Source organism: Artibeus jamaicensis, unplaced genomic scaffold, assembly GCF_021234435.1.
Source record: "Artibeus jamaicensis isolate MK-2021 breed Jamaican fruit bat unplaced genomic scaffold, CSHL_Jam_final contig_426, whole genome shotgun sequence".
Classification (NCBI taxonomy): domain Eukaryota; kingdom Metazoa; phylum Chordata; class Mammalia; order Chiroptera; family Phyllostomidae; genus Artibeus; species Artibeus jamaicensis.
This window is the reverse complement of record NW_026521826.1, coordinates 10116593-10188681: the sequence shown is the minus strand read 5'-3', so window position 1 is coordinate 10188681 and position 72089 is coordinate 10116593. Positions and strand designations below refer to the sequence as shown.

Genomic DNA, 72089 nt, shown 5'->3' with positions numbered 1-72089 from the left:
CCTGGGCATGGAAAAATAAATGAGACACGATCCCCTCATGGAGCTAAAATTCTAGAAAGGGTAACCAATCACAGTCAAGTGAACAAGAGACAAACACCATTGGAAAGCATGTGAGAAGTGCACTGAAGAAAATGAGCAAGGTGCAGTGACAGAATATTGTGAGATGGGTCCATCCCTCGGTTAAGTCAATCACGGAAGGTGAAGTGTACACTCACTGAGACCTGAAGGAAGCCAGTTGGAGAACGAAGGTGGGTGGGGTCAGATGGCATCCCAGGCATTGCTGGACAGGGACACCGTCAGAACTGCTTTTGTACAGTTGCATTGGAGTTGCCTGTGCAGCATGTGGCATGTCAAAGAGACAAGTGAGCATTTCAGTATGAACTCATTCCAGCATTATGTCCCCTGGCATGGGGATATCATGTTGGGAGTTGTCAACAGAGAAGTGGATTTAAAGACATGGGAATGATGAGGTCACCTGAAGAGAGATGCACAGACAGAGGGTAGGGCAGGGACCAAGACCTGAGGACCCCAGCCACTGGAGGTCAATAGGAGGAATATCTGCAAAGAAGCTAAGGAGCAGGGACTGCTGAGGAAGGCAGGGGAGAACCATGAGAGGCAGTGCCCCAAGGATCCAGGCCCAGTGGCCTGGTCCACTTTGCTCGCTGCATTCCTCTGGGCGTCTAGAGGGTGAAACAGAGATGTGTCGCACTCGACAAATAGTAGCTCAGCTGATTCTTATGATTATGAAAACCAGCAGGTAGGTGTTATCTGTTTTTCAGGTGGAAGCACATGCTCAGGGAAGTGAAGTTATTATTAAAAGATGGAGTCAGGGTCTGAGCCCCAGGCTTTCAACTTCTGGCTGAGTATCTTTTCCGCTTAATTGCTAAACCCTTAAAGATCATTTTTATGACTTTTTCCCATTGTATTATTTCTTTATCATCACCAAAAAGCTTGTTTTTTTTTAAGCATCGAGGACATTCCAAGATGGCTGTGGGGATAAGTGAAGGCTATTACTCACCTCCTTCCAGAGAAAAACTGGATTTATAGCTAAATTTTAGAGCAATCAACCTGAATAACCAACCAATGGACAGCTGAACAGGAGTATTATGAACAACGGTTCATAGAAGAAGCCACATAGGGATAGGTAAGAAGGTTAGAGTTGCCGAGAAGGCTGGCCCCTGCACCCACAGTCAGTGGCTGAGAAGCCAGAGGGACGTCTCAGCCACAGAGTCCCCCTTGAGGAGTGTGGGGTCTCAACCTCATCCCAGGATCCCCAACCCAGAGCATCAGGGCCAGGAAAAGGAGACTGCATAGCATCTGGCCATGAAAATCAATGGGGATTTTCGGTCTACCTGGAAGAGGAAGAAGTCTGCTAGAAAACAGGTGCTCTCCTAAAGGACTAATGCACAGGAATTTGCTCTTGGACACTCACCTGGGACTCCAGTAAAGGGAAGGCAACCCAGGGATTATGGGAGTCATAAAGAGAGAATCTGGGTGGCGAGATCTGGAGGGTCAGCCACTAAAGTCCCTGTCCTGAATCCCTATCCTACACCATCCTTAGGTGCCATCTTCCCAGGGCCAAGCACTCCAATTCTTACAGCGCCAGCCTGGGGAACTAAACTGGACCTCCAGCTATTGGCGACATCACCCTGCCAAGTTCTAGTCCTGCAGAAAGGCCTGTTGGCTGCACCTAAAAGGGGGGACCTTTGATGTGCTCTCTTCCTGGACATGCTTCAGGCAGATACTCAAACAGTCACTGAACTGTGTCAACTCCCACAGGGTGCACATAACCCACACAGGGAAACATTCCTGGAGCACCCAGCTGAGGTGATCTGGAAGACTGCACCGCTGAGCCCCACAAGACACCTATATCATGAAGCCATCAAAACAAGTTTGGGAGTCATAATAGTTTTATTTAATGCACAGAGGCAAGCATTGAAAGGGAGACAAAATAAGGATACAAAGATATATGCCCCAAATGAAAGAACAAGAGAAAGCCCAAGAAAGAGAATTAAATGAAATAGAAGCAACCAAAATACCAAATGCACATTTTAAAGCAATGGTAACAAAGATGCTCAAGGACTTTAGGGCAAGAATGGATGATTTCAGTGAGAACATAAACAAAGACATGGTAAACATTAAAAAGGACACGGAAATCATAAAAAAAACAGTCAGAAGTGAAGAACACAATATCTAAAATGAAAAATACACTAGAAGGAATCAAATACAGGTTAGATGAAGTAGAGTATTGAATCAGCAATTTAGAGAACAAGAAAACAGAAGATTCGCAAGCAGAGCAACAAAAAGAAAAAAGAATTTTAAAAAATGAGGGAAGTCTAAGGGACCTCTGGTACAACATCAAGTGTAACAACATCCACATCATAGGGATACCCGAACAAGAAGGGAATAAACAAGAGATTCGGAAACTGAAGAAATAATGCCTGAAAACTTCCCTAACCTGGTGAAGGAAAAAGACACACAAGTCCAGGAACCACAGACAGTTCCAAAACAGATGCACCCAAAAGGCCTACACCAAGACACTTCATAATCAAAATGGCAAAGGTTAGAGATAAAAAGAGACTGTAAAGAGCAGCAAGAGAAAGGTAATTAGTTACCTACAAGGGAGTTCCCATAGGACCGTCAGCTGATTTTGCAACAGAAACACTTCAGGCCAGAAGGGGTTGGCATGAAATATTCAAAGTAAAAACAAGCAAGGATCTACATCCAAGACTACTCTATCCAGCAAGGCTACCACTTACAATCGAAGGCAAAATAAGGAACTTCCCCGCAACCACAACAGCAAAAAGCTAAAGGAGTTCATTACAACCTAATCGGTATTGCAAAAAATGTGAAAAGGGCCTTCTTTAAGAAGAAGAAAGACAAAAAGAAAAGAGAGAGAAGAAAATAGATATAATGAATAAAATGACAATGAATAAGTACTTATCAATAATACCTTTTTTAAAAGATTTATTTATTTATTTACAGAGAAAGGGGAGAGAGAAAAAGGGAGAGAAACATCAATGGTGGTTGTGTCTCATGTGCTCCCCACTGGGGACCTAGCCTGCAACGCAGGCATGCACCCCAACTGGGTATTGGACCAGCAAACCCTGGTTTCACAGGCTGACACTCAATCCACTGAGCCACACCAGCCAGGGCTCAATAATAACTTTAAATGTGAACACATTAAATGTCCCAACCAAAATGTGTAAGGTAGCTGAATGGATAAGAAAACATGACCCATATATATACTGTCTACAAGAGACCCATCTCAGAACAAAAGATATACACAGACCAAAAGTGAAGAAAAGAAAAAAGATATTGCCTGCAAATATAAATGAAAAAAAAGCTGGAGTAACAATATTTATATCAGACAAAATATACTTCAAAACAAAGACTATAACAGAAGACAAAGAAAGACATGACATAATACTAAAGGGATGCATCCAATAAGAGGATATAACCCTTGTAAGTGTACATGCATGCAACATAAAAGCACCTAAATATATTGTATAGCGAAAATCTTGCTCAACGTAAAGGGAGAGATCATTAGTAATTAAGTCATAGTAGGGGATTTTAACACCCCAGGGACATGAGTGGATAGATCTTCTAGACAGAAATTCAACAAGGAGACAGAGACCTTAAGTGACACACTAGGTCAGATGGATTTTACTGATATTTACAGAACACTTTATCACAAAGCAGCAGAATATACATTCTTTTCAAGCCCACATGAAACATTCTCTAGGATACACATATGGTAGGAGATAAAATAAGTCTTAATGAATTCAGAAAGATTGGAATTATATCAAGCATCTTCTCTCATCACAGGGGTGTGAAACTAGAAATCAATTACAATAAAAATGAGGGGGTGGGGGATAGGTGGGCGGGGCAAAGGAAGTGCACGATGTGCCTCAAGGAAGAAGCCCAGCTCTCCTGAGGCAGCCACGTGGTGGGGAGGGGGGCAGGGAGCCCTTGAAGTCTTCCCAGGCTTGAGATGTCCTGAGCTTCAGCTACCTTCTGACTGCACCCTGCAGGTGGAAGAAACTCAGGGGGAGTTGCCTAACAGAATCCCATTATACCCCACATTCATGAACAAAATAATTGTTACTGTTTCATCAAAAGTTCCGAAATAACAGAAGTAAAAGCCACAAATCACTAACTGCGCGCACGCCAATCCAAACGCGGAGTGTGACTCAGGGCTACGTTGTTATAAAGCAGCCTATGCAGTGAGACAGCAGCAACTGTTTCTCCCTCACAGGGATTGGTTATAATATTAGAATTTTCTTAAGTGACAAGGAATTGGACCACTTACCTCATATCAACCTTCAGAAGCAGTTCAAGTTTTGCTTCTGGTTTCCAGAGGCACAGGTAAGAAAAGACCCTGATCACGCTAGACTTACAACATCAGCTAAATTAAACTTCGCTTGCATGACTAAATTAGTTTTATCTGCCCAGGAAATTTTCAAGGTTGGTCTCTATTTGTTTTTTATGTGAACTATTTTAAGCCAAAAATTGTGGGTGTGTTGGAGGGGTTACACTGCAAGAGATAAATGGACACCTATTAACCCCACCACATCTCTAATACACCCCTTTCATAATTAAGAAGCATTTATTGATTGATTTCCATGAGAAAGCCACTGTCCCAGGCTCTGTAGCTATAAAGCTGGGGGGGGCACCCCCAAACATGATGTGTCTCTCAAGAAGCATACAGACCAGTAAGAAAAATAGAACAGGACTTCCACCAAGATGGAGGCATAGGCGGAAGGTGGAAGCACTGTGCCTTTTCACACAACCAAGTTTAAAAGCAACAAAGTTTTAGCAACAAAAATGCAGCCAAACCACAGAAAATTGAACTACATGGAAGTCTAACAACAACAAACACTTCAGCCAAACTGGTAAGAGGGGCAGAGCCAGCAGCAGAGCGAGGTTGGGCAGGAAAGATCCACCAGACCAACCCGGGCGTGAGACCCAGGCGCACCAGCAGCTGCGGGTGAACCCCAGGTATGGAATAGCATGCGGGCGGACCCACTGAGGGCGCAAGGCGGTGGACTCACTGAGGGCTGACCGCGGTCACACATTTGCGCAGATAAACCGGTGAAGGAGCGAGCAGTGAGATGGACTGCGAAGGCCCCAGCAGCAGGAAGCAGCAGAGGGAACCGCCATTGTCCCTCTCTGACCCCGCCCCCACATACAGTGTCACAGACCAACGACCCGGGCGGCCCCGCCCTGGTGAACACTTAAGGCTCTGCTCCTCATACGTAAGAGGCACGAACGGGGCCTATAATGGGCTCTATAGTGGGCTAGAATGTATGGCTGGAACCTGAAGGTAAGAGTGTATGTCCTTCTGCTTCTTCTAGGTGTCTGCACATTAAGACCACTTGGGCAAGGTCGCCCCTTCCCTTTTGTGATAGCATCATAGGCTGAGGAGCTGTATGAAAGGGTCAAACCCAGGACTCACTGATCCATACAGGGCCTTTGTGTGAATGACTGTAAGGGTTCACTCCCCTGGGAAGTTGCAAGCCCACAGCCAAGTGCAGGGCTTGGCAAGTGCAGTGTCAGCAGCACTTCAGCTGGCCTTCCTCCCCGTGGCACAGCACCACCATGCAGGGAGTAGCCTGCACAACTGTGCAGAGCAGCCTCAGCCAAATCCCAGCAACATTGAACCACAGCAAGTTCATAGTTGCCGGTTTATAGAAGGTAAGTTTGGGCAGTCTTATTTACCATTTAGTCGTTTTTTGTTAGCATCACTTCCTAGTTATCACAAAATGACTTCATAGTTTAGAAATAGTGCTGAGAAGGATAGAAAATCTTTATATGATGCTCCAAAGACAGAAATAATCTAGTTCCATAAGAAAGATATAAATCTTTCCTGATGCAAGGACAGAACTAACTGTCTTAGAATAAGTAAAGGGGAAATATGAACTGAGCAAACCAGTGTTCATAAATACAATGCAGGGGCATCACAAGATGTCATTTCTTAAAATCCAGCAGAGTCGATATCGACTGTAATAAGCACAAGCGTATAAGCAGGATGAATTGTATTGAGAAATAGGTTTTTGATCTTGAAAGTTCACATGGAAGCCAGGGATGAAAATGAGGCTGAAGATCTCCCAGAAATGGCATTAGAGTGAACATCATGAGACAGGTTGCCTCTCACCACCTGCCTGCCCCTGTCTCCAAAAAATTAGACAAAAGAAGTCAACAAGCCTTAAGCAGCATCAAGGAGACAGGATGGGAAGGAGGAGAGCATTTTTTAAAATTAACTGAATATTGAGATATCTATAGAATTAAGTTTAGAACAGATTTTCTCTCCTCAAATTCTCCACGGTTGGATTCAGGCCCGAGCAATACTCATATGTAGCTGACCACCTAAACTGTCTTGCAGCTTACATAGAATGGCCAACTCTTTAGATAATCGTGTTTACATAATGGGCTTATTATTAAACACTGTGAACATGTTTAGTCACATGAACACAAACAGCTCAGTGTTGCTGTTTTATTCTTTTGAGGTCCATGGGGATTGATTAGCCCTCAAATTTCAAACCGACTTCTGACGGCCCCATGGCCGTTGACACTTTCACTGGCCTTCTTCTCTGCAAGTTTTCTCCGTTGCCTCTGAGCCGATGCACAGTTGCCTTGCTTCCTCCCTGGCTGCTCCCTTTGCTTTCCTTGTCAACTTTCTGGTTCCTTTGCGCACGTCTCAGACTAGAGGAACTCTCCCATCCAGCCCTCACGGACGAGGTCTCTGAGGATGACTCCAAAAGCCGTATTTCTAAGCCTGATCTCTCTCCCGAGGTTTGGGCCCATTTTCCCAAATGGCAGCAGACTCCACACAGCTGTCCTACAGCTGCTTCACACACCTCCCACCGGTACCTCAGATTCCTCAGACAGAACTCACTGTCTTCCCACCGACACTGCTGCCCAGTCCCTCTCAGCGAATGGCCCTCTGTCTATCTATCTGGTCGCCCAAGGCAGAAAATCTTGTCTTTGACAAAAAGACAAAGTCAGCACCGTGTGACCTTGCTAAACATGACTGCCATTTACTCCTCTGAGCTTGTCCCCCAACCCCCCACTCCCACGGGTGGGAAACTACTGAGATGCAAGGACAGAACTAACTGCTCCCCACAGCCGCAGGCGGAAGACAACATCAGAACAAACTGCAGCCTCCTGTTTCAACTCCCCAACAGCTGAGGGGCCACACGATGGCACCCCCACAGTTTTAAAATCCAATTATAATAATTCAATAAAAGCTCAACCCCCGCCCCCAGTGCTGGTGTATCTCTCTGCACGATGCCCTCTCCTTTCTTGGGGAGTGAATGAAAACTTTGTTCTCCATACTTTCTTTTCTGTGTGAATTATCTCACAGCCTGTGTCGGTGACCACCCTACCATTCCACAGGTCCCTTCTTCTCACCTGTCCTGTCTAATCACCTGAAACTCCATCCACCCCACCTACATAAAAGCTCTCAAACGTACTCCCCTTTTCATGGTAGCCAAACACAGAGGTGAGCAAAAGTAGGGTTAGTGTGCCATTGTGACATTCTTTTGAGTTAATAAAGCTATTGTAATAGTAATAACCTGCAGGTCTTTTTCCGTACAAACAACTATAAAGCTATTTTTGCCACCCCTATATATATACATTTTTTGCCACGGAGATGGCAGCCCCTTCTACGTCTGATGTCAAGCATTCTTGGAAGGACCCAGCCCTTTAAAAAAATTCCTCCTGCTGTGGATCCCTGAAATTCATTTAACAGACAAGGTTTCATTACACAATTATTAATATTCCTAAATGGAAAAGGCTCTGGAAAGGTAACAACACACCACATTAAAAACACACCAAAGGCCCTGGCTGATGTGGCTCAGTGGATTGAGTGTCCGCCTGAGAACCAAAGGGTTGCTGGTTTAATTCCCAGTCAGGGCACATGCCTGGGTTGCAGGCCAGGTCCCTAGTGGGGGACATTCGAGAGGCAACCACACATTGAAGTTTCTCTTTCCCCCTCCTTTCCCCTCTCTCTAAAAATAAATAAATACAACATTTAAAAAAATACACCACCAGCCCTGGTTAGTGTGGCTCCATGGATTGAGCACAGGCCTGAGAACCAAAGGGTTGCCAGTTCGATTCCCAGCCAGGGCACATGCCTAGGTTGCAGGCCAGGTCCCCAGATGCGAGCTTGTGAGAGGCAACCACACACTGATGTTTCCCTCTCTTTCTCCCTCTGTTCCCCTTTCCCTAAAAAAAAAAATGAATAAATAAAACAAAGCACCACCAATGTGTCACTGCTGTATCATGTAGCTTCCCAGTGGGAAAGGCTGTTGGGATGGGGAAAGTGGGCCTGAACTGGCATCGCTGTCTTGAATCCGTCCGTCAAGGCATCAGGTTTGGCGGAGGAAAAGCCCCTACCGGGGCAGGGCAATATCCTTTTGGGAGACTTTTCAGTGAGAGTAAGGCCAGAGGGCCAGCCTGTTGGATATTATTGATCACACACTATGTTTTCTACATTGGATCCGTTAATCTGGAAAAGCTCACACCCTTCTTATGGACATAACCCTGCTAAAATGACTGATTGGGTTGCGTCAGTTTTTGCCATTTATCATCTCAATTGGACAGACTATGAGCCTTATTGAATTCTTTGCTTCAATCAGGGAATGAGCAGAGGGTGGTGTTGGATAAGGCCAGTGAAGAGGCTCAGAGATTACACCAAGAAAATCCAGATGGGGCTCTGGGCCCTCCCAGGGCAATACCTGTAACTGAGCCCAACTGAGACCCTAAAGGGGATGGCCTTCCTCTCTTAGAGCGTTATAAGAGATGCCTCTTTGAGGGAATGGGGAAAGGTGTCCCTGAGCAGAAATGTCTGAGTATGGTGCAGGCCGTGCAACAAAAGCCCACAGAGGACCCCTCCCAACACCAGGAAACAGTTAAAGAGATTCCTGGGGATGGCAAATGACTACTGCATTTGAATTCCAAACTTGGGGCTCAGCTAATCTACTGTATGAGGCTCTGAAGGGACAGGAACATAGCCCTTTATGGACAAAAGAGTGCACTCAGGCTTTTGAGTCCCTGAAGGTGCACCTGGCTTCTACAGCAGCCTCCGGGCTTTCAAACCTATTGAAGCCCTTTCAGCGATACGTCTGTGAGAGGGCATTGCCCTAGAATTCCTCATCCAAATGCTTAGTGACATTTGCAGTCCATTGCATAATTGTGAAGGAAATTAGATCACACTGTCCAGGGGTGGCCAGCCTGCTTGAGAGTGGCAACCACTTGCGAGCTTTTGGAGGAAGTTGAAAAAGATTGACTTGGGACAGCCTATGCCAGTTATGTGCCCAAGCAAGTCCTGAGCCTGCTAGAGCAAAGGGGGACTATGTGGCTGACTGCTGGAAGAACAGGCAGGTACGCAGTCCTTCTTCTCGACAATCCTAACTCCCTCAAAACTGTAAGTAAGTTAAATCCTGCCTTTCTTCTCCCAGACCCTGTCTCAGCTGCACTAATACATGACTGTGCTGAGATAACCGATGAAGTATATTCTAGCAGAATTGATTTGCAGAACCATTCTCTAGAAGAAGCAGACTGGATTGTCCATGCAGATGGAAGCAGTTACATGGACGAAGGAAACAGAGAGGCTGGGTATGCAGCTGTGACTCTTGAAGGAATAATGGAGGCCAAGGCCTTGCCACAGGAACCTCTGCTCAGAAAGCCAAACTGGTTGCCTTGATGAGGGTACTGGAATTGTTGGATGGAGAGAGAGTGAATGTGTGCACTGACCCAAAGTAAGCTTTCCTGATTTTGCATGCACATGGTTTCATCTGGGAAGACAAAGAACTGTTAACCTCCAAATGAAAAGGAGATTAAGCATGCAGCAGAAATTTTAAAATTATTAAAGTTTGTTCAGGTACTGTTAGAGGAAATTGGCAGTTATTTTAAAACATAGCATAGCACCCAGGGAATGACTTGTTTATGGCTTGTTTTCTTCCTTTGCTTCTTGCTTGCCCCTGTGCTCCAGAGATAACGATTGCCCCTGTGTGCTAGAGATAACGTTCTGCTTCTTGCTTCTGTAAGCTGCTTCTTGCTTTCATGCCAGAAGTAACAATCTAAGTGACAGACTGCTCCTCGCCCTATATAAGCAATTGTTCCCTGCTGATGGGGGCCCAGAATTTGGAAACTACCTCCCCTGGGTCCGCATGTGTAATAAAGGTTCCACTTTGCTTCCTCTAGTGTTCAGTCTGAGTCTTTCTAATAACAGTACCTTTACAGGTGGCAGTTATGCACTGCCCAGGGCATCAGAAAGAAGACACTAAAGTGGCTAAAGAAAACAATCTGGCTGAATGGGCAACAAAAGAGGCTGCTACAAGAATATTTATAATGCCCTAGCTACTTGTTCTGGACTTGTCAAAATTTAACCTTGAATATTTGACTGTAGACTTAGAGAAAGCAATACCAAGGACAGTGTCCACCTGAGGACTGGCGAATAAACTTTACTCAGATGCCAAGGGCCCGAGGGTGGAAATATTTGTTAATCTTTGTGGACACCTTTTCAGGATAGGTAGAAGCCTATCCCACTAGAACAGAGAAATCTTCAGAAGTAGTGAACACATTATTGAAGGAAGTAATCCCTCACTTTGGCCTCCCTGGCAGCATCCACATTGATAATGGACCTACTTTTATTTCAAAAATTACACAGGAGGTTAGTAAATTTTAGGAATCAAATGGAGACTCCACATGGCATGAAGACCTCAGGCTTCTAGGGAGTAGAGAAAATGAATCACCTTAAAGAAAAATATAGAGGACTTCCACCAAGATGGAGGCATACATGGAAACACTTTGCCTTCTCGCACAACCAAATCTAAAAACAATAAAGTTTTAGCAACAATAGATGCAGCCAAACCACGGAAAAGTGAACAATTCAGAGTCCGACAACAACGAACCACTCAGCTAGACCGGTAAGAGGGCCAGAGCCAGCAGCAGAGCGGGTGGGGCAGAAAAGATCCCCCCCGACCCAGGCAGCCAAGGGTGAATCCCAGGTGTGGGGTAGCGATGGGTGGACCCAGTGAAGGCACAAGGCAGCTGGCTGACCGTGGTCACACATTTGTGCACAGATAAACCAGCAAAGGAGCGAGCAGTAAGATGGACCGGGCAGGCTCCAGTGGTGGGAAGGAGCAGAGGGGACCGCTATTGCTCCCTCTCTGACCCCGCCCCCACATACAGCATCACAAACCAGCGACCTGGGTGGCCCCGCCCTGGTGAACAACTAAGGCCCTGTTCCTCATACGTAACAGGCGTGAACAGATCAAAACATGGCTCCAGAAGAATTCAGAGCCACAGAGCCCATAAATCTAAGCAAACAAGAAATTGCCAACCTATCAGAGGCACAGTTCAAAACACCGGTGATCAGGATGCTCACAGAACTGGTTGATTTTATCCACAAATTAGAGGAACGTATGAAGGCTAAACTAATTGAAATGAAGGGAAATGCACAGGAAACCAATAGTGATGGGAAGGAAACTGGGAACTCAAATGAAGGGAACAGACCAGAAGGAAGAAAAAAATGACCAAACAGAAAAGGATGAAGAAACAAGAATTCAAAAAAATGAGGAGAGTCTTAGGAACCTCCAGGACATCTTTAAATGCTCCAACACCAGAATTATAGGGGCACCAGAAGGGGAAGAGGAACAGTCACGAGTGGAAACCTTATTTGAACAAATAATAAAAAAGAACTTCCCCGTTCTGGCAAAGGAAATAGATTTCCAGGAAATCCAGGAAACTCAGAGAGTCCCAAACAAGTTGGACCCAAGAAGGAACACACCAAGGCACATCATCATTATATTAGTCAAGATTAAAATGAAGGAGAGAATCCTAGAAGCAGCAAGAGATAAGGGGACTGTCACCTACAAAGGAGTTCCCATCAGACTGTCAGCTGATTTCTCAAAAGAGACCTTACAGGCAAGAAGGGGCTGGAAAGAAGTATTCCAAGTCATGAAATCCAAAGACCTACAACCAAGATTGCTCTATCCAGCAAAGCTTTCATTTAGAATGAAAGGGCAGATAAAGTCCCTCTCAGATAAGGTCAAATTCAAGGAGTTCATCATCACCAAGCCCTTATTATGTGAAATGTTAAAGGGACTTACCTAAGAAAAAGAAGATAAAAAAGATGAACAGTGGAAGGACAGCAAACTCACAGTTACTAAGAACCACACCTAAAACAAAAACAAACTAAGAGGACAGCTAGCTCAGGAGCAGAACCATAGAAATGAAGATCACATGAAGGGTTAGCAACAGGGGAGTGGGAGAAGGAGAAGGGGGGAGAAGGTACAGAAAATAAGTAGCATAGACGGTAGATAGAAAATAGATAGGGGGAGGTAAGAATAGTAGGGGAAATATAGAATCTAAAGAACTTGAGACACATGGTCATAAACTAAAGGGGGGAATTGTGGGGGAGGGGTGTGCAGGGTGGAGGGAAATGAAGGGGGGAATAGAACAACTGTAATGGCAAAATGAATAAAATAAAATAAAATAAAAAGAAGAAGAATATTAGGAACAAAATTTTTGAGCTTCTCTAACATGTCAGTAATATACCTCATAATAAAATTCCACTTTTAGAAATCAAAAAAAAAAAAAGAGAGAGAGAGAGAAATATAGCCAAACTGTGTCAAGAAACTCATCTCCATTGAGATCAGGCTTTGCCTATTGCCCTGTTCAGGGTAAGGGTAGCTCCTCGAAGTGGGACTCAGTTGAGTCCCTATAAAATTGTGTACAGGTGGCCATTTCAGGTCACAATTGGGGTAAGAGATATGTATATAGATAAAAAACTGAAGGTAAAAAATATGTATAACATTTAAGTGAGACCTTAGCTGTGATGAATGAACTTGCCTGTATTAGAGACTTCTCCCCCACAGCTTTGCTGCATTCCCCTGAGCCTGCAGACAACATGCTACTCCATATTTGGGTGACAGCAGCTCCAGAGAGCCAACTAGGAGGAAAGTGGACTGGACCTTGGACATACTCCTCACCACCCCCACCGTGGTGAAACTGGCAGAAATAAAACCTCGGACTCTTCACAGCAGAGTAAAGAAAGCACTGGAGGAAGATCTGAAAGTCATCTTCGAAAAGCAATAACTTCTGTTCTTATCTATCCTTCTTGTTTAATCCCTTGTTATGGACAACTTATTCCATTCAGACAAGATGAGAATATTTGGGTGTATTTAGCAAAAATTGTTCTGAATATTTCTGACTTTTGCTTTGCAGAAGGGACTTATATTGAACAAACTTTTACTTCATGTCTTATAGGTGCCTGTGCCCCTTTGAAAAGCCTTAGAAATTATACTGTGTTTAAGCATATCAGAAAGAAAATGACCTACTCTGACATTTATCATTGGGAACCAGTGGTAACTATAAAAAACAGGAAAATGTTTTCATTGAAAATTGCTAATGTAGCCCCAGCTAGAGAGTGTGCAACTTTTGTCAACTGTACTAAAACTGTCTTGTGTTCTCAGCAGGTGTGAAAATGAATTGCACCACCACCACTGATGTGTCTTATGTTTATGCTCATGTTAAACTGCCAACAGGATGGTTTCTGGTATGTGAAATGTCTATTCCTATGTTCCAGTGAACAGCTCGGGGGACCAGGCTCTCTGGGAAGACTCACAGTGTGTATGCCTCAGCAGGCCCACTTACCCGGGGTCGATGGGATCTCTCCCTTACACCCTATTGTAACAGTGACTTACACCTTTTAGTCCTGCTGAATACATGTCTTTAACAATATTTGTAATGCCAGTCATGGTAACCTATTCAAATGTAGAAATGAGCAGATTAGCCTGCGCCATGGCAAAAGCTTTGAATGCCACCTCACGAGCCACCAGTGCCATTAGTCAAGAACTAGGACAAGTCAGAGAAGCAGTATTGGAAAATCGTGCATCTATAGACTACCTTTTTTTAAGTCATAATCATGGATGTGAGGAGTTTAAAGGATTCTGCTGTTTTAACTTAACTGATAGATCACAGCTCATAGAGCATAAAGTAAAGCAAGTAAATGATGTGGTGTCCAATATAAAACAGGGAGAGGGATTCTTTGGTATTGACTTGCCTAAACTAACCTCCTGGCTGCCTGGCATATCTGGTCTTCGAGAGGCTTTTGTCTTTATCTTTGTCATTTTCTTCAGTATCATAGCTTGTCATTGCATACAATGTGCCTCCCTGTGTAAGTCTGCAGTCAGGTGTGTCCCTAAAACCCCCAGTGAACAGTCCAATGCTAAGTTACACACCCAACAACAAAATGAATACTTCCACATGAAGCTGATCTCACAGAAATGAGATAGTTTAATAGTAACAGTGGGGAATGATAGGGGACTCAAGACTCGGAAAATTTTAGCTTAAGGTAAAAAGTTGTAAGTCTAACAAGTAATGTGTATGTTAAAGCTTTTGTTTCAGAAACTACAAATAAGGCCAGTCCTGGCTCCTGGGGAACCCAGCTGGCCTCCTAGGGCACTGGCTGGAGATTATCACCTGGGGACAATTTGGAGGCATCCGTGCCTTTTGTCCTCCAGGGGAGCAGAGGACCACTCCCACCTTGGGAACAGCTAACTGCCAAGGACAGGAGAGTTGCAGCTTCTGAATCTCAAAGCCCTCACCACCCCTTCTTCGTCCTCCCCCACCCCCTTATAAAAAACGTCTGGCCAGGAAAGAGAAGGGAAGATGGCTTGTTAGGGTATGAACCCACCATCTTCTTGGATCACCAGCCATCTGAATAAAGCGCCCATAAAAGATTCTATTGCTGTCCTAGCTTATTGGATTTGGTAGTGACAGGCAGCCCGAACGCCAGTGTCTTTTCTGGTTACATAATCACAAAAGTCAATTCCTTAATACATAGTCTTTGATTGTGTAGGAAACTGTTTCGAGTGTTGTGGAAATGTAGCTCAGCACTCAAGTGGAAACCCAGTGGGGAGTGAGTGGCACACAGGACCACGCCCACAGAGAGGTTTTCCCGTGGGGAATCAGGCCTGCATTGTATCTAGGCTGATATGAGACTTGCTTTTGCTAAAACTCCCTCACCCTGAATAGAGGCAGGAAAGTCTGTGCTAAACCTCCCAAGTATGGAGTGTGACCGGTTCAACCACTTTTCCCCTTGATCTGCAACATCCTTCTCTTTGAAGTAATTAGCAGCATTCTTTCAGTTTGCTATGTGCAAAAGGTAATCCCCTGCAGGGAACCTGTGTGTAGTAAGTGAGGACTACTCTCCATGTAATGTACCCAGAAAAGCAATGAAAGCCGGTCCGGGCAGGGACGGGGGGCTCTGGCCCTCTTTCCCTCTCTGAGAGTGGTCATGCCGTCCCTTTTTCTCCACAGGACTTCTGTAGTCTGTGTGTATTTGTTCTCTAACAGCTGCAACACACATGGGCCCTGCAGGCCAGGATCGGCCACACTATTGGTTTTGTTTCTCTGAAGAATCCTGATTAATACAAAAACAAAGATGCCTGAAAGTAAGTTAATTTGGCATCTACTAAAATAGGATACCAAATATAATGAACCAAAAGGAATTCCTATTTTTCCAAGCTGGAGGGAAGCTAAGTGATCCCTTACCCTGGCCTCTTTACCTCACTGAGGAAGAGGTCAAGTCCAGGGGACCCTGCCCCTTCCCAAGTTCTCAGGTCTGTGTCCTCCACTCCACTATGCACTTCTGAGAAGCAAGACACCCCATTTAGAAAAAGAGAAAAAAACAGGATGGAAAAAAGACAAATCGCATGTGTGTCAGCACTGACAGATGAATTATTTAATCAGAAGCAGACCAGTTCTCATTCCTTAAGCATACATACAATGGTAATGCTTTTCAGACCGTGATGAAGAAATGTAGTGTCATAGAGTAATTCTTTTCCCAAGTCACTGGCTCTGGCTAACTAATATTTTACCAAAAAATTTTGGTCCAGGAACTTTTAACAGTTTTACACAAAACAAGGAAACAAGGATTTAATGCTTAATCCATACTTGGTGCAAAAGGTAGCAGGCACTAAGCTTCTGCGTGTGCATAATGGGAAAGAAGTAATTAATGAGTAGTATTGTTACTATGGTACCTTTATGTAGTATTCACAGAGGACCAACGATCACCTGAAGGATAAACACCCCGCTCCTTCCCAATGAGTTTATTGGGTCACAATTTAGTGATGTGGGTCAAAGAAGGAAAACCCCCATGTCCCCCCACCCCCACACCTTGTGCTCTGGCTTTTCATAAAGCAGAGCCATTGTTTCTGGGTCACAAGGCATTTGAGGCTGCTGCAAATTGGTGGCAGGTTATCCCCACTCCAGAGCCTCTTTCTGATGGAAGTCTTAACTATACACCTCACTCCTCATACAAGTAGATGCTAGATATCTGTAAGAGGAAAGTGGCCTGTTAGAGCTTGTACAGGTACTAGTCTGAGTCTCTGTTTCCAATTTGGGAGGGTGTTTACCTAGGTGTGGAATTGCTGGGTCATGTGGTAATTTTGTGGAACTTTTTGAGGAATCCATCCTCAGAATATTTAGAGTCAACAGTAAACTGAATCTAACTAAAGCTCAAAGGAAGCCCGTACTCAGCTCAGCTAAACAGTAGATGCTGGCCAAAAAGAGGAAAAGGCATACCCTTAACAAGACAACATGATTATTTACTGTGGCTCTAGTTATCTCTTATTCTTTGAAAAATTTTCACAAAGATTTTATTTATTTTCTAGAGAGTGGGGAAGGGAGGGAGAAAGAGAGGAAGAGAAACAATGAGGTATAAGAGCAACGTCTATCAGTTGCCTTTCACGTACCCCTAGCAGGGGACCTGGCCCACAACCCAGGCATGTGCCCAGACCAGGAATCAAACCAGTGACCTTTTGGTTTGCAGGTGAACCACACAATCCAGAGCATCTAGTATTCTTTTAAAAACTATTTTTCTTAGGCCCTGGCTGGTGTAGCTCAGTGGATTAAGTGCCAGCCTGTGAACCAAAGCATTGCTGGTTTGATTCCCAGGAAGGGCACATGCCTGGGTTGAGAGCCAGGCCTCCAGTAGGGGGTGCTTGAAAGGCAACCGCATGGTGATGTTTCCCTCTCTTTCTCCCTCCCTTCCCTTCTCTAAGAATAAATGAATAAATAAATCTTTTAAAAAATTTTTAAATCTTTACCCAAGGACATTTTTTTCTTTGCTTTTTTAGAGAGAGAGAAAGAAAGAGAGAGAGAGAGAGAGAAACATTGATGTGAAAGAGAAACATCAATTGGATGCCTCACATATGCACTCAGACCAAGGATCACACACACCCAGACCTGTGTTCAGACCCACAACCCAGGGATGTGCCCTGACTGGGAATCAAACCCCCAACCCTTCAATTATGGGATGATGCTCCTACCAACTGAGCCACACTGGCCAGGGCTGCATCCTAGTATTCTTTTTGGTGTTTTTGCAACTGTACTGAAGTATACTTTACATGCCACAAAATTCACCCATTTTAAAATGAACAATCTGGTGATTTTAATTATGCCCATAGAGTTATGCAATCATCATTATAATCCAGTTTTAGAATATTTTCATTGCCCCCCAAATTTCCTTGAGCTCATTGGCAGTCAAAGCCACTCCCAGCCCTAGGAAACCACAAGTCCGATTTCTGTCCCTCTTGGTTTCTGTTTTCCTTTTCATCTCTATGGAATCGTAGTATAGGCAGATCTATAGTGTAGGTAGATCTTTTGGATCTGGTGCTCCAAGTTTAAATTAGTTTACTAGCTCAGATATACATTACATATTATAAATCTGTATTTTGTTTCCTCCTAGCCCATGTAGGAGTGTAGGCAAATCCACTGGTGGGCATCGCTGGGGTCTGGGGTGGAGGCTCTCCTCTAGGACCATGCAAAAATCTAGGGGGGCTTTTGGTACCATAGGAATTAGGGCATAGGAATTTATTCTTCAGCTCATTGACTTTAATGGTGATTACACTTATTATCCAGCATATGGGTTCTTCTAGGGAGAAGGTAGGTTGCTCCATTATTTCCGATGACAATCCTGAGTCTGTCGAAGCTGTGGGACCAGGTACCCAAGGTCCAACACATGCATCACAGAGCTGTGTGATGCCAAGAGCTGGCCATGTGTCCTGGTGCTACAGGGGCTGAGGTTGAGTCCTTGATGCTCAGGGGACCACCAACCCCCACCCTCTCCACCCTGGGGAGTCACTCTTCCCTTCTACTGCTGTGAAAGCTGCCCCCCACCTCATCCTGCCTCTCTCCCTTCTCTCCCCCAGGGCACCTGGGCTAGCTAATTTATTTAGTAAGATTTTGCTCTCTTGGAAGACTGGAAAAGTTGGTCGTCCAAGAATCCTGCAAATGTCCTTGAGGTAGAAAACACAAAGAGATTAGTTGCTTTCTCCAGAGGAAGTTAGGGGGATGGGGAGGAGCACGGAGATCTGAAACAAACATCTCACAAAATACCCTACCACACTGCTTTACATTCGCCTACCACAAACCACAGGGATAAACAGCTAAAAGCATGTTATAATTGCAGTTTTCTTAGCTGCACTTAGAACCCATGTACGCACAGAAGTATGATAGGAAGGTGGTACTACCCTGGACTATTCAGGCTAGAAACAGAGCTGGCTTTAACACTAGCAGCTAACACTAGGCACCAGGCATTGCTCTGAGTGTTTTACACATATTATTCCTTTAAACTTCACAATGACTTTGGATAATAAGTGCTATAGATCCCAAATCCCTTATTTAAAGCCTTTGGAGCAAGTTCTGATTCAGAATTCAGAATTGTTTGGATTTGAGCGAGGCAATGCAGGCATGCAATTTGTGTAACATAACTTTCCAAGAGGATGTGAATCAGCTCATACAAACTAAGTAATGTGCCTTCAATAAAACAAATAATTAAAAAAGGTCTATATAAAGAGTGTAAAAGGGTTTATATCAGTTTAGGTCAGGTTTTGCCTCCAAATAAATTAAGAAAGGCTTCGGTTCTCAATACTTTTTGGATTTTGGAGTTGTATTATAGCCTCCATTTAACGGACAGAGAATGAGGCACAGCAAGAGTGGGTGATTTGTTCAAGGTCACACAGCTAAGAAGTGCTGGGGATACTCAGCGCTTTGGAGGGCCCCTGCTGGGAGCCAGCCGGTCCGGAGAAAACTACCTTGACCACTTTCTCCACAAGAAGCTTCCCACCAACCCTCCACTTCACAGCATTGGCAGCTTTGTATATGACCTCCCCTCACCCCCAATAGACACCTGATCCCGCCCGCCAGCTTTTCTGATATTCATTTTAAGTCACCTTAATATGGTTTAAAGTAGAAGAAAGCCTAGTGGAATGTGACTCTCTCCAGACACTCCTAACAGGCCTGGGAAGGACATTCAGAAATTGCATCTGGGGGCACTTAAGACTTGAGGGCTGCCCCTGCCCTGCTCTGAGGCGGTTAATCTTAGGGAGGTGTGAAGGGCAAAGCAGGGGGAGCCACCCTGGAGGAGGCAGCCTAGATATGGAGGCTGAATCCCTTGGGGGATTGCCAGGAAAAGGAGCATCCTTTCCCCATTTGTATTAGGCTCCACTCCACCTTCCCCAAAATAAACGCCCCCGCCTTGCGTTCACTTCCAACCAGTGAGCACGCGCAACCACGTGCTGTTTTATTCCCGATTTCAGCAGCTTCAGCTTCTTCATTCGTAAATCAAGTTCCTCCCGGTATGACGTACTTCTTAGTCTTCTGCACAAATCGGCTCTCAGACTCTCTTTCCCAGACCACCAGGGACCCCGCCCTTATTTCTATTCTCTCGTCTTGTTTTAGGGTTCTGTTGCCTGCCGGATGCGCTGGCCGCACCGCCTTGGCGGAGGTCTTGCTGCCGTGATCAGGTGCCTTCTGAGTCCGGTCTCCTTGTCCTTGCTTATCCCTGCTCGAGGTGCTTAATATGCAAACTATGGCGACTTTCCTCCTTCCTTGTCTTGTTTCCTCCCTTTTAACTCCGTCTAATCCGAAGGCATCCTCCCTCCTCTAGTCCAGCAGATCAATACTCCTGCTTCCCAGGTACAATCCAGGTCAGTCCAGTAACCTCTCTGCCTGGGGCAGCGGAGGTATACAGGTGTCAAAGACTGACCTGTTCCCTGGGAACAAGAGCCCAAGAAGCATCCTGCTATCTTTTCGTTTTTAATTAAAGGTCTATATTAAGGGCAAAATCGAGTGGAAAGCCACGCATGCTCAGTTAACAATATCCAGATGTAAGATTTCTAACAGAGATCAAGGTTGGCTGGGAACTTCTCCTGTGGATCTGGCCTTGTATAGGGACCCCTGCGGGGAAGATCGACTCCGCATACTTGGTTTAATGAGTAATTTATTTTAATTAACGCCATCGGTCATGCGGTCACGCACTTTGGCGCAATCCCTGCCGCCCGATTCCAATCCCTGACACTGCGCGAGCCCCTGGGCTGGGTCGCCGCGGGCAGGCTTAGCGGAATGGAGGCGGGGCCTTGGGGCGGGGCCCGCGGGGGCGGGGCCTTGGGGCGGGGCCCGCGGGGGCGGGGCCGGGAAATTCCCGGGCGGACTCCGGGACGCCCGCGCCGCGTCAGCTGAGCACCGCTGGGCGGGGTCGCGGGGCCGCAGATCAGCCGAGGCTGCGGGAGTCCCAGCCGCCACCCCGGCGCCGGTCCCCTGGGCGGCGTCTGCATCCGGGTCCGGAGCCCTCCCCCCGCGGGCATGATACCGGAGACGCTGTGACCGGCATTGAGGCGGGAGTGCGGGCGCCGGGTGAGCCGGGGCAGGGGGTGCTGGGCGAGGCGGTGGCTCCTTCTCTTCCCAGGAGCTGTTCCTGCAGCACCCTTCCCTGCGACCCTGAGCCAGTAGGGGTGTGGATGGCGAGGGATGGGGTGTCCCCTCCGGTGGGAGGGTTACCAGGTCCCGGTGGATCCTGACCCGGTGGGAGAGGGCTGCGGGGGCGGCCGACCCAGAGCGCCCTTCCCCCTTTTTACCGGCCTGGCGGGCTGCAGGTGACTTACCCTGTAGGTCACGGAGGTGGTTTAAGGGTGACACCCTTCCTCTGATGGGGAATGATTACACAGCCTTATAATCATTTGGGAATGATTATAAGGGAAGTATTTAAAGGTACATCTTTGAAAGACGTAAAAACTACTAAAATCTACCCCAGTTTTATGAGACGGCCCAGGGATACTAAAGAACAAGTGACCTCTCCCTAAGGTGGTGGGATACTGAGCAGCTGAAAGGCCTCTTCATAAACCGTTCTGTCTAGAACATGTTTGTATGTGTGTGTATACATACATACTTACAACGGAAGGAGGAGTGTGAATATTTGATGAGGCTGAGGAACTGTTTTTACTGTCGTAAATGTGTAAGCTGGAGGCAATAAACATCATTGAGAGAAAATGAAACCCAGGTTCTGGTCTGCCGCCTCCACCACAAAAACTGTTGAATGAAAATGCATGTCACCGAGCTGTTTAAAGATGAAATTGAAAACTAAAGCCTTAGGACAGTGAGTTGGTGTTAGGACATCAAAAACCTCAGATATGAGCAAGCAGCACTATTAACAGAAGAACCTTCTTTGCTCTTTGCCTGGGGGCCTGGGCTAACCCCCAGGATGTGCCCCGTTAGTAGTGGACTGGAGCTTGTAGTGGGCTGGAGTGAGCCTGGAGCAGAGGCCAAGGCCAGAGACTTCCCTGGAATGGACTAGGCAAGTAAAGTTTAAATGCAGCCAGTACAGAGAGGACAATCATTAGTTTCGGGGAGCTGACTGATCTGTTTTTTGACTAGGCCAGTTTGAGTAGTTCTTTATATATTAAGAACCACATTTTAAAAGTTTTATCTTTTTTCTTGTAGTTGGCCTCAGGTTGCATCTTTTGTTGTGGAATCCAACTAAACCCTCCAAAAAACAAAAACAAACTTTATTCTCGAAAGGAACTGGTCATATTATATTACCTTCCTGTGGAACCTCTTCCCTTAAGTAGAAGTACATGGGCGCTGTCTTCTCTAAGCCCTGCTTTTTGTGAATTTTATAGACTCTGACTGTCTGATACAGACTTTGGAATCTAGTAAAATTCAAAGGAAAAGGGGAAAAATAAAATTTTGGTTTTTAAAAAATAAAATCTATTTCTTTCAGAACAAAAAAAGTCTTACTAAAAGTTTTCACTTTGACATCTGTATGAGGATTGAATAACAGTATATGTGTTGTGAAATGACATCCAGATACCTCTGTAGTGATATTTTTTAAAAACAGCACTAATTTTCAAAATATGTTTTAAAAGTTGAATTTAAGAATCTGGAAATGAGTGCTGCAGAACTGTAGAAAAACTCATGATGATAGCATGCTGGGGTTGTCACTTACACAGTGGGAAGTGTTTCACTAGTCTTACACTTTAAAATACCTTGTTAAGCTGTATTTTTATTTCATTTCAACAGACATTTACAGAGAGCCTTCTGTGTGCCAGTCTGTAGGAAGAATAAAATAGAGATCTTGGCTTAAGTTTGATGGAGTGACGAACTGACATTGGATGATTACAGTACTGTGCAGAAAAGGGCCAAGGAGATGAAACACACAAAGTGCTATTGGATGCTCAGAGGAAAAACAGCTCCTTTCACATAAAACATCTATTTGAGCAGAATTTTGAACTGTCCAGTGGGTATTTGCCAGGGCAAAAGGGGGGACAGATGATTCAGGAAAAGAGCAGAACAGATGCAAGGGCAAAGCAGCAACAGAGTGCAGGAAACTGACCTGGAAAGGCCATATTTGTCTTACTTGGGGAACAGAACTCTGTCTTGTATGGGAAGGGCTGAAGCAGTCGGATGAGCTGGTACTGGGGAAGAAACTGTGGAGGAAGTGAGGCTGAGATGGAAAGAGATGAGAGTCAGTCAGACCTTGTAGGAGGCTATGAAAATTCATTCAGCAAGTATTTGTTGAACTCCCAAATATATCGTTATGTCCTAGGTGCTAAGGACGCAGCAGCAGAGTGGGAAGTTGTTGTAGTCTAGATGAGACAAGAAGGGCCTGACCTAAGCTGGTGGGGTGGAGAAAAGTGGAAGTGGCAGCTCTTGGTGACCCATTAGATGTGGGGGAAGAAGGAATGGGAAGAGTCAGTCATAATTCCTAGGTTCCTGCCTGGGGGCAAAGAGGTGAAATCTTTTTCCATTTTCTGTATGTTGGCAAATTTCAAAATCAGAATATCATTTCTGTCATAAAAGGTCAAGTTTTTCTTACCCTTTTAGTAGAATACCTACTTTGAGTTCTTTTTCCAGGGTGGTGATGGGTTTAGTTGATGTCATCTTGGACTCTTACTCAACCTCCTTATGAACCCCAAACAGAATTTGTCAATAGCCAGCTGTTGTCTCCAATCAGCAAATAGGTTTTCACTCTTTAAAACTAATTTATCCACTTGGGAATTGAACCTATAAATACTTAATCAGCAAATCTGGAGAATTAGTCACAATAGAGTTGGGGCTTGGGCTTATTCTGTATTATGCCTGCCGGTCCAATGTCCAGTGGGTGGAAGTCAGTATGAGGTAGATACAGAGTTTAAAGTTTGATACAAAATGACTTTCTACTGATTCATCTGGCATGGGAACGGGACAAGACATTCTTGTATTGAATAAAGAAGTTGGACCAGATCATTTAAAAGACCAGTTTAGGAATGTGATTTAAACTCATGCCTACAAAGTCAAGTCACTGCTATAATTACTTGACCTCTGGAATTAAGAATGCTAAATATATAATCAGGAGTTCAAGTAGCAGATCTGGGAATTAAATCTAGGAGATTTTGCCTTGGACCTTTTACCTTCCAGCTAGTTCTCATTCTTACTGGCAAAATCTTGATGAATCCTGTGCTAAATTAATTTACTCTTCTGCAGTAATATCACCTTTGATTAGAAATGACACATTTCAGATGCAGATTAGTGGGACTCGTATCAGAAACTGTTATTAGATAGAACTTTGAAATAAATGGTTTAGTTCCCATTTTCTTAACCTATTTTCTTATGCAGGGATCTCTAATGCATAACAGTGTTTGCTTAATTAAAAGTACCTCGAAGTCATGTTAAAAACAGAGAATTCAGCTTCCTCTAACTGCCGTTCTACCAACAGACATTTCACATATGCACTGTACTGTGATAACGCCAAATGAGGTCCCCCAAATATTCTAAAACCATTCGGTGCCCTATGAGTCACCAAAGATTGATTAAATTGCTTTGAGTAAAATTTTGGTAATAATTTACATGTTTAAAATTTTTGGTTTTTACATGCTTATGTTTGGCCTGTATGCTTTTTATTTACTGTGACATTTGCATTACCACATAAAATTTCCTGACAGTGCTGGGTAGCAAAGAGTTTCCTACACCTAGGACAGATATATATATATATATAGTATTTTTAGTGGAGGTGGGCAGCACTGCCCTGAGGGCATTAGGGTGTACATAGCAAACCATGTGGGTTTAACTGTGATTTTGCTAGAAGCTGAAGGATACTTTTTCAGTGGAAACCAACCGCAATGATCATCAATAAACCATAGCAAGAGGCAAGGTGATTTCTGAAGGTCACACATCTGGTTAGAGGCACCCAGTATTTTTCCTACTGTCCCCTTTAGTATAACCCTGCTTTTTTTCCTGGTCCTTATAAAATCTGGGCAACCTGAAAAAGTGAGAAGCACAGATGTAACAACTAGGAACACCTTAGCTTCATTATGGTTGTGTCCAAAAGCTTGGTGGAAGTATAAAGGCAAATCGAGGAGGAAAAACCTGCCCAATTTTCAAAGCAAGAAATCTCTTTTTTCTTCCCTTCTCCTCCCTTTTCCTCCCTTCTCCTTTCCTCATCCTTCCACTCCCTTGGAAAAAACTTTTAAGGAGAAATGTATGCATATAATAAAATGAAAGTAAACCCATCTATAGCTATCTGCTCAGACAGTTTTTAAAAGAAACACCTATTAAATGTTTCCATTTATTTTGTAATTATACTTTTTTGCACATAATTAAATACTTGAAGAAATTTAATGTGGACAAGTAAGTGATATACATTACATGGATTTCATCTTAAGGTCTATTACCTAGAATTTTTAATATTCCTCTGCAAAATAAATGGGAATACTGTTACTAGGTAAAAACTTATTTTAATGAAATGTCAGCACCAACATTCTGTGCAAAAATGAATTTTATTGAAAGCCAGAAAAACTGGCATTATTCAAATTATTTTTATCCAAATTATTTTATACAATATAATGCAGATTATTCTATTGGGGAAAATGAAAAGAGTCCATCTAGTCACCAGATGCTAAGGGAGATCACACTTCAGTAATCTTCTTTTCTTAATGAATTAAGATGTATAGGCCCTGGCTGGTATAGCTCAGTGGATTGAGCGCGGGCCTGCGAACCAGACGATCGCGGTTCGATTCCCAGTCAGGGCACATGCCAGGGTTGCAGGCCGGTTCCCTGCAGGCCAGTTCCCAGCAAGGGATGCACGAAAGGCAACCATACATTGATGTTTCTCTCCCTCTCTCCTTCCTTTCCCCTCTAAAGATAAATAAATAGAATCTTAAAAAAAAAAAAAGATGTATAAAACATAGATGACTTTCAAAGTCTCATAGGTAAATACTAGACTTTGTCACTATTTTTTTATTTTTTTAAGATTTATAGAGAGACAGGAAGGGAGGGAGAAGGAGAGGGACAGAAATATTCATGTGTGAGACATACATTGATCAGTTGCCTCTTGTGCGCAGCCAACCAGGGACCTGGCCCACAACCCAGGCCTGTGCCCTGACAGAATCGAACCTGGTGACCTTTTGGTTCACAGGCTGGCCACTCCCTCCACTGAGCTATACCAGCTAGGGCTATCACTTTTTTTTTACTTCCTGAAATCTCCATCCTCATTAAAGAATGTCATAAGAATGCCTTTCTTTATGCTAACTGCCCTAAGGAGAAGTCACGAAGGTGGTCTGCTGTCCAGTCACTAGTAGCACCATCGCTGATTACCTACAGGTTCCTTTAGACCAAAGGCAGGCCTCTCGCTTCCAGGAGACCTCCAGAGAGCCCAGGTATTACCTGGTTGGGAAGGAGCACCGTCCTGCAGTCCAAGTGTGTGGATGTATTTTATTATATGGACACACACAGTGTTCATAGATACAATGACACAATGGTACATCAGATAGGGCGCTTCCCTCTCCTCACCCTTCAGTGACTGACTCACTGCCCCTGCAGTTCTTCACGAAAAGGCTTTATTGTCATCTTCATGAAGTGCGAAAAAGCAGTTGTTTGCCTAGCGCATATAGCCAATCATTAGAAGAGGTTTCTGTGTTTGCCCAGGTGGGAGGCCATTCAGAGGTAGAGTTGGGATACAGTTTCTCTTACTTACGTGCACTTTGGCTGCTCTACAAAATAAAGTGATATGATTAAAACAGTATCAGAATATGCAACAATTAGGCAAGATTTCCTAGTCTTTTTAGTATGCATTGTAAAGTTATCAATTACCAAAGCCTGAATATTCAGTCACATCTTTATCATATTACAGGTCCGTGTTTGGAATCACCCTTGACAGTGGCTGTGCCTCTTGTTAAGAGTGGCTGTGGATGAGCTATGAAAGCTCAGTGAGCCCAGCTTCATCCCCTGTAAAAGTGATATACAGTGGAGTTTCAGTGAGGATCAGACACAAGTGGTGCAGTGATTCAGTACATAGTAAGCATCCAAAATATGTTAGCTCCCCCTTCCTTGTTAGCCAAAAATATAAGAAATAAAATATAGAGATTATGAACAGCTCTGAGGTACAATTCACATACCATACTATTCACACAAAATGTAGAGATTTGAGTTTAAAGATTTGCACGGGGAAATCAATGTAATGATACTTTGCCCATGTCTACAAATATATATATGGGGACTCTCTTGAATGACTTGTGTTAGGATTCTCGGCCATCATGACGTCCTGCCTTGTCTTTCTCCTCTGTACCCTAGCTCCTCACTGCACCTCTCTACACACAGACAGACACACATACACACAGAAGCTAGAATATCCCTTCTTAATTTAAAAGGAAGAATAATAAATATTCCATTATAATTGAAGAGAACATAGGTAATTCTTAGAATAATTTCTAGCAACTGCTAATGGATTTGGGGGACTCATGGGGACCCCTTGCAGAAAGGGGAACAACTATTTTTCAGTTGGTAACTTTCCCATAGGAACTGCTGCCATGTCCCACCACCCTCTTAGCTGCCTGACTGAAAAGGGGGACAGCCCCAGTGAAACCACTGGGAATGGCCCCCCGCATCTGGCTCACCCAAACCTGGGCACATTCACCCCAGAGGAGCTGCTGCAGCAAATGAAAGAGCTTCTGACTGAGAACCATCAGCTGAAAGGTGAGCAGCCCATGTTCTCCGTTCACCCCGGCTGTCTCTTCTGTCTCTAATCCGTGTGTAATGAGGCTTGTAGGTGAACTCGCTTCCTGCTCTCCATCTGGTTCCCTGGGGGCGGAAAGAGAACAGGCTTTAGCTTTCAGTAAGGGAAAACTGTTTCCATTATTTACTCTTGGGTACAGGTCAAATAAAAAGTATTTTTTGTACTCAGGGAAATGGCATGATGGCATTCAGCCCATGTAAAAGGAGAAAGACAGACAGGCTGCTATTATAAAGGCTGCTATTACTTCAGCGTTAGTCCTAAATATTACCTTGTTAAGAGGAAGCATTTGAATATCTCAAGCCACGGCTTTGGCAGGACCAGTGTTTGAATGTAGGAGTCATACATGTTAGCCTGTCTAGTTTTTCGTAGGCTTTTGTGCCATATGGAGATACCCAAATCAATTTTATTTTCTTGAGACTTTTGAGGACTAGAAATACATTAGAACTGCTAGTCCTGTCTGGAAGCAAAAAACACTCATCTTTGCTACATTCTTTTTCTGGCTGACCCTCGGGCCCGGGCCCAGCCTGGCACCTTTCAATTCAGAGCCTCACGGGCAAGTGGTTGGAGGAGCGGTTTGATTCATTAGATCAAGTCCAGTCCCTCGTTGTGTGACACCTTACTGTGAATCCCACACAGAAGCCATGAAGCTGAATAACCAAGCTATGAAAGGGCGGTTTCAGGAGCTTTCAGCCTGGACAGAGAAACAGAAAGAAGAACGCCTCCTTTTTGAGACCCAGAGCAAAGAAGCCAAAGAGCGCCTAATGGCTCTGAGCCGTGAAAACGAAAAATTGAAAGAAGAACTTGGAAAACTAAAAGGGAAAACAGAAGGGTCATTCGAGGTGAGCAGACTGATTAGTTGTGATTTTATTTTATTAATATTTGTAGTGGAATCTTATTTGTCTAGCTTTCTAGATTAAATCCTTTCATGGTTTGGGTTAGACGGGTATTTTGCATTATCCTGAAAGAAGTGTTCTTGCCGAGAAGGCTGGTTGCAATTTTTGTGTGTGGGGAATGGCACTCCAACCAACTGAGCTACCCGGCCAGGGTGATTGGCTACGGTTTTAAGGGTCATGAATAATCTCTGTTGGGGGAAGGAAATATATAAAGCTTTGACCATACTGATTTTAGTCAAAAGAATATTAAGGTTATAAATCAATGTTCTGTATTTATTACAGACAGAGCAGGACCTCTGCCTAGAACTGCACAAGTTTTAGTTTTAGTGTGTCTTTGGTATAAGATGACATTTTTAAAATTGACTGTGACTCAGGATTTTTACTTATTGTCCTCTCTCTCAGTCTAAAACAGCTTCCTCACTTTATGTTTTACATTTACTTCTGAAAACTGGTTTGACGAATGTCATGTTGTGACAGGAGATCACATAGGGTTGCTGTGTTTTCACTGACCCAAAGAACCTTGGAAATATGCTCACAACCAAAAGTCGCGTCAAAGACGTTTGTGGAAAGACAAGTCAGAACACGTGCAAAGTGTCTGCTCGGGCTCTAAAGCTCACCGAGTATTATTTGTTTAGATGGACACCCGCTGTCCAAACCTGCCACCCAGCAACTCTGTGGAGGGTGGAGCCCTGGGTCGATTCAGGGAGGATGGAATCCCAGATATCAGTGATTTTTCTGAGACTTTACCTTGAACTTTGTTGATTTCTAATTCCTTAAATGAGCAAGGAATGCAAACAAATCAAATGGAAAGAAAATAATGAAAAGAGGATGATATGGAATAATCCAAAGAATGAAAAGTGGTTTAGAAAAATATCACAGTCTGTATCAATAACCTACTCAGCACCTCACACTCACGAGACAGTGAGAACACTCAGCCTCATGCATTCATACACGTGTTGGAAGTGTCTCACTGGTGGTGAGCTCTATCGCCTCTGACGCTTCAACGTGTCTTAGAGTTCCAAGAGCGCTCAGTCACTTTCCTGGGGGAAATCTCTCATTGTCCAAATATTTTTGAGGTATAATACTGTGAAGAGATGATCACCTGGATATATGAGTAATTTTTTATTCTCTGGAAGAAACCACCTTACAGATATTTACCTTGGGTTTGGGAGCTGACAAGCTCACAATTGGTGTCAGCAAGTTGGGGCCTATTACATTGAAGTCAAAAAGGAAGCTTCCAGAAGCAGATTGTCTGAGATAATCTGCCTGTAGGTTTTCTTATATTTCCTAGCATTGGAAGAAGTTGAGATCAGAATCTAAAGCTCTAGACAGCTCCATTCAATGCAGATGATAAGTTGAAGCGAGCTACAAGCAGGACTCAGAAGTGAGCTCTTGGGACAAAGGACTTGGGTGTTTGGAACAAAGAGACACTTACTATTCTTTAAAATTCTTGCTCATCAGCTTTCTCCCCCAAACTGTACCTTCTGGCCCACTCCTATCTCTCTGCCTCTTTCTTAATTTTTGTTTCATGGACCATTTGAGATGATTTTTAAAATTCATCTTCCAAAAAAAATAAATAAAATAAAAAAATAAAAAAATAAAAAAAAGAAAATTCATCTTCCTGCTTAGTGAACCCCTTAAGGCCTTGGACTTCTCTCACTCCTGTGGGTCCCTCTTTGCTGCTGTTTGCACAGGGAATGCCCCCCAGGCCATGGGGGCTCCTCAGTCCTTCTGCCCCACACCAGGCAAGGGAGCTGGGCATCTCCTTCAGAGAGCTGCTTCCCATCCTCAGGCTGAGGCTGAGGCTGAGGCATTAACAGCTCTGTCCAGCTGCACTGCCCATGATTCTGTCTCATGATGTTTCTAAAGAGTACTTTTTAGCTTTTAATTTCACATTGTTAGGCAAAGGTCATCAGATAGACTTTTCTTCTTGGTTTATAAAATGCCACATGAACCTGCACACAGGGCCAGGACCGGAGGGTAGAGACTTGTACAAATACACAAAGAGACGGAGCAGTTGCCGTGTTGCACAGAGGTCAGTGGTAAGTGCTCAAAAGTGATGACAGCGTATACTAACAGTGGAGTGGGGTTGAAATTTAGGAGAATAAACCAAGGGATTTCTAGTCCAGGAAGGCAGGGGAAAGACTCAGTGTTAAAATGGAGAGAAATTTAAAGTGTTATCTGATAAGGTGTTCATGGACAAATAAGTAGATTCATAGTTTCCCAAGGATAATTAGGAGATGTTCACAACTGTGGAAAAAGACAGTTACCATTAACAGTCCAAGATTCTAGTGTTGAGGCCTTCTATCCCTGGTCCTCGGACACTTGTCTAAAATTTTCCTTCCAGGAACGTACTTTTATAAGGAGACAGAAAATTCAAATAAAACTCTAAAAGCCTCTTTTAAGAAAAGTAAATAAAACTCTATTTCCTACCTTTGTGCCAAGGTAGTTTTGAAAAAATCCATTCTATAAAATGTCCCCCAAGCCCTGGCTGGTGTAGCTCAGTGGAATGAGCATGTGCCTGTGAACCAAATCATCAGCAGTTGGACTCCTAGTCAGGGTACATGCCTGGGTTGCAGGCCAGGTCCCCAGTAGTGGACGCACAAGAAGCAACCACATATTGATGTTTTTCTCCCTCTCTTTTTCCTTTCCTTCTCTATAAAAATAAATAAATAAAATAATAATAAAATGTCCCTTGAGAGGTCAGGTGGGTAAATGTGAAGCTTCCTAATAGGACACAGTGTTGCCCTCACCTGTTCATTTCTTGGCACACAAGTAAGGTTCCAGGCTGTGCAGTACCTTCCTTGTATGTTTTCATTCCTTTACATGGATATTTCCCTGATGTGAGTCATTACTGAGAGAGATTGCACAAGCTTTTCACCTTGCCTTGCACACCCGACTCTTCCATTTCACAGTGATCTGCTTTTCTCTAAGGCCTGTGGTAGATCCCTAGCAGGGTACTGTTCCAGGTGAAGAGGAACATAGTCTGCGCCCCCACCCCACCCGCCCACTTCCGAGTGAAACACTGTAGCCAAACAGGGTCTTGCTCTTCTGATTTTGTCACATGCAATAAATGGGAAAGGATGAACAGAATATGAACTTGACATTAGTGCAATACTTATGTTTATAGTTAATGTTTATAGAGGTTGAAATTTAGTTATTTGTTTTTTATAACAGCCTCTGATTTTCAGTTTGCTTATTTCTTTTTTTTTAAATTTTTTAATTCAATTATTTATTTATTTATATTTAGAAACAAACTTGTTTATTATATTCCAGGGTATTATTTTGCATAGGGTTATCATTATTAATTTCTAGAATTACACTTTTTTCCTTTTTATTTATTTATTTATTTTTTAATTTTTTAAATTTTCAGTTTGCTTATTTCTCACCATGTCAGACATGTTTAACAACCTTAAGCCACCACCACAGAGTACACCCAGACTACACCCCTGGGAGAATTTTGAGCCTTTCATTGTGTTTTTGTTGTTACTGCACCAAAGCAATGTCCTTGGTGCTTTGCCTTCTGAGTAGACTTGGCAGGTATGGGGAGGGTGGACATTTGTGGGAAGAAAAATAAGCAAGAGGTTGAGCTGTGGTAGCTTTTTGTCCTTATTTTCTGGTGTTTTTGGACTACAGGTTACAATTCTACCATTGCCAAAGTCTGGTTGTTATTTTCATTATATCAAATTATTCTAGCATGCTAACTGAAGCATGTCTTCGGTGTCATGAAGTTATTTTAATTTTCTATTATTTGAATACAATAAAACAAGGTAAAAATGTTTGTTTTAATTGTTATGTTAAAACATTTTGCCAAGGAAATGCAAGATTTTCCTACTGTAAAGCACAGGGGATGAAACTGGGGAGAGACTGCCTTGCCAGCGGGCGTGGGACATTCGGATTTGACTCCGGGACCTTAGTTTGATTTGTTAATTTGCTTTGCTTCTCCTTGTTTCCAGGACCCCACTGAGGACCCACAGGTCCCCAAGGCAGAAGCAGAACAGGAAATGGAACAGCTGAAGACCCAAGTGGTGCGCCTTCAAGCTGAAAAGGCAGATCTGCTGGGCATTGTGTCTGAATTACAGCTCAAGCTGAACTCCGGTGGCCCCTCCGAAGACTCCTTTGTTGAAATTAGGATGGCTGTAAGTGTTTTGCTTTTGTGTGAAGCAAAGTCTAAAACCTCACCTCGGCAGCTGATACAAATACCACCTTTTTTTTTTTTCAACACAAGGAAGCCACTTAGTGGGGAAATTTCAGTGTAGCAAAGGTAAAATTGGCTCTCGCTTTTTCGGTATAACACAGTGCATGTAAGGGTTATCATAGCTGAAATGGAAAAACATCAATTACCTTTTATGATGAAACAGCTAGTTCTTTTTCCCCCCAGTGTTATCACAAATCAGACATTTATGTGCTTCACCTAAAAGAAAAAAAAGTATAAACTTTTTCAGGCCAGGTCTCAAAGCTGTGTTCAGCGTTTCACTTAGGTGAGCAGAATTGTTATTGGATGCAGTAAATGAATGGTTTTAAAACACTGCTTAATATTAGAACCCTTTTTTCAAACAAGGTCTTATGAGGAACCATAGTTTGTTAAAATTAAAAAGTGGAGAACGGAAGGAGCAGAGCTGCTCTGGTTGTAGTGGAAGAACTGTCTCAGCTTCTCTAACAGCAGCTGTTTGGAAACCTCCGAGAACAGTTTGAAGCTGGTGCTATCAAAGTCGCTTTTATGCGCCACCCAAAATGAAATGAAGGCGTGTCCGGACACATTCCTAAGCACGTGTGCAGCATCTGTCACAAGCTGTATTGGGTATGCGGCAGTCCTACTAAAAGGGTGGCTGAACCACAAAGGGGCCTCTCTTTCCATGCTACTAAAAACGATTGAGCCCTGGTTGGTGTAGCTCAGTGGATTGAGTGCCAGCCTATGAACCAAAAGGTGACCAGTTTGATTCCAGGCCAGGGCACATGCCTGGGTTTTGGGCCAGACCTCCAGTTGTGTGCACGAGAGAGGTGACTGATCAGTGTATCTCTCCCTCTCTGTCTCCCTCCTTCCCCCCTCTCTAAATAAATAAATAAAATCTAAAAAATAATAAAATAAAAAAGATTGAGAAGAAAGGGGAAAAACACTTAAGGGTCAAATCCTCTGTCCTACACACTGTCATTTTAGCTTTGTTGAAGTGAATGTCCGATAAAGGAAAAGAGATTAATTGTGTCTCTGAATGAGAAAAATGTACCTTGTAGATAAAGGGGGCGGGTAGGGGAGATGGGAGGCAATTTGTAAAAATTAAGCTACTGGAAGTGTCTGAAATATTACAGAGTGACTTTCTTTACTTTCTGATTGATTCATTTGCTGGACTAAAGATTGATAGAGTTGGAAAATGGTTTTTAATCATCTTGCCATCCATGCTCCCTGGCAGATTTCAGATGCATTAATAGTGGCTGAAATCAAGAGAATTAAAATACCCTTTGAAAGCACACTTGCCAGAATACCCCTTCTGCAAATGAATAAAGATTATGAAACATAAATTTGATGAAAGAGCATTAACCTTCTGCAAATAACTGATAAAACTCAGGAAGCCCAAAAAGCTTATCAAAAGTTTCCAAAAGGCTTCTTTCTTTTCTTTCATTTTTTTAAGTTAATAAACTCTGACTTTTATTAGGTATTCAATGAACAACCCAAAACAACAAAACAAAACATGATCTCCAATTAATTTTCCTTTTGGTCATGGCCTTGATTAATGTTCAACATATGATATATGTTCACTAAAATACCGTAGATTGACTAACAGTGGTTCATAAGACTAAATATGATTTTAAGGTTTATAATCTAGTTTTGATGTTAACTCAAGCAAAGGAATTTACATATTAAAGCTTTTATGCCCTGGCTGGTATAACTCAGTGGATTGAGTGCTGGCCTATGAACCAAAAGGTTACCAGTTCAGTTCCTAGTCAGGGCACGTGACTGGGTTGTAGGCCTGGTACTCAGCTGGAGATGTGTGAGAGGCAGCCAATCAATGCACCTCTCACACATCGATGCTTCTCTTCTTCTCCTTCTCCCTTCCTTCCCCTCTCTCTAAAAATAAATAAATAAAATCTTTAAAAAAACTTTTATGTACTTATATTTAGTCCAAAATAATTTACTTAAATAGATTGGGAGCTTCACAGTGAAAGAAAACAGTGGGATTAAAGAAATGGGTTTTTGAGTCAGAAAGCCCTGGATTTGGCTTACAGTTTAGACTGTCACTTATTTTGTGCCTTGGGCAAGTGGCCTACTGCCCCAGAAGCTGTTTTCTTATCGCTATAAGATACATAAAGAAAGCCCTGGCTGGTGTAGCTCAGTGGATTGAGCGAGGGCCTGCGAATCAAAGGATCGCAGTTCAATTCCCAGTCAGGGCACATGCCTGGGTTGCAGGCCAGTTCCCTACAGGCCAGTTCCCAGTAGGGGACGCACAAAAGGCAACCATACATTGATGTTTCTCTCCCTCTCTCCCGCCCTTCAAATAAAATCTTAAAAAATAATAATAATAAAGAGGTTTTTAAAAAAAAAAAGATACATAAAGAAATACCACCACTTTGCCATACTGCTTTCTTCTCCTTTTGCTTTTACTCCTCCTCCTCATTTTTCTCATGAGACCAGAAGGTAAATGAATGAAACCTAGTTTTCTAAGTACTTACCTTAGAAACACATAAAGGAACCCCATGTAATTTCCATGTCATGATCCAAGAAATAATGTGAGCATTGCATCAACTGCTAGGTATTGGCATCTTGAAGGAGGGCTAAAGCTACACATTCGTTCATCTCCCCAACAACTGATGCGCTCCCGCACAGGGGTGCGCATGGTGCCACTGTTGGAGATACAGACGTGGCTGAACAGGCATGCCCTGCCCCCCAGGGTTCACAGCTAATATGGAAAGAGGTAAAATTGATAAACCCACAAACAAATGTAAAATTGCTATTTTTGAGAAGTGCAGTGAAGACAGAAAGAATGTCTGTGAGATAATAATGGGGAATGTCATTTGATGGGGTCATCTTAGGGCAGGATCTCTAGAAGCAAAGCCTGAAGTGGACATATATGTGCAAGTAATTTAGGGAGCGCTCTCGAGAGAAGCCTGTAAGAGAGAGAGGTCAGTGAGATAGGACAGGGGGAGACGCTGGGCAAAGCAGCTGGGGTTCAGGAGAACTCCAGCCTCAGCATGAAAGTAAAAAGACATCAATAATAGAAGAAAGTTTCATACTAGCTTATGGATTTAAAAGTATATCTATCATTGCCCTGACTGTGTGGCTCAGGCAGTTGGAGTGTTGTCCCCAGTACGCTGAGGTTGCAGGTTTGATCCCCGTCATGGCCCACGCAGGAATCAGCCAATGAATGCATGGATGGGTGGACCAGCACATCGATGTCTCTCTCTCTCCGTAGGTTGCAGGTTTGATTTCTGGACAAGGCACATACAGGAGGCAACCAGTCGGTGCATCTCTCTCATATCAATGTTTCTGCCTCTCTTTTTCCCTCTCTCAGTCTGAATGGATGTGGTTTCTTTAATTCCTTAGTTGTCAGACTTACAGTCAACTCAGTATCTCAAGGCAGTTCCAAGTGATGGTTGTTGTATAGTTTAGTTGTAATTTTTGATGGTTGTGCGAGGAGGTGGGCCATGTTTACCTACACTGCCATCCTGACCGGAAGAGGCTTCTTTCTTCAGGGTCCCTAGTATGTTCTCTCACTGATGAGGGGCGGTTATTTTTAGTGTAAACTTGTTTTTCTTGTCTTGCTCCTGAGAACTGGAAAGCACTGCCCAAGATTTAGGAAGAACATACACAATCAAAAGTATCCAGAACATCTTGGTACATTTTTGGAAGATTATCCTACTACAACATTAGAATAGAAATGTCCTTTGTCATGCAAGTGGTCTTACTCTTCTTGGTTCCTAAATGGTTGAAATACATGGGATTTCTGATAGGAGCTGACTTTGTGAGCCTTGTCACAGAAAACTGCTCTCTTCCAACTTTGCTTCAGTACGTTCTAGCAGTTTGCGTTTTAAAGAACCGTATGGGGGAGCTGTGTAGGGCTGTTACTAGGTGTGTGTGACCTTAACCTAGGAAAGAAGGGAACTGCCAAGGAGAGCCTGAGATAAGCTTTCATGTTATGGGGTCAGATTGACTGTGCTCAATGAGAAGGGACCGACCTCCTTGTAGATATTTATAAACCTGACAGGGCGTGTCAGGTGAAGGAAGAGTATATTTCCATTCCATTCCAGAGACCAAATTGACACACCTCACATTTAAATGTTTGGTAGGCTCCTTGGGTTGTGCGTCATCCAAATTCTTGATCTGTTGCCTTTTTCTCTTTTGGTAGAGGATTTGTCTTGTAGACATATTGTGTTAAATCCCTTTCATTTCTGCTTGTACAGGAAGGAGGAGCAGATGTGGCAATGCAAGAAGTCAAGAGGAGTGCTGGGCCCACAAGAATGGATGCCATCGACAAGTACGTGAAGAAAGACCGGAGCCCTTGGACAGGCAGCCCGGGCAGCCTCGTCACTCCCAGGTCCCCCTGGGAGGTCAGACATCATGGGCTGAACAAATATTTCTTATTAAATTATACCCAGACCTCTCAAGAATGTTCGATTTGAATGCTGTTTAATGTTACAGTCAAAACTGGCAGAGAATAAAAACAAGGTTTGGTGCCTTTACAGGCTAAGTAACCCTCACCACTCAAGGTATTTTTATCTCCATCAGATAAAAAGTGAAAACAAACTTGTTCTCAATCAATAGATCTATGTTTCCTAATTTGCATACCAGTGCAGTTTGAGCTGGACCAGGCTGTCCAGCTTGTGAGATATTTCCATTTTCTCTGCCCAGTTCACTCCTGAGTACAAGCCAAGGTGACTGACACTACCGAGTAATCTCCTACCACAATGACTGTTACTGCAGTGAGTCTCTGGGTGTTTCTTAGAGTGCCCAGATGTCTTTACCTTTGAAGTGTCAAGTTCACCTGTCCCAACCATGTGATGTTCTCAAGCCATGGTATAAGGGAGAAAATAAGTGTTAGATCATCTTCTTTCCTCAAGCAGGGCAATTGGTGTAAATGAAAGTCATTTCCTCTTTTAGTTAGAAATTCCTGTTTTTCTCCATATTGCCTTTTCATATCGAGACTTTACTGGAAGTAGTGGGAAGGAAGAAAGCCCTGTGTGAAATTTCTAAGCCACTTCCTCCTCATTTAGATCCATATGCACAGACCACTTCCTCTTTCAAGCCATACAGCTTTTTTTTTTTTCATTGCAGCTTCTTTATCCTCTTTGAAAATATGTTAGGAGTAAGAGATTGATTTCTAGATGTGGAGTTTGAGCTTCAGAGTCAGGAACCAGAATTTACTCCGGGCTGATTATTAGATGGGTGCATTGGAATAGATTACTGAAAGAGTAGCTGTCACTAGTGTCAGCGTAGTCATCTGGAATGTTTAATTGCGGGGGTGGTTGTAGTTTTGTTTGCTTGTCATTGAACTGCCTATTTAATCACATTTTGGAATCAAGAAAAATATTTGACATACCAACAGCGCCTATATTTCTCTGTTCTATTTGAATTTCTTCTCAACTTGAGAATGCAGTGGTTTCTGTCAAGCTGGAGAAAAGCCAGTAGTCTGCATGTCATCACCAGCTGCATGTGTGCTCATGTACTGTGACTCTGGTCCCGTTCAAAACTAGTTCTCTGGGAGAGCCAGGCACCAGAAACCCGACTCCCTCTGCTCCGCTGTTTCTGTGGGCCCTGTGGTCTGCCAGTGTGAGCACGGTGACTGCTTGGGGGAACTGAGCAACTGCATTGTAGGAGCCTGCCGCTTCGTAACGAGCCTGCTCCTTAGTCCCCACTCTTTCCCTGGAAAGCATGGAGGCCCGTGGCTCTGGGGGTCACAGGGCCAGAAGTGCTTGGTCAGTGAATGAGAATCAATAGGAGAGTGTTCTGAAAAGCAGTTCTTTTAAGTTCGTACCAGTTACATTCTTAAACTTTGACATTTTTGTTTTCTGATTAAAGCCTTTAACCTTTATACCATCTTGATGTAGGAGCAGATCTGCAGAAAGTGCCAGGAATTATTTGGAATCTGAGGAACTAACTGTGAGCCAGCTCCTGCTTTGTCTAAGGGAAGGAAACCAGAAGGTGGAGAGACTTGAAAATGCACTCAAGGAAGCCAAAAAAAGGTATGAAATAGGTAACTTGAAATATGCATTAATTGCTTTTTTAAAAAGATTTTTATTTATTTATCTTTAGAGGGGAAGGAGAGGAGAGAGGGAGAGAAACATAAATGTATGGTTATTTGCGTCCCCTGCTGAGAACTGGCCTGTAACCCAGGCATGTGCCCTGACTGGGAATCGAAATTCCTCGATCCTTCTGTTTGGAGGCCCATGCTCAATCCACTGAGCTGCACCAGCCAGGGCCATTAATTGCTTTTTTAACAGCTTTTTTGCTATAGCATTGATACCATACAATTCATCCATTTAGAGTGTGCATTTTGCCCTGGCCAGTGTGGCTTAGTTGGTTGGAGTGTCACCCTGTAACAGAAAGGGTATGGGTTCGATCCCCAGTCAGGGCACATATGTAAGTTGCAGGTCTGATCCCCGGTCTAGGCACATATGATCTCTGGTCTGGGCATGTATGGGAGGCAACCAATTGATGCTTCTCTCTTGTCTCTCTCTCCAGTCTCTCTCTCCAGTGTCTTCATTTCTGACTGGTTCTTATTTATGTTTTCTAGTTCTGTTTTTTTGTTTCCTAGCTCTTTACTGAAGTTCTAAGTTTAACTGCTCTTCCCATGAGTTCACTGATCATCCTTATAGCCAGTGTTTTGAACTCTGCATCTAGTAGATTGCTTATCTCCATTTTGTTTAGTTCTTTTTCTGGAGTTTTGGTCTGTTCTTTTATTTGGGACATATTTCTTTGTCTCTTCACTTCAGCAGCCTCCCTGTGTTTGTTTCTAGGTAGAGCTTCTATGTCTCCTGGGCTTGGTAGGTGTCCCACAGGGTCTGGTGGCATAGCCTCCCTATTTACCCAAGCTGGACACTCCAGGTTTGCCACCCTCCCCACCATGTAGGCTGGTACACTCTCCTGTTGTAGTTGAGCCTTGATTGCTAATTGTTGTTGGCACGTACAGGTCATGCCAAAGCCAGATGCTGCTTGTTTGAGAGATTTTAGGAAAATCTGAAGTATGAGCCAGGACAGGATATTCATATGAAAAGCCACTAAAAATAGCTTGGGTGGGCCCACAGGTTGGTTAGAGCGGGGTCTCAGGGAATCACCAGGGCAGGGCAAACAGTGCCAGCCAAGTTGTTGGAGACTCAGATATGATGCCTGCCTGTAGGCTCTGGGGTAAAAGTGCTCAGAAAAGGAGCAATGGCCTCTGCTAGCACTCTACCTCGGAGTGAGCTGCCCCCAGCTCTCACCCTGATGCCAGACAATTCAGTTCCTCCCTGTATGTCCCTGGTGCTTTTCAAGCTACTGCCCCAGCACTGGAGCTTACAGCAAGTAAGTCTGCTGGTTTTTACAGCCAGAAGTTATGGGGACTTCTATCCTGGCACTGGAAGCATGGGCTGGGAGCCCTGGTTTGGGGCTGTGACCCCTCACTCCTCAGGTGGGAGCCCCACAGCTGAGATAGCCCTCCTGATTTTATCTGCCACACCTGAGTGTGGGACCAGCCCGTTCCGTGTCTCTGCCCCTTTCTGGTCTCAATGTGGCTTCTGTACTTCCTTAGTTATAAGACTTCTGTTCAGCTAAATTTCAGTCAGTTCTGAACGATGGTTGATCTGTAGTTTAGTTGTAATTTTGATGTGGTTGTGAGAGGATGCAAATACTGCATTTACCTACGCTGCCATCTTACTACAGCTGATTTTAAAGGGACAATATGCTTTCATAGTTATGAGTGACTGGTGTGTTAGTTTATTTCAGTCATGTTTCCTCTCAGTTCTGTACACCATTCCAAGTGTCAGCTTTAGCCAATAAGTCGTCCTTATTTAGACAACATGGTTAGCTTTAATAATAAAAGTGTAAACTGCCCTGGCTGGTGTGGCTTAGTGGATTGAGTGCCAGCCTGTGAACCAAAGCGTTGTCGGTTTTGGTGGCTTCATTGGTTGGAGCATCATTCCATGCACCAAAAGTTTGTGGGTTCAATTCCTGATCAGGGTGCATACCTAGGTTATAGGTTTGATCCATCCCTGGTTGGGGTGCCTACGGGAGGCAACTGATCGATGCGTCTCTCTCACATTGATGTTTATCTCTCTCACTCTTCCTCTCTCCCTAAAATCAATAAACATATCCTTGGGTGAGGATAAAAAATGTTTTTTTCAAATAGGGCTCACTGTACCCTGGCTGGTGTAGCTCAGTGGATTGAGTATGGGCCTGCAAACCAGAGGATCGTGGTTCGATTCCCAGTCAGGGCACATGTTTGGTTTGCAGGCCAGTTCCCTGCAGGCCAGTTCCCAGCAGGGGATGCACTGGAGGCAACCATATGTTGATGTTTCTCTCCCTCTCTCCTTCCCCTCTAAAGATAAATAAATAAATAAATCTTTAAAAAAAAAATAGGGCTCACTGTGTCTCCACTAATTTCCTAAGAAAGATATATGGGGAGGATAGTTTCTAATATCTGCGTATCTGAAAATCTCTACCTTCATAATTTATGGATAGTTTGGCTAGATGTTAAAGTCTGTATTGGATATAATTCTCTCCCTGAACACTGAGTGCATGACTTCACTGTATTCTAACTTCCAGTATCATTGCTGAGAAATCCATTATAATCTGATTCTTAATTTTCTGGAATGTAACTTCTCGTGTGCTTTGGTGCCAGCCTGTTTTTCATGCATTTGTTCTGGACACTTGTGTAGGGAGATCTGGCTGGGAGGTTTTCTTGAGGAACCCCATGTCAGAACCTTTAAATCTTTTCCCTCCTCTTGGTTACCTCTTGGTCTTGGTTACCTCTGGGTTACATACTGCAAAGGAGACTCTTCCAGTCTCCCGTCTGGAGGGTACTTTTCTAGATTCTTTTGTCTTTATTTTTTTAAGGTATATTTTTTAGAGAGGGGAAGGGAGAGAGGGAGAGAAATATCAGTGTATGGTTGTCTTTCGCATGCCCCTCACCGGGGACCTGGCCCGCAACCCAGGCATGTGCCCTGACTAGGAATTGAACAGGCAACTCTTTGGTTCCCAGGCCAGCACTCAATCCACTGAGCCACACCAGCCAGTGCTAGATGCCAGGATTCTTGAGATAATCAGAAGACTGAACCTCTCAGCATTCTGTGTATAAACTCCCCTCTTCACTAAGAAACCCAAGCCCTCAACTCTGATTAATGAAGGGTCAGTCCCTCTATTTTAGTATTTTCTAGTTCTGTTTTCTTCAGCTTCACCCAAGGATATGTTTATTGATTTGAGAGAGAGAGGAAGGGACAGACAGAGAGAAAGAGAAACATCAATGTGAGAGAGAAACATTGGCTGTAGCCTCCTATATATGTGCCTACCTGGGATCGAACCTGTAACCTTGGTATGTGCCCTGACCAGGTTTCAGACCCTCAACCTCTTGGTGTATGGGGTAATGCTACAACTAACTGAGCCACCTGGCCAGGGCTCTTCTAGTCCTTCTTAAAGATACCCCACCTTCATCCCCAATCCAGAGATACCTGTTGCCACCAACTCTTGAGCCTTCCGGGTCCCATAGTGCGAGTTACGTCTTGGCTGTGTTAGCTTCAGATCCAGACTTTTGGTCTGCCAAGTCAGTTTCCACTCATATCTATGTTTCTCAAATCTTACTATTATTTTCTTTCCCTTTCTTTTTGTTCTTGTGGGTATGTAGTTCTTTAAAAGTTATTTTGGTCAGGTTTGAGATAGGAGAGAAACAAGACTCTGTTTCATTTGTATTGGGATAGCTTTCATGTGATTACTGTATTTTGCCATGTATAATGTGTACTATTTTGCCCAAATTTTTGAAGGAAAAATAAGGATGCACATTATAATGGGTATAATAATTACATAACATGGGTATAATAACCCCATGTTTTGTGCGCACAAAACCATGGGTGCACAGTATACAGGGGAGCGTATTATACACAGCAAAATACGGTATGCTTCAGTGAAAGAATGTTGCCGCATTTGCTTGTTTGGGGGGTTCGTAAACTTAGATGGGCCCAGAAAGGAAGAGCCTTTTCTTAGGACACACACACTTATGGAACACAAGCATGCACGAGTGTACCCACACACAAGAACACAAATTGTAAAAATACTTGTTTTAAAAATACTTGCCTCTTTTTATGTCAGTGACATAAAAAGAGGCAATGTTTTTCGGTCTTTAGGGTGTTAATACCCTTTACCTGTGTATGCATTTGTTTCTTGCATCAGTTCTAGCCAGTTTTAGGGTGAAAGCTAAACCAAAGCCAATACATTGAATGCAAAGAGATTTTGAAAACCCCTGATCCTTTATCCAAATTTTGAACAATGTTCTTTTTGGTGCTTCTGCAATTGTTTTTTTCTCTTGAAGCCAAAGAGAAAGTAATTTTTCTATATTCTGTAATGTTTTAGAGTTTCAGATTTTGAAAAGAAAGCCAATGATCATTCTGAGATTGAGACCCAGACAGAGGGGAGCACAGAAGAAGAGAAAGAAGAGGAGAAAGACACAGAAACTGTGGGTACTAAGATCGTTAGACTGTTCTCACGCCCATGAGGACGTAAGAGTACTATAGAACCTGCAGTCGAATCTTGTGGTGTAGTATTAGCTTTAGAAATACAGAAATAATTTTAATGTTGAATATTGTCTTTTTCTCTCATATTTCCTTGTCCTGATTTGAATTTTATTCATTGTAAATTGGAGTGAGATATATTCCTATCCTAGTGATTTTAGAAGATCAGTCTTCTGCCTCCTCTTGACTGATTTCTTCTCCTAACATCTTAAGTGAGCAGGCCTGTTAAATGGGGATGGAATGCTGTCTACTTTTTTATGAGATCATTTGAGGATGTGGCTCGGAAACTTGAGTACAAGTCAAAGGTCTTGGTTCCATCCCAGTACTGGTCTGAAAAAAATAGTTTCTGTGAGAAAGGCTCCTGCTTATGTAGTTGCTGTTTCGTGGCATCTCATCACCTGTTTTGGAGTCTGCAAACAGTCTTCAACCCAGGGAAGGCTGACAAAGCCAGGAAGCTGTCAGAGTCACAGCAGCCCGTGCAAAACACATTTACATAAGATACTTACTTTAGCCAATTCATTTATTTAATGAATATATATTGAATACCATACTGTAATATGCTTTGCTCTGGACTAAAACCCCTACTTTCTAGAGAATAGAGAACATTTAAAAAACTGAGTTGCACAGACAACCTGTGAGTAATAGTACCCAGTTGACTAAAACTAATTCAACAACCAATCATAGAGAAAAAAGTACTGAGACTTAAGACACCAGAAAACTCACTGACAAAGATTCTAGAGCTGCCAGGAAAAAGGCGGTACAGCAAAAATAGTTGAGTAAACTAGAAACATAAAAAAGCCAGGAATATGGGTTTGAGCTGCTCACTGGATAAATTAGATTGCACCACGACACTGCTGTGATCTGTGATCCCCTGAACCAGGATCAGGATTCATTTTAATTATGATAAAGTTATTACCACAAGTGCATCCCAATTGATCCATTAATGTTCTGTGAGGAAACAGAGTTGTAACCAAAGCATTTTTTTCATTCAAGATATTTGGGGCATTCATTGTGAAAAGTTTAGTCAATTCACCAGTCAGTCTTAACTGGAACGGTTCACACTGTTTCCTCACGTAGAGGTGCATCTAGTCTCTGATGGGAATCCCACGTGTGTGTTTCGGATTTCCTGTGTGACAGGTTGGAAGTGAGGTGGAAGCCTTGAACATTCAGGTGACAACCTTGTTTAAGGAGCTTCAAGAGGCTCATACAAAACTCAGTGAAGCTGAGCTAATGAAGAAGAGGCTTCAAGAAAAGTAAGAATGAGAGATGAATTTTATCTTCCTTCAAAAGGTGTACATTTTTACAAAATATATAACTATATAAAAAATGTAGTTTTGTTACTGTGTTACGACTAAAAGAAATGTAGAGACCAGCTTAAAATATGAATTCAGAAAACACTAGTGTTCAGGTTAATGTACAGGTTAATATATAAACACGAAATACTTGTAGTGGTGGAGGGGGTGGGGCCCTGGGGACTCTGATTCTGCTGTTTGGGGACATTAGGTAAGCGTACTAGTGTATGTGAGAACCTATAAAAAGCAGCGAACTGGGTTTCCCATGACTTACATGAACTGGTATTATTAATGTGACAAATGTGAAAGAAAGCTGCAAAGAGCAAGAAGTTGAGTAAGATTTATTTAGAAAAAATTCATTTTCAGTCAATTATAAAAGCTAATATATAAATCGAGAATTTTGCATTTGCTGATTTCTCTTGATATAAGAAGTTACCCTGAAATTTAGGAAAGCTAAGTTGATGTTGTTTTTTGGCTAGTTGGGAGACATTTCCAGCATAATATACCAGTGTTTGTTTCCTTGGAGTTCTACTTTCCATGGCAGTAACAGCTACAGATTTTGGACAAACACGTCTAGGTTGAAGTATGGATCTACAACTTATTTGCGGTATTAACCCTGAGAAAGTTACTTATTTCACCTGTCTAGCCTCAGTTTTATTATTTATAAAATGTGTGTTATGATTCCTACATCATAAGGTTTTAAGTGAGATCATGTTTAACATACTTGGCATTGATGCCTTGCACATAACTGTCATTGGTTGACATTTGCTATTATTATGTTACAATTCTTTTCCTGATCTTTAAAAGGCTTTAGGGCAGTTCCTTTCCCCCTGTTGAATCTTTGTCAGAAGTCATAGTCTTGGTGCTTAAAAGAGCCCGTCACTTCTTGAAATACAAAAGATATACATGGATCACTATTTGAGAAATATCTTTAGCTAATCACTACTTTGGTCTCTGACTAAATAACAAAAATATATTTGCATGACTACTAAAAACAGTTATTCCAAGTGGGCAGTAGCTTGTGTGATCTTACTTCTGGATTTTTTTTTATGTTAGGCAAAAGGGTTCAGAAATATGTAAATTATTTTTATCAGAAAAAGATCAGTATTAAAAAAATAATTTTTATTACATTTATTGAGCTGACATTGGTTAATAAGATCATATAGGTTCTGAGAGTACATTTCTGTGATACTAGATCTGTATGTTGCACTGGATGCCGGCTACCTGAAGTCGAACCATCTCCATCACCATATATTAGGTCCCTCCCACCCTCTATGCCGCCTCCCACTGCCTTCCCTCTGGCAACCCCCTTGCTGTCTGTGTCCATGAGTTTCAGTTTTATATCCCACATATGAGTGGAATCATGATTCTTAGCTTTTCTGACTGGTTTACCAGTACTACTTGCTTCTCGTAAGGGAGCAAGGAGGATAAAACATTTAAAAACAACTGAAAAGTGAAGGAGCATTGTTTATCCTCATATTTTTATCTTTCTTAGATGTCAGGCCCTTGAAAGGAAAAATTCTGCAACCCCATCAGAGCTGAATGAAAAGCAAGAGCTTGTTTACAATAACAAAAAGTTAGAGCTACAAGTGGAAAGCATGCGATCAGAAATCAAGATGGAGCAGGCAAAAAGAGAAGACGAAAAGTGAGTACGTGGCAACTAAATGGCTACTTGCCAGAAAGAGGTTAGAACAGCTCTTTATACAGATTAGCATTAGGGTTTGAGAATACATTGAAAACTTTTCTCCTTTATTTGAAGGAGTACTAGGAGACTTTTCTAAGTAGGTAAAATTTAGGTTTTATAATAAGATTATGAAAATTACTGGTAATCTTATTTTGAGTTTTTGGAAAAAATTGTTTTGTTTGAGAGTAAGAAAATGCTTGTAGGTGGCGGAATAGTAAAAGTGAAGAAGAGATTGTGCTACTTGTGTGTTGAGAAGAATGTTGGGAGGCAAGACTAAGATTCTATGCTATTTTCTCCAAGATTCCATCCTCAATTTCTTTTTTAAACAGGTCCAAATTAGCCATTCTACAGCTGACACACAACAAGCTCCTTGAAGAATACAGTCATGCACTGAAAACAATTGAAGACCTAAAACGGAGAGAGGTACTCAGAAAAAAATTTACTTTGATAGCCTAGTAAGGGACAGAAACTATTAAACATTTTATATGGAAAGGAGTTGTATTCATCTTTAATTACGTCTGGTTTCAAAGGTTGTTTTCAGTTTGTAATAGATTTCTTCGCATCTAAGTGCTTATAACTTTCATGTATGTTTGGGGGTACTTCAGAGACAATTGTGGGTTCAACCAGATCACTGCATTCAAGCTAGTCCCTTGGATTTTTTGGTTTCTGAGGGTATATAAGTCATGTTTACACTATACTGTAATTTATTAAGTCATGTTTACACTATACTGTAATTTATAGTATTATGTCTAAAAAATGTACATACCTTAATTTAAAAAATAGTTCATTGCTAAAAAATGCTAACCATCATCAGAGCCTTTGGCAAGTTGTAATCTCTTTGCTGGTGGAGGGTCTTCAAGCACAATAAAAGCAAAGTGCAATAAAATGAGGTATGTCTGTATAATATGCTTTGTGTACAAAGGTGGTGCTAATGTCCTACACTCAGGGAGTGAACTTGTAGCATTTCTCACAGTGGGTGGGTTTGAAGGAGAATGAAGAGTGTGGGCTCCTTGTTGAGTAGCGCAGAGTGAGACTGATGGGTCGGGCAGGGGAGGCTGTGTACTGCATGGAACCCCTACCAGCCTGCCTGCTGCCAGTGAGCCTGAGAGCCTGGATTTACCCAGCGGCAACTTCAGTTAGGATTAATGCCCCAAATGGTATGATAATTTTTAACACCATGGATTGATGTGAGGTGATAAATGTGTTAATTAACCTGATGGGAGGAATCCTTTCACAGTGTATATGTGTATCAAATCATCACGTATATCTTACAATTTTATTTGTCAATTTTACCTAATAAAGCTGAAATAAATAAAGGTGACAGAAGCTTTGAATTAGAAGGGGTCTTTGAATTTATACCCTTATAAATACACTTTTTGGTTTTTATTTATTTTTAATAGATTATTTTTAATTTAAACATTTTCCTTCTTTTCCACTGACTTCACAAAGTAAGAGTAACATGAATGAAAAATTAGCAATATTAGCAAGTTACAACCTCATTGATATCAGGATTAGTTATAATTTTCCTTATTTTAGTGTTTTTTTAATTATGTTTTAAATTAGAAAATTATTATTTGCAAGCCATAAATTAAATGAATACAACTTTCCAAGTATCATTGCTAATTAACAAAACAGCTTAGAGCCAATCATTAAATAATTATCTATTTACTGAAGTAGATTGAATTATTTGAAAACCATTTCTAGAATAAGCTTGTCTCTTTCAGTCAGAAAAAGTGGATAAGGTGGTGCTGCAGGAACTAAATGAAAAGCTGGAACTGGCAGAGAAGGCGCTGGCTTCCAAGCAGCTTCAGATGGATGAGATGAAGCAGACCATTGCCAAGCAGGAGGAGGACCTGGAAACCATGACAGTTCTTAGGGCGCAGGTACTTTTTGAAACATGGGCTGAGTGAAGCCAACCCAACTTATATTCTCAGATGGGAAAGTGATGGTGTTTAAAATATGTTTTTTTAATTTTATATTATTTCCATCAATATGTTTTTTAAAATTTTTGATTGAAGGATATCACATGTGGAAAATGCCCCAAACTTTTAAGTGTATATAGCTTAATGAAGTTACCATTCTATGTCTCATAGTTGGGTTATTTCCAGTTTGCAGCATTATGATTAATGTTACTGTGACACTTTTGTACATGTCCCTTTGTTCACCTGTGCCTTCATTTCTGTTGGGTATACACCTAGGAGTAGAATTGTGGGTTCATAAAGTATGCATCTACTGAGTTTTAATAGATAACATCAAGCAGTTTTCCACAGTGGTTGTACCAGTTTTTGCTCCCATCAATAGAGTATTCCCACTGTATTATCAGTATTCATACTGGTATTATTAGTAGTTTTATCTTTAAGCATTCTAGTGGGAATATAGTGATATCTCACTTAATTTTCATTTCCTTGATAGCTAATAAGATTGAGTACATTTTCAAATGTTTACTGGCCATCCAGGTATCCCCTTCTGATGTGCCCGACCAGGTCCTTGCCCAATTTTCTTTTGGTTTGCTGGTTTTTCCTTAATTTTTATATTCATTGCCAGTTTTTTCACTCTGTGATATGCTTTTTTACTCTTATAACACTGTCTTTTGATGAACAAAGTTAATTTGTTATTATAGTCTAATTTATCAGTTTTTTCATTTATGATTGGTACTTTTTGTAGCCTGTTTAAAAAGCTCACTACCTCAGAGGCCACAAAGATATTCCTCTATATTATCTTCTAAAAGTTTTATTGTTCTGCCTTTTACATTAAGATCTAGAAACCACCTGGAATTAGCTTTCCCATGTGGAGATAAGGGTGAAGATTAGTGGTTTTTCCTATATGAATGTCATGTTGACTTGGCACTATTTATTTAGAAGGGCATCTTTTTGTAAGCACTCTGCTGCCCTCTTTGTCATATACTGCGTCTGTGTACCCATGGGTCTATTTCTGGACTCTACAGTATTCCACAGGGCTATTTATATGTCCTTGTTCTAGTGCCATACTGTCTCGGCTTACTATAAAGTCGAGACAGAATTCATCAAAAGTGTTGAATTCTGATAGAATAAGTCTTCCTGACTCATTAGTATTCTTCAAGAGGACTTTAGGTTTTCCTTCCCTTTTTCATTTTCATAAAAAATTTTAAAACCACTTGAGATTTTCCACATATAGAAAAGCTTACTGGGATTTTTATTGGAATTATATTAAATATAGATCAATTTGGAGATAACTGACATCTTTACAACACTGACTCTTCCAGGCCATGAATATGGCTTATCTTCTTAATTAAACTCAGTAACATTTTTAATCTTCTTAGTGGAGATTTTGTTATTTTATTAGATTATTCCTAGGTATTTTATATTTTAATGATACTACTATAAATAGCATGTTTTTAAAACTTTATTTTCTAAGGATTACTGTTATATAGAAACAATTCAGTACAATTGATTTTCATATATTGACTTTGTATGCAGCAAACTTGCTCAACTCACATTTTAATTCTAATTTTTTCTGAAATTTTTTTGGACTTTGTACATTAATTATATTATTTGAATAAGGGCAGATTGGCCACCCTCCCCTGCTTTCCAGTCTTTTTGCTTTTTGTTTCTTTTTCTTGCCTTACTGCATTGGCTGGGACCCCAGTATAATGTTATATAATTGTGGGGATGGCAGACAGTCTCGCCTTGCTCTCAATCTCAGAGGTTGTGCATTCAACATTTCACTATTAAGTGTGTGATGTTTGCTATAGGCTTTTCGTAGATATCACTTACCAGACATACAAAATTTCCTTCTATCCTTGTTTGCCAAAAAGTTTTGGGTGAATGTTGAATTTTATTTAAGAAAAATTATTTTCTTTATAGAATGATATAACTAGGTAATTATATACTTTCCCCTTTTTAATCTAGTGCGGGTAAGTTACATTGATTTCTCAAATATTAAACTGCATTTTTTTAATTACCCTCTGTATATATTCCCAAATTTGGTTTGCTCTTATTTTACTTAGGACTTTTTAATCTATATTTTAAAGTAAGATTGGCCTAGAGTTTTCTTTTGCTAATATACTTGCCAGGTTTGGACTTCATGGGTTATGTTGGCTTCATAAAAATCAAGTTAAGATATATTTCTTCTTTTATTGTTCTCTGGAAGAATTTGTGTATAGTTGGCTTGTTGTGACTGTTTTGTCCTGTTCTGGTTACTGGTGGGTGGAAGAGTTGGAGAAGAGTTTACGAGTGAGAATACGTCCTGCCTGAGATTTAAAAATCACACAAAAAGCGGGGAGCCCTTCTCTCTTCCTAAATAACTGGAATCTCAGAGGTGGTTTTAGGATGATTAGGTACTAAAATAATTTTATTTTTGAATTACATAAATAATACTATTCATTATAAAATAGAAGTTTTAGACTATAGAAAAATGTATAAAGTAGAGAGTGAAAATCCAACTTCCCCCAATTCCATTTTGGTAAACATAAGTTTCTTCTTTTTATTTTGCTTATTTGTTTGCTTAATTAAAATAGGAACACACTGTACCTTTTTTTGGTCTACAGCATTTTTATTCATGATATATCTTGGACATACCTCCTTGTTACTACTCAGAGTCATGTTATTTTTTTTTTTTATGGCTGTGTAGTGTTACAAAGTGTGTATTACCATGATAGATTTAACCAGTCCTCTATTGATGGACATGTGGGTTGTACCAATATTTTTTCTATTATCAATAATATTGAAATGAGTATTCTTATATGTCTTTGTGCACTTGTGGAATCTGTAGTCAAATATACAAATTGAATGGTTGGGTCCATTGGGTATGCCTGTTTTTAAAAGAAGTATTACCAAGTTATCTTCCGAAAATGCACAATCAAAATTATTCCCTCACCAGAAGATAAGCAATCCTATTTCCCCACATGCTTGCATCATTCTTTAAAATGTTTCCCAAACTGATAAACATTATTTTTAGTATGACAATGTTAACAGTTTGTTATTCCCTATATACTCATTACCAGCTGCTCAGAGTGGCTGTCCCAGTGAAATATGAAAGTGGCTGAACAGAATTAGGGCTTTAATGTTATTGCTACAGGAGTAGAATCTCAATCTGAGCTCTTCATAACGTTTCCCTTGTTTGGGCACCTCATGATACTGTTGTCACGTATTTCTGTCACATTCTGAACACAGACATTTGTTTTGTTTTGACAAATGTTTTTGTTCATTTAATGAGTTTTTTTGAGCACCCCTAATGTGTCAGGCACTGTTCTCACTGTTGGGGATGCAGGAATGGACAAAACAATGATCCAGTTCTTCCTGGCTCAAAGCCTAGATTCAAGGCTCTAACCTGAGTTTAGGTCTGACTCAGAAAAGCCCATGGTCCATCAATGATACCATAGAATTTTGGAATACTTGCAAATGGCAGGAGCTCCCTTACAAAGATCTCTTTATTATATGCTTCCTTTTTGTAACTATAATTCTGATAGAATATTTTAAATTTTGTTAATTTTACTTTAAAAGTAATGGATTAAAGTTTATATCCTAGAACCCCTAAAATTTGAAAAGAAAAAAACTAATTTTAAATATAGCAAGTTAAAAACTGGTGTTAAAATAGTGCTCAATTCACTAGTTTATGTTTACTTTGTAATTTTATAACTGTAGAAATTGCTGTCATGGCATAATATTTATCTATTTCAAGGTAACAAATTACTCTCCAGACTTAGCAGCTAAAACAACAAGCACTTGTTATCTCACACACTTTCTATGGGCCAGCAATCCAGGAGCAGCTCAGTAGGGTGATACTGGCTCAGGATTTCTTATAGGGCTGCACTCAAGAAGGAACATCCGTTTCCAAGATGGTTCACTCACATGGCTGTGGGTAGCAGGCCTCAGTTCTTCACCCTGTGGGCCTCTCCATGTGGCTGCGTCAGGACAAGGCAGCCAGCTCCCTCCTAGAACAAGTGATTCAGGAGAGAACTAGGCAGAAGCCATAGTGTCTGTTATGACCGAGTCTCAGAAGCCCCACACCATCATTCCTATGGTATCCTAGTGGTCACAGAGATTGGCCCTATTCATAGTGGGAGGGGAACACATGAGGTTTTGAATACCGAGAGGTGAGGATCACTGGTGCCATCTTGGAGGCTGGCTACCACTGTGGGAAGTGAGGTGATATATTGGAAGAGTCCATGATATATGTGTTTCAGTCTGGGTTCAAATGCTTCTTTGACTTCTTAGCTAATTTCCCCAAGATTAAGAGCTATTATATTTGTCATGTGAAATGAGCAAAGCAATTCTACATTCCCAGGATTTTTGACAAGGTGAAATAAGTATAGGGCTTCACACATCTTTAGAATTTAATAGCATCTGTTCATTATTATTTTAAATTTAACTTAAGTGCAGCTTTTATAAATATACCTGACAGACTAAATTTAAACCATTTACTATATTAAGCTAATCATGAATATTATTTTTTAAAAAGAGACCAGAGAATTTTACTGAGTTGATGACCCACACAGTATTTAAACCACTGTGTCAGTTGAATTGTTGGGTTCTAATTGTTGAAAGCGCACACACATACACAACTTGTGTCTTCTACTTGAAAGTAGTTGAAACATCGTGGTCTCAGTACTGGTTTTCAGCAGGAACATATATTTGTCATTTAGAAGGCATATCACAGCCTGCAGCACTGCCTCTTCACCTCAACAGGTGTGCTGTTGAGAATCCACTCCTCTAGCTAGTAACTGCTGTCTCTTTCTTCCTCTAACAGATGGAGGTTTACTGTTCAGACTTTCATGCTGAAAGAGCAGCAAGAGAGAAGATTCATGAAGAAAAGGAGCAGCTCGCATTGCAGCTGGCAATTTTGCTGAAAGACAATAATGTTTTTGAAGATGGAGGCAGGTGAGGTGAGGGGAAGACTTAGAACACATTTCAGCCTGGGACCTGTCAAAGATGGTTCCTAATTTGAGCTATAAAAATCGCGGGGTACACATCTCTTGAGTGGGTTCATATGTTTAGTGTGACTTATGAGGCGTGGCAGTGTTTTGTGGAAACCTGATCAAGTTCATTGCCTTTAGATTACCTGTAAAAACATGACATTGAGTTTCAAAGTCATATCTTGCTATTATCATGAATGAAACTATCCTAACATTTTTTTAAAAGATTTTGTTTATTTTTAGAGGGAGGGAGAAAGAGAGGAGAGAAACATTGATGTGTGAGAGATATATCAATCAGGTTGCCTCTCACACGCCCCCAACTGGGGACCTGGCCTGCAACCCAGGCACGTGCCCTGACTGGAAATTGGACTGGTGACCTTTTGGTTCCCAGGCCAGCACTCAATCCACTAAGCCGTATCAGCCAGGGCACAGTCCTAACTTTTTAAATAATTCTATAATATTGTATATCTTAAAAGCAAATACTGCTAAAATTACTTCTGTCCTTTAAATTTTCATTTTGAAAAACATTTGAAAGATGTAGAAATATAAAAACACAGAGATTAAAATATACACAAATATGTACCCTGTTCAGAAATGATAGCTACTAACATTTCTTCTATTGATATTTGTTTCAAGTATATTTGATAAAAAGAAAAAAGGAGCCCTGGCTGGGTGGCTTGATGAATTGAGTACTGGCCTGTGAACTGAAAGGTTGCTGATTCATTTCCCAGTCAGGGCATATGCCTGGGTTGCAGGCCAGGCCCCCAGTTGGGGGCAAGTGAGAGGCAACTGATTGATGTATCTCTCATGCGTGATCAATGTTTCTTTCCCTCTTTCTATAAACAAATAAATAAATAAATAAATAAATAAATAAATAAATAAATATCTTTTTTTAGAAAAAGGAGCTGTAGATGAAGTTGAAGTCTTTTTTGTTCTCCATCCTTCATTATAGTCCTCTCTTCCCTTCTCCATACTGCCTGGAATTTGGGTAGCATCCCCATCTGTTTTATATTTTTATATAATACCAAAAAATAAGATAATATTAATTCCTCTGTGCTTAAGCTACAAAATGATCACTACAAATGGTGTTTTGCAAATTGCTTTATATAACATTGTGATTTTTGAACTGGGTGTATATATATATATATGCAGAGTGTCTCTTTAGAAATGTTAATTTTTTGCTAATCCATTCCCCTATCAGTTGACAGTTTAGTTACTTCATAACTGATTTTTCAAAAAGTCTTGTTATTTACTTTTACGACATTGTGTCCTAGTAACAATAATATTTACAATCAAGTCAGTCTTAAGTCCTAGTTTCTATGCACATTGGCATTGTAGGTCAGTGCTTTTTTCCTTCTGATATTCTGCTGAATGTGTGCTTAATGTTGTCATATTTAAGGGTCTTAGAACATTACATACAATGTTGCTTTCATTCCAGTAGGCAGTCCTTGATGGAAATGCAGAGCCGTCATGGGGCCAGAACCAGTGACCCTGACCAGCAGGATTACCTTGTTCAAAGAGGTGAGTTACATGTGATTCTAGGCCTTCAGAATTCCTGGGAATAACTATCCTTGACAAAGATGCTTGAAAAAAATTCTACTACATCCTATATAATGGATTTCAAATTAAGCTACCAAAAATGTAGTACCCATCAGTCTTATTTCCACAGTACCCCAATCTCCATGCATTACCTACTAAATCCAGACCAGACACTTCATGCTGACAGTTAAGGCCTGGCAGAGCCAAACTTTTAAGCTTTCTCTCACTCTATTTCCCTATAGCAATTAGCCAACTGAATCACTCCTTGTTCTTTCAACTTGCCTGCTCTAAGCTTATATACCTACATATGCTTATTTATGGGGTGTCCTTCACATAGATGCCTTCCTTCACTCATATCCTTGTCTTCCTCCAGTCTCTTTCCAGTAAACTCTTATTCCATCTTTAGAACCCATTTTAAATACCGTCTTTATGATACCAGCAAAATGTGACCTCTCCCTCCTGAATTTCTGAAGTATTTTATTCATTTTAGTACTTACCTGCTATTTATTATAATTTTTTAAGATTTTATTATTTTTATCTTTAGAGGGGAAGGGAAGGAGAGAGGGAGAGAAAGGTCAATGTATGGTTGCCTCTCGTGAGTCCCCAGCTGGGAACTGGCCTGCAACCCAGGCATGTGCCCTAACTGGGAATCGAACCTCGATCCTTTGGTTCGCAGGCCTGCACTCAATCCACTGAGCTACACCAGCCAGGGCCTATTATAATTATTTATATGTTCTAAGTATACACTTAAGTCTCTTTTAAATAAGCTCCCTCAGTACTGGCTGGTGTAGCTCAGTAGATTGAGCACGAGCCTGTGAAGCAAAGGGTCACCGGTTCAATTCCCAGTCAGGGCACATGCCTGGGTTGCAGGCCAGGTCCCCAATAGGGGGCACATGAGGGGCCACCACACACTGATATTTCTCTCCCATGTTCTCCTTCCTGTCCCCTCTCTCTAAAAATAAACAAGTAAAAAATATATTTTTTTAAGTTTAAAAAAAATAAGCTATCTCAGAGCTTGTATCTTCACCCACTACCTGGTGCTATGCACATAAATAATAATGTTACCATTTATTGAGAGTTTACTATGCATGTAAACGGCCACTGTGCTGATCACTTCACATTATTTCACGCAATTCTCACAAAATTCTATCAGATATATATTATCACTATCTTACAGAAGACAAGGTTATATTACTTAGGATCACAATGCAGATTAGGGGCAGAACCAGACATGGAGCCCAAGGCTGTCTGACCTTAACCACTACACAGAACTTCATGGAGTAGACTGTCATTTAATTATGTTCCACATCCAGGTTTTAATTTCCTGGGTGAAACTGATCATGACACTTATTACATGGTTTTAATATACTAGTAATGTTCTGTAACTTGTAATAAATCACTGCCTTAACAGTACTGAAAGGGAACTATTGTCCTTGATTCTATTATGAAAAAGAAAGATATTAAAAAAAAAACCCTCAAAGTACCAAAGACTGACATGATAAGAAGAAAGTTAATAGCAATGCCAGTTAGACGATTCTAGGTTTAGGATGCCATCCTAACTTTCACATAAAACTGGTTCTTTTATATATATATATCCTTAGTGCTGGGCCAGTCTAAGTTCCTTCCATATACCAACTGACTATTGAAATGGAACTACGTCACAAAGTTATCACAGCAAGGAAGTAAGATTAGTATATATAGTTAACTATTAACTCTTGGGGAACTTTCTTTGAGTATCCCTTTTACCTTCCATCTCCCGCTGTTCTTTACCCCCACCCCCACCACCAAAGTTCTTTTGCAGAAAAAAATAGGCTGAAGTCAATATCAGAGGTAGTAAGGGTACGAGTAAACATAGTATGCATGGGACACATGCAGAGGTAGCAGGCTGTGAATTGACATAAATAATAGCCTCATGCATTTTTTAGCTTCAGTGGTTAAAGCTGTGTCCTTCTCTGAAAGTTGCATCTACCCACTTGAGCACTGCTATGCATTTTCTCTAACCTAATTTTAAATATCCTAGGACACCAGTACACCTCATATTTAGAAGTACTCACACAGTTGTCTTGAGTCAAAAAGGGCAATGTCTTGCACCTCCTTAAGGGAAGGTTTTCATTCATCATAACTGTAAGGCAAATGCTTATTTATATTAGAAAGAATTGGTCGCTCTTTGATTTATAATCTAAAAATCATCACAAAGTGCAAATTTATTCCTGAATTTTTTTGTCTTATACAAAACAATATTCCAGAGACTGTCTTAAGACTTTTTTTAGTTTCCTAACAAAGCTGCCTTAAACAAAAGCCCCTCTCAGTTTATTTTATCATCATCGGCAGCCATCTGAGTACTTCATCCAGTCTAGGGCATCCAGCTAAGCACAAGGAAACAAATGTGTGTAAGTCATGGTCGGATCCATGGGAGCTTATAGTGTAGTTGGAGAGACAGGATGTGCACGTACAAAGATGAAGTGATAGCCCTGGCTGGCGTGGCTCAGTGGATTGAGTACCAGCCTGCACAAACCAAAGCATTGCCAGTTCAATTCCCAGTCAGAGCACATGCCTGGGTTTGTGGTCAGGGTCCTCAGTGAAGGGCACATGAGGGGCAGTCACACATTGATGTTTCCCTCTCTTTCTTCCTCCCTTCCCTTTTGTCCAAAAATAAATAAAATATTTTTTTAAAAGAGAGATGAAGTGATAATATAACACTTATATAATACTGCTAAAGATAAGAAGAAAGGATGATTATTAAGGGCCAGGGTAGTTGAGATAGGCTTTGAAAACATGTGACTTTAAGCTTGACGTTGAAGGTAGGATTTAGATAGGTACAGTATGAGAATGAAAGGGCAATGGCAGAAATGAATGTAATATGTTAATAATGAAAACTAAGTTCATTTTCTAGAGAAGAGCCAGGAGGTAGAGGAAACCCATCATTGCAAGTCTTGAGTTTTAACCTAGATCACGACAAGAGGAAAGGCACAGATTGATTCAATGGAGTTTAAAATGAAAAGTCAGCAGTCCCTCACAGGTGGCTGGTTGTCATCTAGCGCAGGGTTTGGCAAACTACAACTCACAGGTCAAATCTACCCTGGTTTTGTAAATAAAGTTTTATTGGAACATAGTCATGCCCTTTTGTTGATATATCATGTATGGATACTTTCATGCAATAGTGGCAGAGTTGAATAGTTATGAGTAGGCTTTGCAAAGTAGGTTTATAGTTGTGAGTATGAAAAACACAGAGTTTATTGTTGTGTTATTATTTATTAATTATTGTATTATTTTCGATATGAATAACTGTAAACCTACTTTTGCCCTATCCTGTATTTACTCTCTGGCCCTTTACAGAAAAAGTGTACCAACACCTGATGTAGAACAGTGAGACCTTTAAAAAGCTCCCTGCTTCAGAAATCATGCCATGTGATCAATATTTCTATTCTAAGGTGCTTCTAAAATTTGCTGAACAAAAACTACCTGTAGTAAATAGTCTCACATGTTATTCAATTCAAGTAATATGCTGGGAAGCAAATGTTAAAGGTTACCTCCATTGTCATCCTCCAAAGAAAACCAAACATTGGGGTGGGGGGTTGAATGAAAGTCTGGAGACCTGAGTGGAGACTCTACAAAATCAAAATGGTTTGCATTTGTCCAGGTAGATCAGATCAAGGAGATGTTCCAGGAGCCAGAAGTCATTTCTAGTACTAACCCCAGTTTGCACATGTGGGACCTAACCAGGGTCAAGGCTTATTTTGAGCATTATTTGATTTTGACTTGAACCTTAATCCAACTCTAAAACTAGGTGACATGACAGGAGGATTCATTCTTTTATTCATTCTCCTCAGTTACTTTGCCTGGATAATCTTTATTCATTCCTAAGCCTCCTCTCAAATGGAATCAGTCTCACCCAGGGGGCCCATCTTCACAGAGTAGTCCAAGCCAGGTGCCCTTCTCTATCCTCCCACTAAACCACCCTGTGCATGACATAGTCACAGCATGGCACTCCCCTCATGTGCCACACTGTCACTTTTCTTGTCTGACACTCCCATCATATCTGCATCCCTCTCTTCCTTCTCATAGGGTACTGAAAAGCATCTGCTGAATGAATGTAATGTTATGTCTGTTTCTGAGAAGGTACATACTGATCTAGGATACTGCATTTCTGCACTCTGCTCATCATTTTCTCCACGTTCTCTCTTCTTTACCTTATACCTTCACCTGTCTCTTTTCTTCTCTCAAATATTCCAGTTTTTATAAGAACATGTATTGTCCTGCATCTAGAATTAAAACCACGTATTTTCATGTACCTACAACCTGGAATGGAGCCTAAATCCTAAAATAATTGGAAAGTGGGTACTACTTTTGGAGATTTTCTCTGTGTGTAGATTACTTCAGTAAAAGACAAAAATGACATGGATTTACCTCCCACTAGGTATTAATTACATTGTTTAGCTGACGTTAAAATTAACCATCTGTTATTAAAATCCATCAAACAAGACTGCTTATAACATGGAAGAAATGGAACAACATTTCATTTAATGCTTATTCCCAGGAGCTGAGGATAATAACTGGCGGCAACAGCATCAGCAGAATATACCAATTCATTCTTGCCCCAAATGTGGAGAAGTTCTGCCCGACATAGACACATTACAAATTCATGTCATGGACTGCATCATTTAAGTGTTGACATCTCGCCTCCTCCAAACTGTTGTTAAATGTCCAATTTCTTTCCTCCAAGAGGCTTACTTTTGTGTCACTTGTTTTCACTCAAATATTTTGGCTCATTATGTTTGTTTTAGGAGAAAGGAAATCAATATGTTTCATGTAGGACTTTTTTTTTGTGAATTTCCATAAATTCACAAAAAAGAATTTTTAACATACCATTTTTCTGATAATAGATTGATTTTTAAAGACTGTTTTTTATGTGAACACTGACCTGTTTGTGCAGTTAATGATCATGTGACATCATGGGATACAGTGAGTGTAATTAGATGGAAGAACTATTGCTGAGAAATTTTAGGAATCTTCTAAGGAGGCAGGAATTTAAAGTGACCACAGCTTTCTTCAAGAAAAATGTCTCTGAAGTATTTTTGAAATAAATTATGTTGTTTTTCTTCATCCCTTTAAGACAGACCTATGTGGGGTTGTGTGTATATGTGTACCATTGTAGTATTATTGCAGCCACAGTAATTGTACCAAAGTTATGATATGGCTGTTTGCATACAAACACTGTGAACATTTACTGGATCATCAGGACAAAGAAAAAAATTGTGGTATAGATGAAGTAGATACATTAGGTTCACTGGATTTGATATAACCACAGTGGCAAAGAAGTCATCTTTGTTTTTTATTTGTGCTGTAGGTATGTGGGCTTGTACAGTAGAAAGTTTATTCATTTCTAAAAGGAACCACTGTTATTCATTCTCTTCTTAGGTCAGGCTATAAGGTCATAATCACAACAATAGTTATTGCAAAGTAAAATTTTGCTTATAAATCTTTCACATTGTTCATACATTACTTTCTAATTTCATAGGATGCATTTTCTGGATTCAGCTTCATATAAGCTTATTACTTGTTAATTCTATGAATATGAGCAAATCCCTTTACTAGGGATGAATATGTATTGTTTGAATTAGAAATTGTTTTTGCTACAGAGGTGGAAAGATAGGGATGTGCCATATTTCATAAACCTACAGTTATTAGTAACACTGGGCCAGCCACAAAAGTAAAGAATGACTTTATGCATCTAAAACATTTAAGAGAAAATTAAAATAACCTCCTTTGTTTGGCTCTGTCATTAGACAAACTTGATTTAATACACATACATATATACACACAAATGGAATCAAAAAGGAATCAAAATAGTTAATTATATCTTTACACTGTGAAAATTCAACAGTAACTTAGATTAAAAGACTCTCCTGCCCTGGCTGGTGTGGCTCAGTGGATTTAGTACCAGACTGTGAGCCAAAAGATAACCAGTTCAGTTCCTGGTCAGGACACATACCTGGGTCTTGGGCCAGGTCCCGTGTTGGGAGTGTGGGAGAGGCAACTGATCTGTGTTTCTCTTGCACATGTACGTTTCTCTCCCTCTTTCTCTTCCCTTCCCCTCTCTATAAAAATAAATAAATAATAATTAAAAGAAAGATTTTCCTGCTTCAGTCCTGGGAGAATGTTTGTTGAAGACATTATGAAAATTTTACTTCTAATTTCTTCTTTAAGGCTTCTAGTTTAATTTTTTCCTTAGTATTTTATACTGAAAAAAATAGATTTCTATATTATCCTGAATAAAAAAGCAAACCAAATGGTTTTACATTTAAGTTTTTGGGAATATTAATTTACTTTGTTCAGGTAAAAGTAGTAAGCTATTCATAACTCTGAGATACCTGGAAACCCTTTAAACACCTAGAAATTAAACAACACACTTGTAAATAGTACATGGGTTAAAGAAGAAGTCTCAAGAGAAATTTTAAAATATTTTAAAATGAAAATATAACATCAAAATATGGGGATGATGCAAAAGAAGTACTTAACAAGAAATCTGGACTTCTGGCCAAGATGGAGGCATAGGTAGACACATTATGCCTCTTCACATAACCAAAATAAGCACAACAAGAATTTAGAAACAAAATGACAACCAGATTGACAGAAAATTGAACTGTATGGAAGTTTGACAACCAAGGAGTTAAAATAGACACATTCGTCCAGACTGGTAGGAGGGGTGGAGTCAGGTGGCCAAGGGGAGAGGGGTCGCGACACAAAAAGTGGTGGCACCTGGCACAGAAGGCACCCCAGGCATGCAAGACAGAAGTGGGCAGACCCTGGGTGTGCAGGCAGAGGTTGGCAGACCCCAGGCTGTTGGTGGTAATGGGCATACCAGCAAGGCAGCGATTGTGAAGCAAGGCACTGTGCGCAAGGCTACTGGCTGATCAGGCAGTCCCACATTCACACAGAGATAAACCAGGCAAAACTGGGGAATAAGGCAGACTGCACAACCCAGGGTCCCAGCACCAGGAAATAAAGCCTCAAAACACTGATTGAAAACACTTGTGGAGGTTGAGGCGCAGGGAGAGACTCCGGCTTCACAGGAGAGTTCATTGGAGAGACCCACAGGGCCCTAGAAAATACACAAACCTACCCACATGGGAATCAGCACCAGAAAGGCCCAGTTTGCATGAAGAAAGCAGCGGAAGGGACTGAAATCTGACAAAGAGTGGAGCAAGCGCCACTGTTCCCTCTCTGACCCAGCCCCCACATAGAGCGTCACAACCCAGCAATTGGGTTGCCCCACCCAGGGGAACACCTAAGGCTTTGCCCCTCATTACATAACAGGTGCGACAAGACCAAAAAATGGCCTAAATGGAAGAACAGATCAAAGCTCCAGAGCAAATAGAACTAAGTGACTAAGAGATGGCCAGCCTATCAGATGCACAGTTCAAAGCACTGGTGATCAGGATGCTCACAGATTTGGTTGATTTTGGTTGCAAATTAGATGAAAAAATGAAGGCTGCGCTAAGTGAAATGAAGGAAAATGCACAGGGTACCAATAGTGATAGGAAGAAAACGGACTCAAATCAATGGAGTGGACCAGAAGGAAGAAAGAAACAACCAAACAGAAAAGAATGAAGAAACAAGAATTCAAAAAAATGAAGAGAGGCTTAAGAACCTCCAGGACATCTTTAAACGTTTCAACATCCAAATTATAGGGGTACCAGAAGGGGAAGAGGAAGAGCAACAAGTAGAAAAGTTATTTGAACAAATAATAAAGGAGAACTTCCCCATTCTGGCAAAGGAAATAGAATTCCAGGAAATCCAGGAAGCCCACAGTCCCAAAGAAGTTGGACCCAAGGAGGAACACACCAAGGCACATCATAATTACATTAGCCAAGATAAAAATAAAGGAGAGAATTCTAGAAGCAGCAAGAGATAAGGAGACAGTTACCTACAAAGGACTTCCCATCAGACTGTTAGCTGATTTCTCAAAAGAGACCTTACAGGCAAGCAGGGGCTGGAAAGAAGTATTTCAAGTCATGAAAGGCAAGGACCTACATCCAAGATTGCTCTACCCAGCAAAGCTTTCATTTAGAAAGGAAGGGCAGATAAAGTGCTTCTCAGATAAGGTCAAGTTCAAGGAGTTCATCATCACCAAGCCCTTATTCTATGAAATGTTAAAGGGACTTATCTAAGAAAAAGAAGATCAAAAACATGTATAGTAAAATGGCAGCAAACTCACAGTTCTTAACAACCACACCTAAAACAAAAATAAACTAAGCAAACAACTAGAATATGAACAGAAACACAGAAATGGAGATCACAGAGGATTAGCAACAGGAGAGGGGGAAGAAGAGAGGGGGGAAAAGGTACAGAGAATAAGTAGCATAGATGGCAGGTAGAAATATGGGGGGAGGGCAAGAATAGTGTGGGAAATGTAGAAGCTAAAGAACTTATGACACATAAATATGAACTAAAGGTGGGTAATGTGGGTGGGAGAGGGTGTGCAGGATAGAGAGAAATGAAAGGGAATGGGACAACCGTAACAGCATAATCAATAAAATATATTTAAAAAATAAATACGAAAAATCTGTAGCATTAAATACATATGTAGAAAAGAAGAAAGATCTAAAAAAATCAACAATCTAAGCTTCCACTTTAAGAAACTAGAAAAAGAATGGCAATTAAACATAAAATAAGCAGAAGAATACTGAATAATAAAAATTAGAGAACAAATCAATTACATTGAAACCAATCAATAGAGAAAATCAGTAAAACAAAAAAACTGGTTCTTGGAAATGACCAGTAAAATTGATGAACCTCTAGCCAGGTTAACTGAAAATAGAAGACACTGATATCACCAGCAGTGAAATTGGAATTTGGTGCTCATTCATGAGCACCAAAAAATGCATCATTCAGGTGTAAACCTAATAAAATATGTACAAGATCTTTTAAAAGAACTCAAAACAACTAAATAAATGGAGAGATAGTCCACGTTCATGTACAGGGAGACTCAGTACTGTCAAGAAGTCAGTTCTTCCCAATCTAATTTATAGATTCCATGAGCCCAATTGAAATCCCAATGAGTTATTCTGGGGATATCAACAAACTGATTCTAAAATTTATATAGAGAGACAAAAGACTCAGAATGGCCAACACAGTATTTCAGGAGAATACAAATAGAGGACACCTCCTGACTTCAAGAATTACTGTAAAGCAACAGTAATCAAAACAGCATGGTATTGGTGAAAAAATGGACAAATATATCAATGGAACAGAATAGATAGCCCAGATACAGACCCAGAGAGTCCACTGGTCTTTGAAAAAGGAGAAAAAGCAGTTTGATGGAGAAAGGGTAGTATTTTTAACAAATAGCGCGGGCACAACTGGACATTCACATGCAAAAACAAATTAACTAAAAAGTGAATCAAGACACAGACCTTACACCTTTCACAAAAAGTAACCACAGATTGGGAATAGATCTATACCAAACAGATATCTGATGAAGACTAGTATCCAAAATATATAAACTAGTCTCAAGACAACAGTACGCAAAAAAAAAAAAAAAAATTTAAATGGGCAAAACCAGGAAACACCTAGCCAATCTTCCAAGAAACAAATAGCCAGTAGTACCCCAGCATATATGAAGATTGGAGACCAAAAATTGTAGAGGACATTGAAAAATCTGATGGTGAGACAATAAAACCTGGAGCTGTGAAAAGACCAGAGTTAGATCCAAAGAGGGGTCATCTCAACAACTGAGACATTGAGACAAATTTCACTTTGCTACTCCAGACAACTTGCAAGGTAGGAGTGGTGAACACCTGTACACCTGCTGGAAGAGAAAACCTGACAAAGGAACTACCAACAGATAATGGAAGATGAAGGAGGGAATGGAAGGCACATTAACCTCAATCCAGATCAGATCAGGAAATACAACTAAAAGGTGGAGAAATTACCCACAATAAAAAACTGAACAAGAGCAAGAAAGAAACCTCAAAACCTCATACACACAGAATCACACAACAGAATACAAGATGTGGTGGATGGAGTAACCCTCAGTTAACCAGCTGGAAGGAAGGATCCATCAAACAAGGACCCAACAACAATCAAAAGAGAGCTCCCCATACAGAAAGCCAACATAAATGACAGCCCAAGACTAGCAAGCTCAGGAAATTAAGGAAACTGCACCACTGAATCTCACAGATCTTCTACCATAGAAGTTCACACCAGAAACCTAGAGAGTCAGAACAGATCAATTTAAGCAGAGGCTAACAAGAAGAGTCTCACAAACAATGGGAAGACAAAAAAAAAAATCCCCAAATGAAAGGAAAGGGGGAAGCCTCAGAATGAATGCTAAATGAAATAGAGGCAAGTCAACAATCAGATATGGAGTTCAAAGCAGTGTTTATCAGGAAACTTGATGAGTTCACAGAGATTTACCAGAAACTACAGGGAAACTACAGTGAACTCACTGTAAAATATATCAACATGGAAAAGGAAATAGAAACTATCAACAAGGACCAAGAGGAAATGAATACAATTTCTGAGCTGAAGAACACAGTAGAAGGAATAAAAAGCAGGCTTGATGAAGCAGAGTATCGGATCAGTGAGCTGGAGAACAAGGTAGAAAAAAACACCCAGAAAGCGCAAGAAAAGGAAAAGAGGCTCAAAAAGAATAAAGAGGGATTAAGGGAAATGCAGGACAACATAAAGTGTAATAACATCCATATAATAGTGATACCAGAAGGAGAAGAAGAAGAGCAAGGGATAGATAACTTGCTTGAAAAAGTAATGATGGAAAACTTTTCTAATTTGGTGAAAGAAAAAGTGACACAAATCCAGGAAATACAGCAAGTCCCAATCAAGAGGAACCCAATGATTGGGTGGAACCCAATCAAGAGGCCCACTTCAAGACACATCATCATTAAAATGGCAAAATTCCAAGACAAAAAATTTTAAAGGCAGCAAGGGAGAAACAGGAAGGAACAGGAAGGAACAAGGGAGGCCCCATGAGATTACCTGCTGACTTCTCCATGGAAATGCTCTAAGCCAGAAGAGAGTGGCAAGAAATATTCCAAGTAATGAGAATCAGAGGCCTGCAACCAAGGCTACTATACCCGGCAAGGCTCTCAATCAAGACAGAAGGCCAAATAAGGAGCTTCCCAGACAAAAGAAGTCTAAAAGAATACACCTCCACCAAACCAGCTCTGCAAGAGATGCTAAAGGGACTGCTTTAAGGAAAGGAAGGAAGAGAGAGAGAGAGAGGAACACAGGTACAAAAATTGGCAATGAGTAAGTACATATCAATAATAACCCTAAACGTAAATGGATTAAATGCTTCAATCAAAAGACATAGAATAGCTGAATGGATAAGAAAGCATGACCCACACATCTGCCTATAAGAGACCCACCTCAGGACAAAAGACCTACAAGGACTGAAAGTGAAAGGCCAGAAACAAATTTTCTAAGCAAATGGACGGGGAAAAAAAAGCCAAGGTAGCAATACTCATATCAGACAAAATACACTTCAAAAAAGGGCCATAAAGAGAGACCCAGAAGGTCACTTCATAATACTCAAGGGAAAAATCCACCAAGAAGACATAAACATTGTAAATATAGATGCATCCAACATAGGAGCACCCAATGCATAAAGAAAATCTTGGAGGACTTCAAGAAAGATATTAACAGCAACATAATTGTAGTGGAGGGTTTTAACACCCTGCTGTCAAAATGGACAGATCTTCCAAACAAAATATCAACAAAGATATTGTGGCATTGAACAATGCCCTAGATGAAATGGACTTATCTGATATATATAGAGCCTTCAGTCCTTTTTCCTCTGAGAAACTGGCCACTGTTCCAGGCCTTTTTTTCCTTGGAGAAACTGGTTACCTGTCTCCCCCAAGCAGATCATGTCTTGGTAGTTTCTTTCATCCATGATGGATGGGGGGACTTGAGGGCAAAGTCGCCCCCACATCAAGGTGGATAAAAGATTAAGTATAAGTCATGACACCATTAAAGTCCTCGAGGAGAACATTGGCAGGAAAATCCCAGATATTTCACACAGCAGTATTTTCACTGATTTGTCCCCTATATAGCAGGGGACATAAAGGAAAGAATAAACAAATGGGATCTCATCAAAATAAAAAGCTTCTGCATGGCTAAAGAAAGCAGTATTAAAATAAAGAGAGAACCAACTGTATGGGAAAACATATTTGCCAATGATACGTCAGACAAGGGTTTAATCTCCAAAATATACAAAGAACTCACACAACTCCACTCTAAGAAGACAAGCAACCCAATTAAAAAGTGGGTGAAGTGCTTGAACAGACACTTCTCCAAGGAGGACATACAGAGGATCCAGAGATACATGAAAAGATGCTCAATATTGCTAGCTATCAGAGAGATGCAAATTAAAACCACAATGAGATACCACTTTCCACTGGTCAGAATGGCCATCATAAACAAATCAACAAACAATAAGTGCTAGTGAGGTTGTGGAGAAAAGGGGACCCTAATCCATTGTTGGTGGGATTGCAGACTGGTACAACCACTATGGAAAACAATATGGAATTTTCTCAGAAAACTAAAAATGAAACTGCCTTTTGACCCAGCAATTCCACTGCTAGGATTATATCCTAAGACCCTGAAACACCAATCCAAAAGAACCTATGTACCCCAATATTCATACCAGCACAATTTACAATAGCCAAGAGTTGGAAGCAACCTAGTGCCCAGCAGAAATGAATGTGTCAAAAAACTATGGTACATTTACACAATGGAATTCTATGCAGCAGAAAGAAAGAAGGAGCTGCTACCCTTTGCAACAGCATGGATGGAAATGAAAAACATTATGCTGAGTGAAATAAGCCAGGCGGTGAAAGACAAATACCATATGATCTCACCTTTAACAGGAACCTAAACAGCAAAACAAACAAGCAAGCAAAATATAACCAAAGACACTGAAATAGAAAACAGGCGGACAGGGACCAGAGAGGAGAGGGGAGGGAATTTCAGGGGGAAAGGGGAAGGATTTACAGGAACTAATATAAAGGACACATGGACAAAAATGAAGGGGGGTGGAAATGGTAGGGAGGTGGGGAGACTTGTGGAGGTAGGCTGCAATGGGAGTAAAAGACAGAAAACTACTTGAACAATAATTAAATAAATAAATTTTAAAAAATATTAATAATTGCCAAACCTTGAAAGCAGCCAAAATGCCTTTCAATAGGAAAATGGATAAACAAACTGTGGTACAGCCAGGTGATGGAATATTATTCAGTGCTAAAAAGGAATGAGCTATCAAACTATGAAAATACATAGTTTAAGGAGGAAACTTAAATGCATATTGCTAATGAAGGAAGCTAATCTGAAAATGCCAAATACTGTATGATTCTGGAAAAGGCAAAACTATGAAGATAGTAAAAGGACTAGGGCTTGACAGGAGTTGGGGTGGGGGCACGGATGGAATGAATAGGTAAAAACACAAAGGATTTTTTGGGTAGTGAAATTATTCTGCATGAATGTATTACATATAGAGTGAACCCTAATGTCAAGTAGGAACTTTAGTTAATAATGTATCAATATTGGCTCATCAATCATAATAAGTGTCCCACATCAATGCAAGATGTTAACAATAGAGAAAATTATATGTCAAAGGGTCTATATGGGAACTCTCTGTTCATCCCACTCAATTTTCTGTAATCCTCTAATTGCTCTAAAAAAAAGCCTATTATTTTCTTTAAAATGAGCAAAATAACTTTGAACTATAAGTAATGTAATATGAACACACATAAAATGTACTGTGTGCCTCATAAAATCAAGATTCTTCTGAAGATCGGCTAACACTTTCATTTGACCCACAATGAAAGGGCTAATTTGGAATAACCTTTAATGAAATGTTAAATTTAGACTTCCAGTCAAGATGGAGGCTTCAGTAAACACAGCACAACCTAGTTGTGCAACCAAAGCAAAAATTACAACTAGACTATGAAACTGTCACCCAGAATCATCAAAAAATCAAACTGCACGGAAGTCCGATAACTACGGCATTAAAAAAGTTACATTCTTCCTGACAGGTAGGAAGGGTAGAGACACTGAGATGCACAGAGATGTGAAATGGGCAGTCCCTCACTCATGAGTGGTAGATTAAAATTGGGAGGGATACCTCGGGAGTGAGGTATCCCAGCCCAATACCAAACCACCCATCCCAGGGTTCTAGTGCCAGGAAGATAAGTCCCTATAACTTTTGGCTATAAAACCAATGGGGGTTGAGGTGGAAGAATAAACTGCAGGATTCTCAGAAGTCTCCTCTTAAAGGGCACACAATGGACCTGGACTTATGCAGACTCATCCTTTCTGGGCTCCAGCACTGGGGCAGCAGCTGGAAAGGTGCCAGTGACATACAAGAAGGAATTGAAGTGTCTGGCATCAGGGCAAGTGTTGGGGGACAGCTTCCTCTTGGACAAAAGTCCAGAGGCAAGACACTGGTTCTGTCCCCTTCCTGAGCCACCCCTGCACAGAATGGCAACACCATATTGGAGATTGGTTCACATGGGTTGCTTCGCCCAGACAATTACCTAAGGCTCTGCTCCCTCCAACTTATAGATGCACTTTTCTACAATAGGCCATGCTACTAAGACAGAGAGCCTACACAGCATTACCAAATACTTAGAAACAAACACAGGGAGGCTGCCAAAATGAGGAGACAAAGAAATATGGCCCAAATGAAACAACAGAACAAAACTTCAGAAAAAAGAACTAAACAAAATGGAGATAAGCAATCTAACAGATGCAAAGTTGAAAACACTGGTTATTAGGATGCTCAAGGGACTCATTGGATAATTAATAGTATTAAAAAGATCCAGACAGAAATGAAGGTTACACTAAGTGAAATAAAAGTTCACAGGCAATCAACAGTATCGTGGATGAAGCTGAGAATCAAATCAATGATTTGGAATATAAGGAAGAAAAAATACTCAGTCAAAAAAGTAAGAAGAAAAAAAGAATAAAAAAATAACAAGGATAGGCTAAGGAGCCTCTGGGACATATTCAAACATACCAACAATTGAATCATAGGTGTGCCAGAAGGAGAAGAGAAAGAGCAAGAAGTTGGAAACCTACTTGAAAAAATAATGAAAGAAACCTTTTGTAATTTGATGCAGGAAATAGACATACAAGTCTGGGAAGCACAGAGAGTCCCAAACAAGATGGAGCCAAATAGAACCATACCAAGGCACATCTTAATTCAAATGCCAAAGGTTAAAGATTGATGCAGTCACCAGCAAGCAGTATCTGCTGCATTGAAGATGGGACACAACAAATTCACACAGACTACGGAGTCCTGTGAAGGAAAAGGGGCGGGATGGCCACTCTCTCAAGGGGAGAGCGCCTCGACCCTTGCCTTGACAAGCTTTTATTGCTTTTCTGGGCACATTACATGATGGTCCTCATTTACTATGTGCAGGTTCACTTTAGGTGGTTACCTTTTACAGAAAACAAAGGAGAGGATGCCACTGATCACATCACAGAAGAATGATATTTGCAAATGCAAAGGGAAAAGTGGTTGAACTGGTTAGACTCATCCTTGAAAGGTTTAGCATAGATTTTAGGAAGTTAATTTAAAGATATGCAGTAAATGCTTTCTGTCTCAATTCAGGGTGAGGGAGTTTTACCAAAAGCAACTTTCACAGCAGTCTAGGTACAATGCTGGCCTGATTCCTCATGGGAGAACCTATCCATGGGCATGGGTCCTGTCTGGGCCTATGCAACACAGAACAGTCTCCTATAAAAGATAAAGAAAGAAACTTAAAAGCAGCAAGAAAAAAGTAGACAGTTACCTACAAAGGAGTTTCCATAAGACTGTCAGCTGATTTCTCAAAAGAAACTTTACAGGCCAGAAAGGACTGGCAAGAAATATTTGAAGTGATGAAAAGCAAGGACCTACAACCTAGCCTATCCAGCAAAGCTATCATTTAGAATTTAAGGGCACATTAAGTGCTTCCCAGCCAAGGTAAAGCTAAAGGAGTTCATCATCACCAGGCCATTATTATACAAAATATTAAAGGGACTTATTTAAGAAAAGAATATCAAAACTATGAACATTAAAATGGCAATAAATTCACAACTGTCAATGAGTGAATCTAAGAAATGAACTAAGCAAACAAGAAAAACAGAACCAGAATCATAGATATGGAGATCATTTGAAATGTTATCAGTTAGTAGGTAAAGGAGAAGAATGAGGGGAAAGGTGCAGGAGTTAAGAAGTACAAATGGGTAGGTACAAAATACTTAGGGGGATGTTAAGACTGGTATAGGAAATGGAGTAGCCAATGACCTATGGATATGATCTAAGGGGAGATTGCTGGAGGGAATGTGGGGTACTAGGTGGAGGAGGGCAAAGGGGAAAATTGACTTCCCTGTGGAAAACATCAGTTGAGGTAAGTAGGTGGAGGAACATACTCTGTTGTTTATAGAACCCTCTAGACTGGTTGAAAAGCAAGACATTTATTTGGGCAGCAAAGACGTTAGTAGGGCCATTCATCTCTAAGTGGGTGGTTACCTCTGAACAAGGATAACATTTTTCTCAGTACAGGGTCTTTGTTCAGTTTGTTGGACAAGTTCAAGTTTGGGATGCAATTCTAGAGAGTTCTGTACTGTGTAGCTTGGAAGATGTGAAGACAGATATAAAGAGATTTCTACAGGGAGGTGTGGGGTAGGGTGGGACTGTGGAAACTGGCTTTCTCTCAATAGAAGGTCTGTTCTGATTTTGAGTGGCATTGACTCCTGCTGGGCCTAAGATGGAAGAATTGATTTCAGCCTCTGGTACATTAACCAGGTAAACAGACTCAGATATTCTGCTTCTACTATCTCTACTTTAGAGAACTCAACTCTATTAACTAAACTACATCCCAGATTAACTAGATTTGTGTTTGAAGCCCTGATATGACCCCCTGGCTTCAAACACAAATCTAAAGATATCCGCCAAATTTCCACAGCATCCTCTCAGCCTGAAATCATCATGGCTTTTGTCCAAAACAAGTTCCTCCTTTAGATTTCTAGCCCATTTCTATAATTCTGCCAGTGTCTCCCAATTATTGCCAGAATGGCCACTGTCCTCTCCTTTTCCTGCCAAAGGTAACTTTCCTTTAGTCAGTTACCAAAGCAGACAGGTTTTCCTTCATGTTTCCTGTTTGTCCCTTCCCTTCAGCTCATATTCTGGGACTACCACAATTTTCCAATGTGCTGCTCTGCCTCCAATTTCTGGCACGTTCAGTTCCTGAGAACCTATCTTTATTAGCTTATATCCCTAAGCAATGCCTTATAACGTAGTAAGAATATAAGTTAATACACATGTAGTGTTTACATGTGCTGGACACAGTCCGTGTGTTTTGAAGGTTTTCTTAATTCTCACACTGCCTATTACTATCCGTTTTGCAGATAAATTGAGGCACTTGAGAATTTACCCAAAGTTGCAGTTAGTATGCGTCAGTTAAAAACCTTGCAGCAAAGCCAATGTTCTTAACTCCAGAATCTAAGCATGTAGCCACTTTTTCTCTACACGATCTACCTTCCTCCCCCACCTGCTCAAAGATGGTCTTTTGATTGCTATGGAAGAAAGTTCCTGACCCAGAGTTCATCATAGTCCACACAATTCATTTTACCTTTTTATTTTAATGTTTCTCGCTCGTCACCTTTTTTGCCTCCATTCCAGCAAGATGGGTGCTCTTTGGCAGTCCCGTCTTACGTAAACTACGCATGTATCACATCTACCAAATCAGAC

The 72089-nt window shown here is 41.2% G+C and overlaps 1 protein-coding gene across 5 annotated transcripts; it reads left to right on the top strand.

Annotated features, from left to right (window-relative positions):
- Positions 1-20525: 20525 nt before the first annotated feature.
- Positions 20526-60474, top strand: OPTN (optineurin). Of its 5 annotated transcripts, none has more exons than XM_053665812.1 (15): positions 20526-20712; positions 26462-26625; positions 27127-27303; positions 27980-28182; positions 32193-32375; positions 36631-36704; positions 38275-38409; positions 42764-42866; positions 44059-44174; positions 45709-45858; positions 46227-46320; positions 47622-47780; positions 52624-52754; positions 54231-54310; positions 58866-60474. In XM_053665812.1, the coding sequence occupies exons 2-15, from the start codon at positions 26520-26522 to the stop codon at positions 58991-58993; spliced, it is 1839 nt and encodes a 612-aa protein (XP_053521787.1). In that variant the 5' UTR covers positions 20526-20712; positions 26462-26519; the 3' UTR covers positions 58994-60474. The 5 variants fall into 5 exon arrangements, with proteins under 5 accessions (XP_053521787.1, XP_053521788.1, XP_036999436.2 ...); XM_037143541.2 differs by having other exon boundaries at positions 20527-20712; positions 54228-54310; XM_037143544.2 differs by lacking the exon at positions 26462-26625 and having other exon boundaries at positions 20527-20712; positions 27158-27303; positions 54228-54310.
- Positions 60475-72089: the final 11615 nt, after the last annotated feature.

Excerpts from the sequence above, each read along its gene's own strand:
- OPTN (XM_037143541.2), top strand. The coding sequence starts at position 26,520 with ATGAGCTATGAAAGCTCAGTGAGCCCAGCTTCATCCCCTGTAAAAGTG. Across the intron at positions 42,867-44,058 it reads AGGAGAAAGACACAGAAACT|GTTGGAAGTGAGGTGGAAGC; the intron begins GTGGGTACTAAG and ends CCTGTGTGACAG. Across the intron at positions 45,859-46,226 it reads GCAAAAAGAGAAGACGAAAA|GTCCAAATTAGCCATTCTAC; the intron begins GTGAGTACGTGG and ends TTTTTTAAACAG.